This window comes from Zingiber officinale, chromosome 5A, assembly GCF_018446385.1.
Source record: "Zingiber officinale cultivar Zhangliang chromosome 5A, Zo_v1.1, whole genome shotgun sequence".
In the NCBI taxonomy this organism is placed as follows: Eukaryota; Viridiplantae; Streptophyta; class Magnoliopsida; order Zingiberales; family Zingiberaceae; genus Zingiber; species Zingiber officinale.
In genome coordinates this window covers 8,651,906-8,721,544 of record NC_055994.1, presented here as the reverse complement: position 1 = coordinate 8,721,544, position 69,639 = coordinate 8,651,906, and the positions used below count along the sequence as shown (strand labels likewise).

General features: G+C 38.6%; 7 protein-coding genes, 1 long non-coding RNA gene and 1 other non-coding gene across 14 annotated transcripts in view; 7 read left to right on the top strand and 2 right to left on the bottom strand.

Annotated features, from left to right (window-relative positions):
• Positions 1 to 5,445, top strand: part of LOC121979785 (cationic amino acid transporter 2, vacuolar-like) — a 6,443-nt gene extending 998 nt beyond the window's left edge. The window contains exons 2-8 of one of the 2 annotated variants that reach the window (XM_042531780.1): positions 92 to 275; positions 508 to 592; positions 2,350 to 2,490; positions 2,578 to 2,693; positions 2,820 to 3,136; positions 4,040 to 4,190; positions 5,090 to 5,445. In XM_042531780.1, coding sequence (XP_042387714.1) covers positions 92 to 275; positions 508 to 592; positions 2,350 to 2,490; positions 2,578 to 2,693; positions 2,820 to 3,136; positions 4,040 to 4,190; positions 5,090 to 5,105 — 1,010 coding nt within the window. In that variant the 3' untranslated portion in view covers positions 5,106 to 5,445. Of the gene's footprint in view, positions 1 to 91; positions 276 to 507; positions 593 to 2,349; positions 2,491 to 2,577; positions 2,694 to 2,819; positions 3,137 to 4,039; positions 4,191 to 5,065 lie in introns of both variants that reach the window. The other variant, XM_042531779.1, reaches the window with a different exon arrangement.
• Positions 5,446 to 13,928: 8,483 nt separating this feature from the next.
• LOC121979782 (zinc finger CCCH domain-containing protein 11-like) lies at positions 13,929 to 21,825 on the top strand. 2 transcript variants are annotated; one of them, XM_042531774.1, is made up of 8 exons: positions 13,929 to 14,250; positions 14,334 to 14,418; positions 14,557 to 14,697; positions 16,529 to 16,617; positions 20,146 to 20,334; positions 20,512 to 20,642; positions 20,726 to 20,828; positions 21,388 to 21,825. In XM_042531774.1, exons 1-8 carry the CDS (start codon positions 14,077 to 14,079, stop codon positions 21,595 to 21,597), a joined length of 1,122 nt encoding a protein of 373 aa, XP_042387708.1. In that variant the 5' UTR covers positions 13,929 to 14,076; the 3' UTR covers positions 21,598 to 21,825. The 2 variants fall into 2 exon arrangements, with proteins under 2 accessions (XP_042387708.1, XP_042387709.1); XM_042531775.1 differs by having other exon boundaries at positions 13,931 to 14,250; positions 21,394 to 21,825.
• Positions 21,826 to 25,166: 3,341 nt separating this feature from the next.
• On the bottom strand, positions 25,167 to 26,143 carry LOC121979780 (ethylene-responsive transcription factor 4-like). Its single transcript, XM_042531772.1, has one exon. It carries the CDS (start codon positions 26,077 to 26,079, stop codon positions 25,321 to 25,323), a length of 759 nt encoding a protein of 252 aa, XP_042387706.1. The 5' UTR covers positions 26,080 to 26,143; the 3' UTR covers positions 25,167 to 25,320.
• Positions 26,144 to 30,666: 4,523 nt separating this feature from the next.
• On the top strand, positions 30,667 to 36,223 carry LOC121979779 (putative E3 ubiquitin-protein ligase RING1a). Its single transcript, XM_042531770.1, has 10 exons — positions 30,667 to 31,008; positions 31,074 to 31,158; positions 32,939 to 32,997; positions 34,173 to 34,254; positions 34,390 to 34,510; positions 34,607 to 34,648; positions 34,763 to 35,287; positions 35,383 to 35,490; positions 35,580 to 35,783; positions 35,866 to 36,223. The coding sequence occupies exons 1-10, from the start codon at positions 30,843 to 30,845 to the stop codon at positions 35,896 to 35,898; spliced, it is 1,425 nt and encodes a 474-aa protein (XP_042387704.1). The 5' UTR covers positions 30,667 to 30,842; the 3' UTR covers positions 35,899 to 36,223.
• Positions 36,224 to 46,559: 10,336 nt separating this feature from the next.
• Positions 46,560 to 49,657, top strand: LOC121979775. Its single transcript, XM_042531767.1, has 3 exons — positions 46,560 to 46,986; positions 47,769 to 47,891; positions 47,970 to 49,657. The coding sequence occupies exons 1-3, from the start codon at positions 46,621 to 46,623 to the stop codon at positions 49,482 to 49,484; spliced, it is 2,004 nt and encodes a 667-aa protein (XP_042387701.1). The 5' UTR covers positions 46,560 to 46,620; the 3' UTR covers positions 49,485 to 49,657.
• A 235-nt stretch (positions 49,658 to 49,892) lies between these two features.
• On the bottom strand, positions 49,893 to 49,964 carry TRNAP-UGG. Its single transcript has one exon. It is a non-coding gene; the product is annotated as a tRNA-Pro (tRNA).
• A 405-nt stretch (positions 49,965 to 50,369) lies between these two features.
• LOC121979769 (glutamate receptor 3.5-like) lies at positions 50,370 to 53,825 on the top strand. Of its 3 annotated transcripts, XM_042531760.1 has the most exons (7): positions 50,371 to 50,612; positions 50,697 to 50,999; positions 51,076 to 52,406; positions 52,481 to 52,758; positions 52,841 to 52,872; positions 52,944 to 53,350; positions 53,430 to 53,825. In XM_042531760.1, exons 1-7 carry the CDS (start codon positions 50,603 to 50,605, stop codon positions 53,823 to 53,825), a joined length of 2,757 nt encoding a protein of 918 aa, XP_042387694.1. In that variant the 5' UTR covers positions 50,371 to 50,602. The 3 variants fall into 3 exon arrangements, with proteins under 3 accessions (XP_042387695.1, XP_042387694.1, XP_042387693.1); XM_042531759.1 differs by having other exon boundaries at positions 50,371 to 50,999; XM_042531761.1 differs by lacking the exon at positions 52,841 to 52,872 and having other exon boundaries at positions 50,370 to 50,999; positions 52,897 to 53,350.
• LOC121979770 (septum-promoting GTP-binding protein 1-like) lies at positions 53,757 to 55,628 on the top strand. Its single transcript, XM_042531763.1, has 6 exons — positions 53,757 to 54,389; positions 54,457 to 54,577; positions 54,663 to 54,759; positions 54,835 to 54,874; positions 54,948 to 55,031; positions 55,334 to 55,628. Exons 1-6 carry the CDS (start codon positions 53,904 to 53,906, stop codon positions 55,496 to 55,498), a joined length of 993 nt encoding a protein of 330 aa, XP_042387697.1. The 5' UTR covers positions 53,757 to 53,903; the 3' UTR covers positions 55,499 to 55,628.
• A 2,002-nt stretch (positions 55,629 to 57,630) lies between these two features.
• Positions 57,631 to 60,155, top strand: LOC121979768. 2 transcript variants are annotated; one of them, XR_006111429.1, is made up of 4 exons: positions 57,634 to 57,827; positions 57,984 to 58,091; positions 58,205 to 58,284; positions 59,234 to 60,155. It is a non-coding gene; the product is annotated as an uncharacterized LOC121979768 (long non-coding RNA). The 2 variants fall into 2 exon arrangements; XR_006111428.1 differs by having other exon boundaries at positions 57,631 to 58,091.
• Positions 60,156 to 69,639: the final 9,484 nt, after the last annotated feature.

Here is a 69,639-nt window from a genome sequence, read left to right as displayed (position 1 = left end):
TTTTGTACACTACTCCAAGAAAGATTCTTGGATGTTGATTCCATATTTGAAATCTTCTTCCTATTTTATACATGTGTTGGTTCAACAATAGGTGCTGGAGTCTATGTTCTTGTTGGTACTGTCGCCAGAGAGAATGCAGGACCAGCTCTCACCAACTCCTTTCTCATTGCTGGAATAGCAGCTGCTCTTTCAGCTTTCTGCTACACGGAGCTTTCAAGCCAATGCCCTTCTGCAGGAAGTGCCTACCACTATTCATATATTGGTGTAGGAGAACGGTAATTATTTGATTTTTTCAATAACAAATCAAATTTGTGATATTATCGAATGACAAACCATTGCAACATATTGTAATTAAACTAGTTCTGGTATTACTTGAGCTTTAAAATTGTGGGACTTGTTAACATGAAAAATAAATTATACTATATTTTGATTGTAGAATGATGTGTATCAATCATTCTGTTAGTTATAAGCTAGTTGCTATTCTATGTTTGTTATCTTTCTTGTCAGTGTTGCTTGGATTATTGGCTGGGCTTTAATTCTTGAATATACAATTGGCGGGTCAACCGTTGCACGTGGCATATCTCGAAACTTGGTTAGTGAGTTTCCATCACCTCAGTCTTTTTATCTAATTGGATTGCTTACTCATTTATATCAACAGATGCCATTTCTAAGATAATTATATCCCTCTAAATCATTCTTGACTTTGTATTCTGTGGATCCAATTTTAGAAGTCCTATTGTTTTGTTTCATAACTGGTGTTTTTTTCCCCAGAATTTGATTAGTCATGGTAGATCCAATAACTCCCTGAATCACTAAATCATGGTTCTTTTAACATCTCCAGTAAGTCTTGATGATGTTGTAGATCATTGTCACTTTCATCAAACCATATTAGTCCCAAATTTTGGTTCCAACCACATATATCTAATTAATTACTCCATTGTAATCTATGCGGGATTGTATTGCTTGCAGTATTCAATTTTCTTATTTTAATTATATCAATGTAGAGTTTTCCTTGATTTTCTTCCACCACTTACATCTTCAATTGTGATTGTGCACTTTTTTTGGACATGATTGAATATACGACATGGTAGCTTAATCTATTGTCTCTCATTTAATCATCTAGTGATACATTAATTTTATTGGATAGTCACACGATTGTTTTGGTCTATTCTAGTATGTTTTTGAGCTGCACAATATGAGTATGACCAATCATGCCACAATTATAAAGTTTTCTTGTAACCTTAGCAGGTACATAGCCATCACACGAGACTTTAATAGTTTCCTCCATTTCAACAATCCACTCTTTATTCTACTAATGAATCTTCATCAACATATCCTACTCAATATCTCCTTGTTGAACAATAGATTCTATATATCTAGAATAACAATAATTTTAGGCCCTATAGCTCTAACAATAAGTTTAGGTTCTAACGCCTTAACTACTCTCTATTTGTTCTTATTATTAAAAGTTAGAAATCTATATTTGACATTTATATTTGCATGTTTGTCTTTGACCGCGTCCCCTCACCACATTGGATGATCGACAATTTTCAGTTCATGGTGAGAGTGACAAGGGTTGAACATTTTCTAATAGTGTCATTATACATATTAGAACCCCAGTGTTTGATGGGAAATTCTTTAGATATAGCTCTTTTAACACTAGATCAAGCAGTTGTTGGTTAACTAGAGATAGTTTTACTTAAAAACTTAAGTTTCTAAAGTTTATCTTGATAAGTCAAACATCTATAATTCCTGCTCCAAGTTTAATCCATTTGGACTTCCACTGTTCATTTATACCAAGGAAGTTTATCTTGGATATGATTGGGAGGCTCATCTATACCCATGTAAAAAAAACTTGACCTCCATGAAAAATTAGTATCAAAGAAATTCTTTTTTTTTTTACACTCCAAAAAACTCTATCACTAGTATACATTGTGATATTTATCCCTTCTCACAGAGATATAATTATAAATTTTACCCCCCAAATCCATCACCACAATTGTCTTGGAACTTTATTGTAAGCTTTCTAGGTGAGTAAAAATCCTCATCTATATTCTCCTGTTAGTGTCTTGTTAGATAAATAACATCTAAGTTTAATAACCTTAACTTAAAGTGGATCTTTTGTTTATGAAATCAAATTGATTCTTGGAATTAGCAGTTCATCATCAATATGGAAAATTGTAAGCAGGAGTCTCTTTCTGTGTTTTCTCTTATCTTTTCTGAATTCGTTCTTTTAACAAATATAAACAACACCATAATATGTTTGACAAATGATGTTGTTGGAGAAATGGCAATAATGTGGGAAAAAATTATCTTGACTGTTGGTTCTCTTTAATGAATTGACTTCAGGCATTAGTTTTTGGAGGAAAAGATAGTCTACCTTCATTTATGGCACGGATTCAGATTCCAGGCACTGATATTGTGGTCGATCCCTGTGCTGCTATTCTAGTGCTGCTTGTGACTACATTATTATGCATAGGGATAAAAAAGGTATGCCGCTAAGAGCATTGCTTTTTTATGCTAATCTCATGCAGTTTGCTTGCTAGGTTCTTAACTTTTGATGTTTTTATCTTGCAGAGCACATTGGTACAAGGAATTATCACTATAAATGTTTGTGTCTTGTTATTTGTCATCATTGCTGGTGGATATCTTGGCTTCAAGACTGGATGGGTTGGGTATATTGTAGCTGGCGGGTAAATTTACAACAGAACATTCCATTTGAGGATTTAGATTGCTACTTTAAGTCAAGGATCTACTGTCTATGTGCATACTTTTTCACTTTTAATTGATTCTGAGAAAAAAATGTGAAAAAACTGCAGTATTCTCAGTAATAACCGCCTTGCATTTGGTTTACTCTGTAATGCATGGGTCAGTGTTGGCACACTTCTTGCATTCACCATAGTTGCAGTTTCAATCTTGATACTGAGATATGTTCCACCAAGTGAGGTTCTGCTGCCATCATTTCTCCAGCAGTCAATTGATTCAGTTTCATTTCACCATAATTTTCAAAATAATGGGGAAGAGGCAGATTCTTCTGGAATTATCTGCAGTAACCAAGACCAAGATGATGGCACATCTCAAGAAGTTTCTAAGGAATCATCTGATTATCCTCTGATTGCAAAGGAAAGTAACAAAGGTAATAATGACTTCAATCAATGAAATCCCTGGGCTGTGCATTTCTTTATTGTTCACTAATTGTAGATTTCATATGTCAATATTTAGTTATGCATAAGCTCAATTGCACATATTTATAGCCGCATGATTACATACCTTTTTGTTTAGTATGCATCCTCAACATATCAGTTTGTTTAGAGTTAATAGTCATATGAATGTTAGTATGTAAAGGTTTAGTTCTGTATGAATGAATGGCCATATATATGTGATATTTAGTCAGTAGGTGTAATATGGGTGGTGGAACTGGTATTGACCGACAAGAAAACGAACACCATCTATTCTGAACCAGTGGGATCGATGGGATTAAAATTGGTAGGGAAAATTAAGAAAATATTTGATGTACAAGATAAAAAAAGTATTTAAAAAAAGAAGAAGAAATATGAACATTATGTATTTACAAATTCTAAGAAAGCTACGTGAACTTGGATTTTACCTTGTCAAAGAAATAACAAACTCTACATTATTTTCAATTATTAAATTCTTCATTGTTCTGTTTGCATGCATGTTTACACTTTTTTTATATAATTATTTAATGTAAGACTGTACTGATTTAAATGCGTCTTAACAATATAAAATATTTGATAAATTATATTAAATAATATGCCAAATATTTAACAAAAAATTCTTATTGAGGAAAGATGCTCTTTATGTTATTCACTAAAAATATGGTTATTAAACTATTATACAATAATTAATGATTCATTCAATAACATCTGAATTATCTTTTTTTTTTTACAAGTAATTGGGTTACGAATAATTAAGTCACTGACTTTTTAATGAATATGTTTAACTACAACCAAGTTTTGATCAAATCTAGATTTTCTAAATTCTTGGAGAAAAGAAATAAGCTCCTCCCTCTCTTCAGATACGGAGGGATCCCCATCACCAAATTCTCCTCCAAGATCCTCATCGAGTACTGCGAGAAGCACGTCAATGTCCAGGACATCGAAGAACTCATTCGTTGGGATGAAGAATTCGTTAAGGTCGAAGAGTCCACCCTATTACATCTTGTCTTGGTAAGATTCGACACTTCTCTGACCCCTTTCCCCTTTCAAATTTATTCGATCCCAATTATCTTTTTACTTGTTTAAGATTTTGTTGTGGACTAACTTTTTTTCACTTTTTTTTTATAATTCTGGAAAACAATTTAACCTTTTTGATTTAGTTTTTGGGCAAAGGTGGTTGACTTTAGTTCTGGAACGAAACCTTTTCATTTACTACATCAAGAATGATATAGAAATCACCTTCATACAAACTCGTGGTTTATTCTTAGATTCTTTCTGGAATTATATTTATTTTTTGGTAGCGAGAGCGAGAACTTGAGAGCAGTCTTTAAGAAGTAGTGGAATTTCAAATTGTTGTGAAATTATGTACCATGGATTTAAGAAAAGGGGAGACAGAGTAGAACACTGGGAAGCAGTAGGAAAAGTAGGGGGACTATGTTCTTGAGTTAAAATTATTCATAAAGTTTCTTGCCAAGGTCAAACGTATTTTTGTAGATTTAGTTTTGATAATGTGCCATAAATCCTCTTTGATAGGTTACTCTGGTGTTATCAACAGATGCATGAAATGATTGATATTGTTTCTATGATTGATCAACTTCTTCTAATGTATTCTTATGTAGAACAACATTTACCTTATTCTGCTAACCATAATTGGCACTGTTAATGTTTCTTTTAAAACTAGAAATCTTCCAACTAATCAATTTTCATATGAAAATTTTCTTTCATAGTATGAGTTTGTGTGCTTTTGCCATCTAAGAGTTGATATAAGCATGAATTTCTTTGGTAGCATGAAATGGATGAACTCTGTAAGCAAAGACTAGTTAGTTCATTCATCGCTCTTAGTGTGGCTGTATTTCTTATGATTTCCGATGATCTGGTACACTCAGGCTGCAGACTACTTGCACATACAGGGGCTGTTGGATCTGACATGCCAAGCTGTAGCTAACATAATGAAGGCCAAGAGTCCTGAAGAGATCCTCATGATATTCGACATCAAGAACGACTTTGCCCCCGGGGAAGAGGAAGGGGGGGAAGACCAAGACCAAGGCGAAAGGGGGGGAAGGGGGGAAAGAGGATGAAGATGAGGAAGGGGAAGAGGACGAAGATGAGGAATGGGAAGGGGAAGGGGATGAGGATGAGGAAGAGGAAGTGGAATGAGTGGGACTCTGAGTAACTCTCTGTCGAAGCATCTGCTTTGTCCTTTAAACTCTCTGAAGAGATCTGCTTGTGAAACATTTTGTTGATTGGATATATGTTTTTCTCAAAATATAGATTTTACTACCTTTTGTATATCTTTTAATAGCAGTAAAAGTCGATATATTCTTTGCTTTAAAAGCACCAAGTATGATGAGTTTTGTGCTTGGGCTCTTTTCGTTCACATGCTGAAAACAAATGGCATCCCGATGAGTTTCTGTTAATATGGGATTTCGAAATAGAATCTGATCCTATTGGAGTCTATTATACGTGTCCGTATCGTATATTATAAGTTGAATCTAATATTTAGAAATCAAAAAAGGACAATCCGGTTGATGAAGTTTTGGAATTTTAGGGAAAGATTTGGTATATATAATATATTCTATTTTGCAGGATGCTATTTTATAATTTAAGCTAATTAATTTTGTGCTCTCCTTCTTAATATTTAGAAAGAGTCTTCGTGAGTTATGGTGCCTCGATAAAATATTCAAATTATCACTTATCTTCAGTTATAATGTATTTATCACGTCATCAGTTTTTATTTGTAGCATTACCACCACTCCTCGACGGATACCTCGTCCTGACTTCCAAATTCCCTTTTCCCTCTCAGCAAGCCCGTCCTCGTCGGGACTCCAAAGTTTCCTCTCCTCACCTGTCGCCGTGACTCTTCGCCCATCCTCGTCGTGACTCTTCCTTGCAGCAATGCTTAAGTGGTACTATGTCTCAGGAAAAAACTTAGCCCGTGTCATCCAACATCAAGACCGGTAACGACTTCTTTTCTTTTCTACTGGTTGTGAATTTTATCACGTTTGTTGTGGGTATAGCTTGTCTTCTTTTTAATTAAATCTTTTTCCTATTCATTTAACTTTGTTGGATGCGGACTAACATAGTTGGTGTGATACGATTTGGGTACCGGTGGTAAAAAAAAATAGTAGGATATTTAAAACTACTTTTAATTGCACAAAAATTAAGACTGTGTAGTGAATCTTTTGTCATAGGCTAATAGATGATAATATAATGGATGCCTCTTTGTTTTCACAAGCAAATTGACTATATGGGTGCTCTTCTCTCGCAGAACTCCCTTACACGATGGAGGCATGAGTTTATGCTAAGTAGTCTTGTGTGCGACTATTTGTAAGTCAAGCAGTCTTCTTTTGGCCAACATTAGGGTGCGTTTGGTTTGGAAAATATTTTCTATTTTCTGTTTTCTATTTTCTATTTCTATTTTCTTATTTTCTGGCTCTGTTTTCAGAAAACAGAAAATGTATTTGGTATGATATACTGGAATTCTATTTTCTGGAAAAGAAAACTGGAAAATGCGTTTGGTACGTTTATATTGAAAACAATATGCAAAACAATGAAAACCCAAAACAAATTGAATATTTCAGACATCATGTTTCAATAAAACGTTTTCCTCATTGACAATCTTATACGTGCCGTAATCAATTATCACATACCGTAATCACAGAGAACGAGGTAATCCATTTCCAGAATCACAGAGAACTTGGTAATCGATCACCTGATCGATTACCAAACTCTCTGTATCGCAAAAGGGGACCTTAATCTACTAGAGAGTACAGTTAACTCATAAGTCAAGTGAAGAGTTTAAATAGTGCATGATCAACACTAATCAGAATAGAACAAACAGTTCAAATAGTTCAATACATAACATTAAAGCAAAGGCATGCATAATTTACAATAATAATGTGATAGATGTTTCTTCCACGTGATGTAATCAGAAAACAAAAATTATACCAACTAAGGAAATGGTAGTGAACAATGAAATTATAAAACATATATAAAACAGATTGTAACACAATATTCAATGCTAACAAAAACTATCTTTTCTATTCCTTAACAAAAATCAAGAGCCACAGATTGTAACAAAAAGCTTCCCATCTGAGCTAATTACAGATTGTAACAAAAAGCTTCCCAATCAAAATTTAAAAACAAAAAACAGTCAATTATAACAGTCATTCATAACAAAATCAAGAGCCATAAAAGGCTGAACCCAGACATTAGCTAATTACGGATGATGCTCCACATAATCATTCCACATATGATTTGCAATGTCATCACGAATGTGTCCCATCTGAGCTGTTTGGCTTGGATCAATTGGAATCGGCACTTGATCACCAAAACTATCTTCAACTCCAGACATGAGCATATCTTCAGATGAATACTCCATAAATAAATTATCCATTGCATGATGTCAACGTATGAAATTATGCACCGCACAACATGCAAGTGGAATTAATCTTTGGCTAGTAATTGGATAGCTTGGCATATCTTTTAAAATTCGAAATCTTGCCTTAAGCACCCCAATGCATCGCTCAATAATATTACGACATGTGCTATGGCTATAATTGAACAACTCTTCCTTCACCCTTGGTCTGCCTTGCCGTCGATAATCTCTCAAGTGATACCGTTCACCTCGATACGGAGTAAGAAACCCCGACATATTTGGGTAACCAGAATCAACCAAATAAAATTGATCTGTGATAGTATTTTCATATTAATTAATAATGTAAAATACCAACATAAATGAATATATATAGAGAATTTTTTCTATTACTTACCACCGCAAGGTTTAGGAAAATGATTTTCATGCCTAGTCAAAGCGTCTATGAACACCCTTGAATCATTTGTTGTCCCCTCCCAGTCGGTATACACAAATGTAAAAAGCATATCGAAATCGCATACAAGCATCACATTTTGTGTGATAATAACCTTTCTACCACGAAAAGATGTTTGAATTGATGTCGGTGCCCATGCCGATATGTGAGTTCCATCGATAGCTCCAAGACAATTCTAAAAATACACAATGTCTTAGTAAAGATATGTTGTTAATGTAACTAGATACATTAGGGTAAAATATATACCTTAAAATATGGAAACTACTTTGGATTATGCAATATGTAAGGATGAACGTAATTGTGTTCATATGGTCGAATAATATGTGTGCCCAATGTACAAACAGTTCGTAAAACTCGTTTGAACCACTTGCTACAAGTGTACAATGAATGTTGAATTCGATCTGCACATATTCGATGTCGTGTGTTGTGCCCGATGATTAGTAAGAACATAGCGACACCTTCTTCAACAGTAACTTTCTTTCCATCTTGTAATAGATTCATCTCTTTTAATGTCCTACAAAAATTCACGAACACATGTTTCGACATACGAAAATTATCAAAGCAAACTTGAAGGTGCCCATCAAGTATTTCTTGAATATACATCCTCCCAGTAAGAGATGACGTTCGACAAGGCATCCGATCAATAGATCTATGAAACTGAGTCATTTCATGAAAAAAAATCATTTGCATGGCTCAAAATAAGAAGCAAATTGATATCTGGGCCTAATTCATCATATTCATCATCAGAGTTTGACATGATCTGCAATAAATCGATATTAAACTCAGCACACATGTATATAATTAATTATGAATTGAGGCAAACCAATAAATAATTAAAATTTAAAAAGCATGACATAGTCATCAACATTAAATTTCAAAATATCAAATATGTCTTAAACATTCAATCCACAAAATAGCAAACATGTCTTACACATTCAAGTCACAAAATCAAAAACCATCATTACTTAAAAAGTCTCCGGCTAGGTAATAAAAGCAATCCCCATGAACTTGTCTACATATGACCCTACACATGATCGAGATTGATGCAATCCAACCATTCAGCTCTCCTATTTGATGGAATTTTCATGAAAACCTCTCGTCGCCAAGGTTTACCGAAAGCTTCTGTAGCTTTTGTGTAAACTTGAGTAGATAAGTCATCCATCTGATTTAAAATCTGCATGCACATGTCTATAGAGTAAGGATCACTGAACCCGCTCGTTCCAGTAGAGGAAGAAATTTCTTGTTCGCGTTCTAACTTAGCAGCCCTCAAATCCAGGTATTTTTGCCTAGTAATAGATTCTTGACTCAGGTGTTGCAAGGTATCACTCCACTTGTCCATATAAGCATCATATTTTTCAGTTTTTGAATGCTTAGGATCTTTACGTCGATGACTCTCAGTTGATTCTGTACTACGATGTCGTCGATTGTTAGGTTCCCCTCCAACGTCCTCATTCTCGTCATCGACAACTTCAACATATGAGCTGACACCTCTGTTAATGAATGCTTCTTCGAGCTCTCTCTCTTCATCAGATGTGGGAGGTAATTGAGTAGAAGCTCTATGCATATCACCAGTTGCAGTTGTGCTGCCGAAAATTTCACTAAGAATGTGAAAATGATCACATCCTTCCTTTCGCATTGACTTATACTCCTTTCTATTTTTCTGTTCCATTGATTACAAAAAAATGCATTTTATTATACATAAACATACAATAAAATTATATATTTGATTAGATATAAGTATTTACCAGATAAAATTCTGCCCACACTTTCTCTGGAGCATTCACTTTATCGGTGTCAGGATCCATTGTCACACCAGTATGCACAAGCAATGCTGCAAAAAGACGTTGTCTTGTGCGTAGACGATTCCATTTACCTTTGAGCCTTTCTACACCATAATTCTTGTTCGTAACCTGATATAATTCTTTGTTGATCTCCTCCCAAACCGTATTAGTGAAGGTAGATGTTTGTAACTTATTGTGCTTCACTTTTTCATAAATGATATCAACAAACATGGCAACATTTGTCTTTGACCAATCATACTTCTCAATTTCGATACTTGGATTATGCCCTCCCATAATGTAATCTCTAAAAATTGCTAATATTAAAGCCGACATAAAAATGTGTTTGGTAACATATATTAGAAAATGTAATACCCAAAGCAATACCCTAAGCAAGTTACATGCATGTAGAGAAAAAAAATTGGTATGTACATCCAAGTTTTAACCTTTTCATCTAGTAAGTTGATGCCCCAATGTAGAGAAAACAAGACCCTGAGATTGAGTTGCAATAGACAATGGTACTTGTGATATGCATTGTTAGATATAAAGTAGATAAGCAATGTTACTGAAAAAGATAAGCAGTATTTAAATGTGAGAGAATTTAGTTTATAATCACTTGCTCTTCACTTGGTACTCTCCTTCCATCTCAAAATATTGTTGCATGCCTGTTCTAGTTTGTGTGCTACTTGGTAAAACATTTCCCTTTATTAAATTAATAATTTGATACCTTTTTGGTTGTATTAGGAATTTAACATTGAAAAACTGCAACTTCTTGAGGTTGATAAAAAGAAGATCAGGCAAGAATATGAACGAAAGCAGAAGCAAGTTGAGATTCGTAAGAAAATGTAATGTGCCTTGCATCTTCATCCCAAACCTAGAATTTTGGGATCAAAATAGGAGAATGAATTCCAGCGAACAGAAAGGGTCCGTTTGCACAAGAACAAAAAGAAAATAAAGGAAGCAAATAGAAGAACAAAAAGAAAATTTTCCCTTAAAGAAGAACCAAAAGAAAACAAAGGAAATCATGTGAAGAAGCTTACGCCAAGGTAACGAAGAGGCCGAGTCACAACGAAGTGGGCACGAATCGGCGAACTCAGATTGGGTTGGAAAAACCTGGAGCAGGAAGCAGCAAAGAGGAGGAGAAGACGACGAAGAACATGAGCACGAACCAGAGAAGACGGCGGAACGGGCTCGAGCACGAAGCGACGAAATCGTGAATGAGGAGCTGGATCGGCTTGAGTTTCTTGAGGAAGCGCGTTTTCTCATGGAGGCAGCGCGTTTTCTCATTTTCCATATTTCAGCGCCTTTTCCCATTTTCGTTAGAAAATGATAAAATATCGTTTTCTATTTTTCTAGAAAATGGCTTTTCATTTTCCAGAAAACAAAAGTGGAAAACACACAACAAACAACTATTTTCAGAAAAAAAAAGAAAATGAAAATGGGAAAATATCAAACCAAACGCACCCTTAGAGTCTCGTTGCCAGCCAATTATCTTCTTCCTTTTCTAATTTAAGAAAATTTACATGATTTATTTTCTCCATATTTTTCTTTAAAAAAAAACAGATTTAAAATTAAAGTAAAAACTCCCAGATATGTTTTTCCCACCCCTCTGACACTCTCGCCTTCTACCCCATTTTTTTTTACCCTTATACCCCTCCACGTTTTATGGCAGTGCTTTTCCCACCTCCATTTTTTTTTGTTTTGCTTTATTTTATTGATTTTTGTTTTTAATCAGGTTTTTTATCATTTTTTTTATCAATTTTATTCGTTTTAAATATTTTTTATTATATATTTATAATCTATTATTTATTTTTAATGGATTTTAACACACACTGCCTAGTCCCATCATATTATTTATCTTCATATCATTTTTTATTTTTTTATTAAGTATTTTCTCGACAAGAATGTCATGTAATTTTTTATATCTGTAACATGAGATTGGATATTTTGCTCCTAATTTTTTCTATCCTTTTATCCCACTCGTGGCCTCGAGCCCACTACTGGCGGCCTCTGGTCGTCGCCTCGACCATAACTATATCCTAGGAGAAGGTGAACCTAGGAGATCGTCATCATTCGGCCGAATCTAAGCAGGGACTCAGATCGACGACGAAGGAAAGTCTGCTCAGATCCGGCCGAATTTCGGTGTTGATCGTGCTGATGGCGACCTCACTACATTCACCTTCCCCCTAGGATATAGTTTTAATCGGGGCGGCAGCCAGAGGCAGCTGGCGGTGCCCCCGACGGTGAGCTGGGGCGATGAATGGAACACAGGGATAAGTGATATTGGGATAGAGGATTCGATCTACTGTAATCTTTTATTTTTTTAATAGTAGATTTTAGAGATTATTATTTATAAAAAATTTTAAAGTAAAATATAGATAAAAATAAAAAAAATTAATGAAAAAAATAATAAACAAAATTTATTAAAAAAATAAAACTAACGAAGTAAATAAAATTGAAAAAAAATAAAACTAAAGAAGTAAATAAAATTGGAAAAAAATAACATGTTATTTTAAAAAAGATGAGTAAAAAGATCATTTAATAGGAAAGAGAGAGGGAGATGGTCCATCCTCTAGACGTAGATCTAGAGGATCTCATCTAACTATTAGAGAGGATGGGAAAAGTAGTTTACAAAAACACTCAATGTCTAGGCTAATTTTAAGCTACCTAGACACCAAATAGGTGGCCAATTAATTCGACAACGCTTAGAGAGTAAAAGTCAAGACGATGGAAAACCACCCATCACCTAGGCATCGGCCGCCTAGGCGGTCTTAGGCGACACCTTTTAAACACAGGTTAAGCCGTGTTTGGTTTGCTATTTCCATTTTTTTTTTTTTTCCATTTTTCAGAAAATATAATATCAAAATTGAAGAGAAAAATAAAATATCATTAACATTTTTATCACTTGTGATTTTATTAGCTGTGAATGTAATGCATTATTATCTGCAAGCAAGATAAAATTCTTCCATTGCATAGTGATTATGAGGTCAATGCTCACTAAACGATAAAAAAAAAAAATTCAAGGTCCAGGTAATGAGATGGGATCCTCTGTCTTGAAAATGTGACATGGGGACACAACATTTTCAGGATAGAAGATCTCATCTCCCAGGTAATAGGTATGTGAGAACGAACCCGAGGAGTCTTGTATCGTAACTCAATAAACTTTTGCTCTAAACGTGCTTTTTCGATTAAACCTCACGGAGGATGACCTGCATGAAAATATGATCTGAATCGAATAGAAAAAAATTAGATTGGGTCTGATTTTATTGGGTTTAGGTTAGATTTAGATTGACCTAATTGATACAATTAATAAATGGATTAGATTTAGATTAACTTAAAATGATCTGATTATAACTCGTAAACTCGTTTATAAATATTTTCGAGTAGAGTTCGGATTGAGTTCGGGTTAAAATAAGCATATTTTTATAAAATGGGTCTTTTCGGGTCAGATTCGAGTTGAATTCATATTAAGATAAATATATTTTTATAAATGAGTCATTTCGGATTGAGTCAGGTTCGGGTTGAATTCGGATTATGAATCATTTCATGTCGAATTCGAATCAAATACAGATAAACAGATCGATTTCAAGTCAAATAATTTGATCCGAAATATTAATCAGATTGAATTTTAATTTAATATTCCAATCCGTTAAACCGGCAATCCAAACCTATCAATCGGAACCCAATTTAAATTCGCACCCCTGCATTTTCAACCTGTTGAAAATGATTCTCAATCCATTACAGTAAATACCTATAAAATGCCAACTTGAACAACATGATTATTTATAACGCAACTGACATAAATTATCAAACTTTTTTATTTCCCTTAACAATAGCCAATAGACATTTATCTCGATAAGAATACATTTACAGAGAAATAATTTTTCATCATTAAGAAGTGGAAAAATACTATAAAAGTTTATTATTTTCCCAAATAGAGAAAAAAATTATTATAACATAATTTTTGCTAAAATATTTTTATTTTTTAGACTGAACTCTATTATATACGGCAGAGACAAATTTAGGAAATATAGAGTTTAGTTGATATCTGATATCTTAGGGGCCAAAATGCAAAGGCAACCATTCTCGGACATCATCGATTTTTTTTTTTTCTTCTTTTCCGCCGAAGCCCAAAAATGGAAGTCGACTCGGAACCCTACATGCGCATCAATTCATTCGATTGTATATCACCACCATCGATCGAAAATCATCCGGAACAAACTAGCGTCCGGGTCTCCAACACCGCCTCGTCTCTTTACTCAGGAGCTACCGCCTCCGACCCCGCCGACGATGCCGCCCAAGGGGCAGCCTTCGAAGGCAGATCTCGCTAAGAAACAGAAGATCGTCGAGGACAAGACCTTCGGCCTGAAGAACAAGAAAAAGAGCAAAAATGTCCAGAGATATGTCCAGAACCTGCAGCAGGCCGTCCAGCCCAAGCCCGATGCTTCAAAGATCGCTGTGAAGGTATATTCCTCTGCCGTTCTCTTAATATTCGAAGGAAGACATGAAGGACCGTTTTTGTAAGGCATTTTTATTGTCACGAGCAGAAGAAGAAGGAAGAGGAGGCGGCTCGCGAGAAGGAGCTCAACGATCTGTTTAAGATCGCCGTCAGTCAGCCCAAAGTCCCAGTTGGTATGCTTTTCTCTCACGCCGCTGCCCACTTTACCTTAAATCTTCCTTCCATGATCAATCAAGAAGAATTTTCAATTTTGAGTATTTTTTATAGATAAAAATAGTTTTTTTAAAGTGGGTATTAATATTCTGGCTTAGGTGTTGATCCTAAGTCGATAGTGTGCGAGTACTACAAGGTTGGGCAGTGTATGAAAGGATTCAAGTGCAAGTTTTCACATGACCTAAATGTTCAGAGGAAGGGTGAAAAGATCGACCTGTACAGCGATAAGCGCGATGAAGGTCAGGCATGAATCTAGGTTATTTCTGTTCGCATTTCTAGTGCATGTTGCCTGCATTTGATAATACATAATTCCTGAACAAGGGTGCATTTTTTTTTTTTTGTATTTTTAACTATCCATCATAGTTTTTTAGCTGCATGCATGACACTCTTCAAATAGTTCTACTAGTGAAAACATGCTAAGTAGCTTTATTTTATTTATTTATTTTCATTTTGCTTTTATCCATGTTCAAGTATTATTTTAATGGTCTAACCATTCGACTAAATTTACTTTAAAGTATGGAATTAAGATAGACAATACGGCGAAGATAAAGAATAATAATGATAGGTCTAGTTTAATTTTCCTTCATTTTGTGAACTTAGAAGATTGTCAACTTTTGTAGTGTACAGTTTATTCTTTTTGCTTACGAGGAAGGATAGTAGGTATGAATATCTCCAAATGGCAAATGTGCCTTGGATGGGGCCATCGTGAATTGTGCGGTTGTGGGCCCAGGGAGGTGCTTCAATTGAGTGTTGTTGGAGAAGAATAGTGGCGTAGTTATGAGTGTATTTTGTGGTGGCTAGTTGTGGATAATGAAGGAAATTTTTAAAATGTTGGCATGAGATATTCACCCAAAATAGAAAAGGCTTGTTTACTGAAAGAAAAGCGCGCGCGCACACACACTAAAAAAAATGAACTTTTCTGTCATCATAGTTTCTTTCTCCCATTTTCTCCAAGTAAACTAGTGTTATAAGTCATTATTGATACAATTCTCATAATTACCCAAGAGGATGGATTGCACAAGAGTTGAGATACTTTTCTTCATTTACTTAGTGTAAAATTAAAGAAAGGGTGGATTCCAAATCCATTCACAGATCAATTTTGATACTTTTTCCATTCGCTCAAAATCTGGTGGAATGAACATACCTTCCTTTCTCCCATGCCAAATTCGACGATCAACTCTTGTGCCAAAACCTAGCAGCTCCCATGCCATATCCAACGACCAACCGACGAGCCAACAGCCTGGTGAGCACGCAATGGCCAGGCTAGGCCACAATTTGTGATGGCTAGGCCTGGCCACGGGCTTGTAATCGGGTGAGTTTCTCCTCCCTTTCCCTTACTTCTTTCCTCCTCCCCTTTTTTTCTCTTTCTTTTCTTTATTCCTTTTTCACTGCTTATCTTTTCCCACCCTTGATCCTTTCCCCTCCTCTATCCACCCTCTAGAGCCTAACATCAAAATAAATGCAGCAGCACCACAACAACTGGCAAATTCCAACACTTGTTGTTGGCTATTTGGAATTAGTGATTATTATTTATATGTGAGATGCCTATGATTAAACAAATGAATCATATACCATTTGCTTCTCCTTTATAGTTAACTTGACTACTGGGATTAGTACTATAGCAATCATTTTGGAAAGCATGAAGTGGAAATAAAACTTCTTTAAACTTTTCTCCTGTGTACTTTTTAAATAGGAGAAGATTATGAAAATTGACAAAATTCTATTGCGTAATTGCACTAGTAGTTCTAAAAGAGTTAATTTTTCAGCTAATGCAAGCTTTTCAATATCTTTAAGCTATCAGAGCAGGGCAGAGGGAGACCAACTAACTTGTCATAAAACAATTAAAAGAGTAGACAATATCTTTGATATACTAGTTGTAGGAACTTATGCAGAATTTTATGGCACAGAAAATGATTTATATAGCAGACAGTGTGTGAGACTTATGACTGGTTATTGTTGTTGAAAAATGAGCAAGATTTCTGGCACATAGTTTGTAAAGCTGGAAATCATTCGTTTTTATATATCAGATAATTTATTTTATGCTTAGACTTTGGTTTTGATGTTCTTTAGAGACGATGGAGGACTGGGATCAAGAGATGTTGGAGAAAGTTGTGGAGACGAAGAACAAGGAGTATAATCAGAACAAACCTACTGATATTGTATGTACCACCAATTTTTTATACCCTTGAACTTACACTGTTATGCATCATGCTACACATTTCAGTTTCCTTAGTTCAGTATATGCATATATATTGGTGGATGGATGTTGAAATCAATTATTCTAAACACTAGCTTAACTTAAGTTACTATGAAATCTGTTCTCTCAATCTTAGTCTAAGTCAATACTTTATTGGTAAGTTCCTATTTACTAGAACAAGCATACTGAACTTTTCCATTGAAAGTTTGTAGTCTCCTTTGCCTTAGCTCGATTAACAGAATGGTGTATGCATGTTACGAATTGTGTAGGATACGAAACACACTACATAATGATGCATGTTGACCAACTGAAGTAATTTCTATATAAGAGAAAATTTACATATGGACCTAAGACATACATAGGAAATGTTTCTTATTTGTCTATTAGGCAAAATGGTTTAGTCAACCATATTAACTTTGGCATTACTTGGATTTGATAAACATTCAGTTCAATTTAAGCTAGATAATCCTTTATGCAACAGTAAGCAAGGTACTCACTTACCGCATTCACCTATGTGGTTGCGTAAACAATTTATGCTTTTAGAACAATGATTGAGGGTATTGTTGATTGGTCAAGGGATTATGACATTATAAATTCACTAAAAATGTGTCAGATCTGCAGACCCATGTCCTTTATTGATATGAGGTGACACTGAAACAACATTGTTCTTGACTAGGGTTGTGATCAATACTGAAATTGTTGAAACATTTCCCATCCATGAGCTTACTTTTTGGTTTGTTTATGTTAATTGTTAATTTTAGTTTTTATTTGATATAAACAATATTGTGCCGTCTTGTGGAAACTTTCCATGCAGAAGCTAATTGATATTAGTAATATATTGTGCCTTTTTGGAATTTTCATCAATTTGTTGTCTCTTCATGTTAATTATTTTAAATTGTGTGCCTTTGTTTACTGGATCTGCACTAGCAGGCATTGCGATACACAAGATTCATCAACATACTCTGCTTTAGTTCTATGAATTCAATCTGTCAATGTCATTTCTTCTGGATCAATTTTAAATCTGCATTACATTCTCTGAATTATATTTGCATTGGTGTTATAATCAAATCCGCATGTCAACTAATCTCGCATCAAGTCTTGTAGTCTGATTCGACTCCCTGAGCTTGTTTTACAGTCAGTGCGACTCTTGTCAATTATAACTGAACAAAGGGAGTATTTTGAAGCTTACTAAGTTTAGCCTGTATTCTGGTCTGCTGAGTGAATTTGGTCTTGTAGATCAATTTGAAGCAACAGATTTGCAGCAATTATTTATGAAAGTAGACAACAGACGTTAATATCTATAAATCTAGGTGTACATTTCTCTTTAAGTTCCTGCTAGATATTTATAACAACATTTGACTTTGGTACTTGTCACTGTTTTTAGGACCATGCCTTGTCTGCCCTATCACCCCTGGAAAAGAATGAATACGAAGGATTTTGATTCATGGTTCTGTGTTGTTTAGATTTGATATTTGAGTCACAAGATTTGGTAGACAAAGAATGCATTGGAGACATAATCGCTGATCCTTCTGATTTGGATCAATCAGCTTGGAGAAAATGCATGTTTGATTTCGTGCTTTGTTATGATACCATGTAGATCTCGTTTTTATGCCAATCTTAGATCAATTCAAGCTTAGTACACGATTTGGAATTGTACCTATGAACTATTTACTAGCTTGAAGTTAGATGTGATCAGATATTTATTCCATCTTTGGTGGCATGATTCTGAAAAGTCAATCTATTTTTTGTTACATTAAGTTGGGATAGGCAGCAGACACGTTATAGATCTGTTTCCTCTTGCATTATGTCACATTGTCGTGTGTCTCAAAGTCAAGTGAGGGTCGTTGCCCTAGGGCAAATGCCCGTGATTTATCTCCTTCCAGAGAATGTGGGGCCGCCCTGGAGGGGCCGCTAAGTTGACGGCTTCACCTTTTGCTCCAAAAGTCAAGTGACTTTCACATGGTCCACATCCTTTACCACGATCTTGCTAATCATTTCTTAGTATCTATTTTTTATATGATACACTTGTTTCTTTGAATTGCAAATAGCAGAATAAGCCTCAGAACCATTGTCTTCCTTTGTGTGATCTAGTCAATCAATTGTTTGCCTACCTAGTCTCCTACCTATGGTTTGATTTTCATGACTCAGATCACATGGTAAATCAATATCTTTTGTTGAAGCTTAGGAGTTTTATTCTGATCTCAATGTACTTTAATCCAATGGTTATTTTCATTCTGGAAATGCTACTCCTGTAACTTCTTTACCATTATCTCTTAGCCTTTTCCTATTGCACATTTCACCTGATCTCATTTCTGATGTTCAAGCTATTTTTTCCTATGCCAGTTTAGGCGATTAGTCAGATTGCTAACCTTGTTTGTTTTGAGTCTGTTGAATGCCTGACACAAAAATTATATCAAAATATCAGTTAAAGTGTAACACTTTTAGGTGCTTGTCTACTAATAACCTATCGCTAAGAGATCCTGCTAATACAAAGATGAGTGTTATGAATTGGATCTTGCTATATAATTGATTGAGATTGACACTCAACATTATATACCCACATCAGAAATTCTTCCCAATGGCATTGAATTTTGGCTACAATTGTACCAATTATTCTTGGTTGAACTTTCCCATTCTCCAAGTGGGTAGACTGAGAACAAATGTGATACCTTGCAACATTTGTTTCTTTTCCTTGACCAACAGTCAGATCTCAACTCTAGGAGATGAAGGGGCACCTATATTTTGGAGAAAGATGAAGTGGCAAAAGAATTTTTAATCACTTTTTTCTTTGTTTCTTTTCTTGTTTTTCCCTTATTGAAAAGGAGAGAGAATTATAAAATAAGGAAGAAATAAAGGAGAAATCTAAATGAAGAAGAATCTGACATATGGTGCATTCACCAAACTCATTTGGTGAGACCAAACCTCAGTTCATATTTCATATTGGTCTGCCAACATCAAAACTTTATCCACTGATCCAAAACTCGACCGGAGACCAGATTTCAGGCTGAAAATGCAGATTGTGTTGTTGGTGCAATCTGATGATTGCAGACTGATGCAATCAAAACTTTAGAAGTCACCAATTTATCCATCGGTGGTGCCTTCATCAATTCATCTTCGCACCATTTGAATCTTGATGCCATCAAATGTTGCTTAAGACTAAGGAGCACAATGCATGTTTCTGGAATAAATTTGAAGAGGCACATCTACTGATTGCAATGGTCCACAAAATGTCTCTTTCATGAATAAATTTGAATTTGCATGTTGTTCCAATGGATCATTTACAGGATATGGAATATGCACCAGCTGATAACTATTCGGTTTTGATGGTTGCTGTTGTTCTATTTTTGAGGATCAGTGATTTTGTGATTCTGTTTAATGTTGAATTAATTTTTCCTTTGTCAAACTTAAGCATAGACAGTAGGAATATAAAGTTGTTGGCATGTTTATATTCCTACTTTGATAAAGGTTTGGTAATAATTGCTTTACCTAGGTCTGTAAATTCTTTTTGGAAGCAGTGGAGAAGAAACAGTATGGGTGGTTTTGGGTTTGCCCAAATGGTAGCAAGGAATGCCAATATAGGCATGCACTTCCTCCTGGTTATGTATTGAAGTCCCAGATGAAGGCATTGCTTGAGGAAGAAACTGAAAAGATATCAGTTGAAGAGGAAATTGAAAATCAGGTAAGGTTAACATTGCTTCTGCTTGTTGGTTGATTAACATTTTGTTCTCTCAATTTACATTAGCTCCATTTTTTTCCCCACAACTCCACGAAAAAAGTCTTATTTGTCTCAGTGTACAACGAGTTGCATTTTTTGTTGCAACATTATTTATGCTTACATGAGGTCATTTCTTCACAGCGAGCAAAAGTTGCTACATCAACTCCTCTTACTCCTGATTTGTTCATGCAATGGAAAAGGAAAAAGATGGAAGAAAAAGAAGCAGGACTTGCTGCAATGCGTGCTGATAGGGCAAAGAATGATCGCATGAGGTAATTTATCTTCATTTGTTATTGTTCTTAAATTAACATTGTTTGCGGATCATTGATTAATTGATTGTTTCTCCTTGTGTCAGTGGTCGGGAGTTGTTTCTGTCAGATTCAAGTTTATTTGTTGATGATGATGAAGCATATGAGAAGTACAATAGAGAAGAGCAACCTGAATCTACTGAACAAATGGTAATCTCATTTTTCACTTTTTTCAAGTTGTCTATTTTGGTTTGTTGCTTGGAATATCGTTTTTTGACTTTGTTTTTTGGTTTCCTGCATAAGAGTGACTCATCATATTAAAAAATAATAAATGAATAAAAGAAAAGAAAATTTTGAAGGTTCAACTGTGTTTTCAATTATATATATGATGCCAAACTTATCTTTCAGGGGAAAAATTAGGTGGCAATGTAGCATAAAAGGTTGTTTTTAGAAAAATGCAAAAGGATTATGCTAATTTTTTTTTTTTCTATCTTAGACTCTTCCTTCACAAAAGATTTCTGAGGAAAATTGCTTATATTGTGCTCATCAACATAAGTAGACAAAAACGTGGTGTTTGGATGTTTATATAAAAGTTCCATAGTGTCAGAACACTAATCGAGTTGGTCCCTAAATGTGAGCTAAGCTTACAAACTATCCTAACATGTCTTTCCTCATATTTGAGTTTCAGCTTCCAGATCAATTTTGTAAACACCTCATGCACTTTTAATTTGTATGGTTGCGGCCTTTAGTTGTCATTAATTTGGTTTAGTTGCAGGCCCAGAGTGAACCTAAGATGGATGCACAAACTTCTTCCGCCTCAGCCTCTGCCGACCATGCTAAAGCAGCAGTTGATGACGATGTCGAGGATGATGATGTCGACGATGATGATGATGAGCTGGATATTGATGAGTTAAATGAGCTTGAAGCAAGCTTATCAAGAACGTCTATCCAGATACGTGAGCCAGGCGCCCGAGCATAATTGCAACTTGCTGTAGTTGAGAATTGCCAGCTTTTTCTCCTGAGCAACTTCCTAAAGCTTGTCAATTCTCATTAAAGATTTGTCTTGCTATAGCGAAGATGCTACTTTTGATGCAGTAATCGTTTTCGCAAGGTATGTGACACTGAACGATCGTGAACTTTGTATATTTATTTTTTTTTCTGTTAATTTCGACATTTGGTAATTCTTGATCGGTACATCCATCCAAGATGATCATGCATTGATATCTGAATGTTGTTTTAGAAAATTCGACTTTCGTTAGTTTTGAGAAGCATTGAAATATTTTCTCCCCCATTAGAACCAATGTCGGACAGGATTATCCAGTTAATTAACCGGATGTTGAAATTATCTGAAGCACTCTAACATACCTACTGTGCTAAATCATGGTCAATCACACTAGAGATAGATTGCTGGTTATAATAATCAAACTGACGAGATGTACTTTCCCTCTTTGAAATCTTACTCTCTGAATTTTATCCTTGTCTTTCTTCTCTATTCTGTTAAATACCTGGTGAGTAGACACCTGGGCATTGGACCCACAATTAATATTAACAAAAGTTATTTTCCTAAGTTGAAAATATATCATAACAATAAAATATAGGTACTTTCATTCTTTATTATATTATTATTTATATTTAAATAAATTTTGTTATTATTATTTTTAATTTTTTCTTTCTCTTCTAGTCTAAAGTGCATATTTATTATAATTATGTATGGTTTAATAGGAGTATTTAGTGTGTAAGTATACATATGTGTCATATTAAATGAATTTTTTAGAATTTTTTAATAGGTATAATTTAAATTTTCTTTCTAATAATTTTATTTTTTGCTATATTTATCATGGATTCAACTTACCATCTTCATTTTTATAATTTTCATCTTCGAAATTTATATATATATAAAAGTCATAATTTAATATTTAATTTTATATAACATCGTAGACTTAATATTTATTTTATTAAAGTTAAGTTTTAAAATATTTTACAATCACAGGAAATAGAAACTTCAATTTGCATATCCTATTGTATTGAGGGGGTGTTTGATTCTTTCCTAGGAATAGGAATCGGAATGAGAATCATTATATTGTGGAATGGGAATGAGTATGAGCATGAATATCACTCTTAAAAATAATGTTTGGTTAGTTGTATATTTTCTATCGAAATAAATCAAAATTTTCTTTTTTATCCTTAAAGAAAAATAAGAGAAAAAATTAGATGTGAGAAAAAAATATGATGAAAGAGAATGATGAGAGAGAAAGTGCTATGAGAAAAAATGAAGAGAGAGAAAGTGTAATGAAAGAAAATGAGAAAAGAGAGTGCGATAGGAGAGAGCATGATGAGAGAAGATGAGAGAGAAAATATGATGTGAGAGAAAGTATGATGGGAGAAGATGAAAAGAGAAAATGTAATGAGAAAAAAATGAGGAGAGAGAGTGCGATGAGAGAGATTGAGGAGAGAGAAAGTATGATGAGAGAAAATATGATGAGAGAGAAAGTGTGATGGGAAAAAAAGAGAACAGTGAGTGTGATGGGAGAGATTAAGGTGAGAAAGTATGATGAGAGAGAAAGTATGTTGAGGAAAAAAGGAGGGAATGTGACAAGAGAGATTTAGGAGAGAGAAAGTGTGATGAGAGCGAAAGTGTGATGAGAAAAAAAGAGAAAAGAGAGTGTGATGAGAGAGAATGAGGAGAGAGAAAGTATGATGAGAGAGAAAGAAGGAAAAGAGTGCGATGGAAAAGATTGAGGAGAGAGAAAGTATGATGAGAGAAAAAAGAGAAAAGAGAGTGTGATAGGAGATATTAAGGAGAGAGAAAGTGTGATAAAATTATGAGAGAAAATATGAGGAGAGAGAACAAGTAGAGAGAAGTGATATGAAAGAAAAATAAATAAATATATTTTGATATTTGATATTAAGGGAGAAAATTTTAGTTTTAGGTCAAGGATATTTTTGGAATAAGGGAATATTTTGATTGATGAAAATAGGGTAATGACTCATTGAAGGGGAGGTACATGGGAATGAGTTATTATCTAATTTCAAGGATTCATTCTCTTATTTGTATTCTTATTCCTATAATCCAAACATTAACAATTACAATCAATGATTCTCATTTCCATCCTCTATTCTTATTCTCCTAAACCAAGCATCCCCTGAATATTAGTGAAGATCATTATGTTTATCTAGTGAAGATCATTATGTTTATCTCATGTCTCGTATAATCGATTACCAAATTAGAAGTACAGATAACTTAAACGTTTATGAGTTATTTAAAACTCAATTCGAACTTAGCGTGAACTGAACTCTAAGTCGGGTTGATTAGAAATTGAGTCAAGCTCAAATCTAATCATTACTGATTTAATGATTCATTAAATCAAACGAACTAATAATAATATATAATATATTAATTTATTTGTTAAAAAAATAATAAAGGAATTTAAGCTCGAGCTCGAGCTCAACTCTATCGGCTTGAGTGAGCTCGAGCTTGAGTTAACTTAGCATAAATTAAATCGTGTTGAGCTCAAGATTAAGCTGGCTGGAACTTAGCTTGGCTTATTTACCGTCTATCTTAAGTCATGTGGCAAAAGGCGATTCGCTCGCCTCCAGTGCCCCTGCTAATTCATCTCTAGATCAATACGGAAGAGATAAATCACGGGTGACTACTAGCCATTAATGCAAATGGTCAAGACATAGAGGAGGTTATGCTCGATTACGCTGAGTTTCGACCTCAAGATCTTATGTGACAATACTTCATATTTTAACCATCACATCGTCATGAAGGGACGTCTATCCTAAATCATGTAAAATAAGATAAAATAATTCATCATCAACATATTATATTTTTATTTGGGGTGCAAAATTCCACTTTTCGTTATCCAATTGAGTGGCCCACCCACCCACCGGCAGCTTTCTGACTATTTTCTTAAAGCTTAGGTAACACAAATGAAATGAGTTTGTACTTTGTAGATGCTCTTGTAGTAGCTTAGAATATAATTATCAAATTAGACCAGTGTCTGATGATTCGATTGAAAATATTTAAATTAAATTATTCACGGGATCAATTTTCGTTCATGGATCCGTGCTCCCACGGATTAACATAGATCATTTATAATTCTGACATTCCCAAAATGTTGAGCTGGCCGTCGATCGCCGCCGTCCATTCTCTCCGCCTCTCACCTCACGCACGCACTCCGCGGAACGGAGCTGGTCGTCCACCATCGCACCTCCACGTCATCAACCTCTCACAGTCTCACCCACCTCACCTCCACGGCACCGGTCTTCAACAGTCCAGCCCTCCACGTGCCGACAATTTCGGCGCCGTCAGCGAACAACGTCCGGAGCTGTTGCTGGCGCCGTCACTGTCGGCCGCCACCCACCAGGGTGAGTTTTTTCTTCATCGACACAGCGGCGCACACTCCACTCACAGCGACAGCGTCACACGCGTCCCGGGTCGATCGTGGATTCGGACACAAATTTTTTTAAACAACCCCAACACGGAGGAAGGATTCTCTAGATTACGCGCAACATTTTTTTAGAAAAAAAAACAAATTTAAAGAGGATAGAAAAGGGTAATTAGCAGTTTACAAAATTCTCTCTTCCTCAAGATTCACTTGTTTCAGAGGAAAAAGCAGAGATTAAAAAACAACAACAACAAAAAAAAAAAAAAAAAAAAGGACTAGTAGAGAATGCGAAGGCAATGGAAAAGTCATGATCAGTCGAACTCGGGCTCGGGAAGGAAGTTCAGATCGAACTTTCGAAGGGGTTTGTTGAGCGGCGCCGGCGGAGGTAAAGGGTTGGGGCGGAGATCGACCACTGAGGACGACTCCGAGTCACTCTGGGCGGCGGCGTTAGGAGCTGCGGCCGGCGTCAGACCGGCGACGAATATCGGTTGACAGATGGTAACGTGGCGGCGATTGAAGGCTGCCTCTGATTTCTCTGGCCTGAATCCTGTCGAGTCGAAGAGGAAGAACGGGCCGCGCGCCGTCGGCATCGCCGGAGCGACGTGATAAGGGCGAAATGGAAACCGCGCGGCGCCGCACCGGCCGCGCTCGAGCAGAGCGAGGTCGATCGACGGCGGCAGCGGGACCGCGAGGGGCGGCACCGCCGCCTCCTCGCGGCCGCACGACTCCACCGTGCTGCTCTGGCTGCTCGGGCTGCCGCCGGCGGCCGCGGGAGGCGCGACGACCGCCGCGACGCCCTGGTTGGGATAGGCAGCGGCGTCGGGGTGGGAGAAATTGGTCTTCGCCTTGGATCCGCGGAACTGGAGGGCGGCGGCGTCGTACGCCCGCGCCGCTTCCTCCGCGGTTTCGAAGGTCCCCAGCCAAACCCGGCTCTTCTTCGCCGGGTCTCTTATCTCCGCCGCGTACCGCCCCCACGGCCGCTTCCTCACCCCTCGGAAATGCATCTCCTTGCCTCCGCCGCCTCCGGCTCCAATGCTCCCTCTGCCTTCCACCGCCTGCGCCACCACCATCTCTCTTTAATTCCACATCCCGAGCTGGGTCGATCCGGTGGAGTTTATATATCGAATTACAGCGAGATTTAGAAGGTGATTAAGGGGAAAATGAGAACAATTCGGCGCAGTCAACGAGTCGTTCGGCCACCCTTCTCGTATCCGACAATATACCCAAGTTTTTACCCCATCACCCATCCGCACCGGGGCCCATTAGGAAAATCGATTAGGTTGCCTGCCGTGACGACCGGGTGGGCCAGGTAAAAATTAAGACAAGTACGGCACGACGACTGCCTTCCCCGCTCCGTCGGTGCGACGGACGGTCGTTAATTACTTTGACCGCCTCTGCGGCGCTGGACGCGCAATGTGGAAGGCGGAAACCAACCGCGTCCCGCGTGGGACCGTCAACTGTCAACATCGGCCGCTGACGCGCCGCATAATTTGGATCAGCACCGCGCCGGGGACCACCTCTTCCGTGCGCGCCTACACCGAGGACCGCGTCGTGGAGCTGCTCCCGCGGTTGGCGGTTACGTAGGGACGGAGCGGGGGCAGTAAAAGCTCGACACGTGTGTCCAGCGGAGGGCCATCATTTCGGAGCGATCGGGCGGTGAGGATTCGGCGGAGCGGCGGTCGCCGGCCTCTTCGATCGCGGCGAATCAGCGAGCAATAAATAATTATGCGGTGCGGTGGGTGGACGATGACGTGGATGTGGATGGGTTCGACTCCGCCGCCCGACGCTGCGGGAGGTGTCGCGAGATAATTGGCTTGGCCGGATCGGCTGAGGATCCAGGGCCGTTATATGCGACGGGTACGTAAAGACCGCGCGGGGTTGGATGCGATTTTGTGTGATTCGCCGTGGACAGCCACCGCCCGCTACAGTTTCTCGAATGGGACTCATCGTGGATGTGGCCGTCGCTGTCGCGGGGCAGCTTCTTCGATGTGCGTTCGCAGAGGAGACTCTCTTTCGAAGACGGGTAAGAATCAAAGTAAACATGTGTTGACTTGATCAAGCCTCAAAGCTCTTCGTTGAAACAACCACCGTGATCGACTCATATTGTTACCACCCGCTACAGTCTCTCGAATGGGACTCATTGTGAACGTGGTGGTCGATATCCCGGGGCAGCTTCTTCCATCGTGGCGCATGCATATTGCGCTCGCAGAGAGAATCTCTTTCGTGAAGCTATGAGAGCAAAAATTCAATTAAATTTAATAAATCAAACCGATTAAAATTTTAAATTCGATTCGATTTATTTAAAATTTTAATATTTTTTTCTGAAAAAAAAATAGTTAATTGAGTTTAGGTTAAGTTTTAAATTTTATTGTTCAGATAAATTGAATAAATTAAAATTTTGAATTAAATTGAATTTTTAGATCTTATTTGAAATTAAATTTTATTAAAAAAACTGAATTTTTAAATTATAATTAGAAAATTTTGATTAATTCAAATTTTTACTAAATTAATCGCTATTTTATAGGTTCAATTTGTTCATTTATTTTTTTAAAAAAAAATTGATCAATTCAGTTATATAAAAAAAATTAATTCAGTTCAATTAATTTAATTCAATTTTAACCAAATACTCATCCCTAAAATAACTTATAATATTTAATGATTCATGTGTTAGGATCCTTGTTTAGTTTTTTTTAATTAGCATTAGTTATTTTATTTTTTAAACTGATTAATCATATAAATAATTAGTTCGGTCCTACTGAAATTTTTTATTGACTAAGTAAAATAAATTTAAAAGGTAGAAAATAAATCTACAAGCTATCGCAATGAATGACCTATATTAGGTTTATCATTTCATTAGAAAAAAAATATCTTACGATGCACTGCGTGAGTACTCGTGCATGGATATTACAGTGGAAGACTCTCATTTATAATGATTTCATTAGTCGATGTGTGTTCGGTGAGAATTAATAACCATATAGGTTAGTTCGACATGTAGGTTGGATCAAGAGTATGCTCTTCGTGATTGAGATCACATGAGTTGAGGGATACAACTCGAGTAGAGACCTTAATTTATACATGAAAAGTATAAAGTGGTTAGGCATGATCAGTAGGACCTATTAAAGTGTTTAGGTATAATAAAATGTAAAAGAGAAAACAAAACTTATAATATGTCATTTGTTTTGTAATTTAAATGTTTGAGTTTTACCTAAATAATTATGGAAGTAAGATGATTTTTTTTCTGATTTATTTACTTAGAAGGATAAATTTGAAGTACAATTTATCTAAATCAATCTCTAATATATTCATCCTATTTAAATTTTAGATTATGATTCTCTTATTATTCTTTTAAATATTTTACTATTTCATTATACTCGTTATCCTATTTAAGAGCTTCAGAGGTTGCAGGCTGGGTGTGAAGGATTGACGGTAAAAGATCTTTTTCTTTAAGAAGAAACTTCTCTTTGCTCCTGTACATACAGAAACGATCCAATAAAATATCAATGCCTAGAAATCAAAGGGGTCTAATACCCTTCAATGCTCAAGTTAGTACAAGCCTGAGTAGGTTGATGAAGAACAGTAACAAACGTGTGCACGAGGATGAATTACAGATGATCAAAGAACATACCTTTATTACGGAGATGACTCTCCTTTATATACCACCTCACATAACTTCCGCAATCATGAGATGACAAAATGTGTCAGAGATTATTAGGTAAAGGAGAGGATACGACCTAGGTAGTATGCCATAATTATCTAAGAAATCTTTCATTTATCTACATGTACATCTCTTTTGTTATTTATAGTTCCTATTATCACCGAGGTTAATAAAAAAAATATGTTGTTATAAGTGGTCAGCTAACGGAGGACAGGATGGTCCCTAAAAAATGTTTCAGAAGAATATTCTCTGACACGTGATTGTTATTATAACAGATTGTTAAAATATTATCTGTTGAAGATATTTCGATCGGTCCTTAAGTCGACCAACTAGTTGGGATGTTGTATGTTTAATATAGCTCGATCAGTTCTTAAGTCGACCGCCTAATTAGGATGTTCGGTTGTATTCTGCATAATCTGCTCTATTGTGTATTATATTACAGGTATTTTGGCCGGCCATCAAGGCCGAACGCGTTTATATCTGCCTTGGTCATTAAGTCACTCGGTTATATTCTGTAATAGGGGTGTAAACGAACCGAATCGAGCCGAATATGCTGAAAAATTTAAGGCTCAAATTCGCCTCAAAATAGGTATATTCGAGTTCAAGCTCGATTCAAAACTCGAAAAATTTAAAATTTTGTGTTTGAGTTCGGTTTGAATTAGGGCTCGAGTTCGAGTTCGACTTGAAAATTTTGAACATGTTCGTGAACTATTCGAATTATTGCTTGAAAATATGTACTCAAAAGGATCGAAATTTATTTATTTAATATATATTTAACTTATATTAATAAAATATTAAGGCTCACGAGCGACTTATGAACTATCGAACAATATAATTTGGGCTCAAGTTTGGCTCGAAAAAAAAATTCTAACATGTTCAAGTTCTGCTCGAATTCGATAAAGTCGAATACGAATCGAATATTTTTCGAGCCAGTTCGAAAAGCTCGCAACCCTATGCTGTACAACCTTGAGACATTCGTTCGGAGAATAATATAGCGCCTTAGTCATATTGTGAATTTGTTCGAGAAATAATATAATACTTCATGCTCCCGAGAAGTCCTTTTGACAACCTATGTTTTGCTAAAATCCCGTCCGGGTAGTAATATGAGGACAAGTGCTGCAAACCTGGTCGTCCCTTTACCCGACCGAGCATATAATGAACTACTAGAAGAAACACAACTACGTTTCGAGAGATTTGGTCAGCATGTTGAGTTGAGCTGCATCATGCCTTTACCCGGCCGATCTTCTGTATAGCCAGGACATATAAACTCATCCGATTTTATGATCGAACGGATACACATGTCCATTGTTAGTGAAAATTAATTAGGACGACCGACAATTAGGGTCGTCCGAGTATGTACATGGGAACTCATTTCAGCTAGCACGTGGCGTCGGTCGATCATAATCTAGGTCACTTTAGAACCTGATCATCCTTACGACACTATGTTTTCAGGCTCGCTTGACTCAAGGGTTGACTGTCTGTCCTAACTGGACTTCTCTTTCTGACCAAATTATAATTTGGACTGATTGAATCTAAAATTTTTAACACTGGATAATTGAATTTAACACTGGATAATTTAATCAAAGCCAGTCCCTTCTCAAATGTCACCACCAGATCATCTAAACTTTACCTACCCGTCGCCTTACCCCCTAACTATTAAGTCATCTTCCGGTCCCCTCGTCATACCCCTCTGTCAACTGGTTATCTCTAAATTTTCATTAATCCTCGTTAAAAAATTGAGATATTTAAAAACAATACAAACATATTTGTGTTTTAGAGAATTATGATCGTTTAATCCTACTCGTTCCAAGAATGCCTTTTTAACCGACACCATTTTCCACCCGAGATCCTCAGGAGCGGACCCCGCAATTCTCCCGGGTCTGTGCAAGACAAAAAAACGGGTAGGATGTTTGGTGAGTCTTCCTAGCAATATACAAAAAGAAAAGATAGAAAGGAGTAGATCCGGTCCGGTCGGCTTCGGACCACCGAGCGTAAACCAAAGCCAACGCGTAAACAAATCGCGAAAAAGCTGCGGCCTCATCTTCATCGTCATCTTGCTCTCGGTCTCCGTCTTCTCGAATAAGAGGGGACGCGCCGTCTCCCTCCTCCTCTCCGCCGTCCTTGCGCCTCCAACTGCGCTTCTCTTCTCCAGCGCTGACCCGACTAGGGGAGGACCAAATGCCCGCCCCAAAGCGCCCGCTTTCGCCTCCTCCCGTCCACTCCATCCCCGCCTCGGATGATACCCCTCCCTCCGCGATGCCCCTCGCCGACCCGCCTCCGCTTCTGCTGAAGCATGAGCCTGATGTCGAGGACAGGGAGGCCACTGCACAGGAACTGCGGGATGGTGTGGACTGGTCATTCTTTCTTCACCGTGGGGTCCATCTCACCGTCGTTGCTTTTTTGCTGCAGATTTCGATGGACGGGTTGGTGGCGGAAGATCGTCGGACGAGGGTGACGAGGAGGAGGAGGACGACGACGAGGCGGAAAAACCGGAGTAGGTTACCATTCTCTATAATCCTCGTTTGTTTCTCTTCGTGCTCTTTGGTATCCTCTTTCTCTTTGATATCGTATTCTGATTGTAATTGCTTGGCTCGAGTGAACGAGAACGTGACGACAGTTTATTTGTTTGTTGTCGTGGTATGTACCTTTTTTTCTATCGTCGAAGGTAAAGATTGCGTTTTGGGGCTCGTGCATGCCGCCGCGTTTGGTGGTTGTCCTCCTTTTCTATATGGAATGCCAGTGTTCCATGGCTCTGCCCTTGTGACTGCCTATACTGCTAAGCAGGAAACTGAAGTTGCTAAGAAGAAATAGTTGGATGGCGTTTCGAACAGTTTACTACTTGACGTGCAACATTCATATGTTTATTGCCTTTCTAACATTGCCTTCTTTATTTTCTCCAATAACTTTCTTGTTTTGTAGCCCGCTTGAAATTTCGTAGACCCTGTTTTTCTAAGTGGATAGCATCAACTTCATCATTCCTTTGTTGTGTTGTCAATAAATTCCTGAAGGCCATGATCTATTTTGATTTCTCAGTCCCAAAAGTTTCATTCTAAATCTATATGTTGCTCAATTTCTTGCAGTTTTGACGATAACTGTATATGCCATTTAATGTTTACTTTCCTTAACATGTTATAGCATTTCATCACTAGTTGCCCTACAACTTTTTCAGAAGAATGTCACCTAAGTAAAAATGTTGTCATATAATTCTTTCACAATCTGCTTCTGATATTTTGTTTATATCTTATTTTGTGATCCTTCTTTAGTGTTTCAAGATCCACTAATTATATTCGTAGGAAGTTCATCCATGTTAGTTATTATAATTCTAGTCATTACAAACAATCAAACATTGAGACTACATAGCTCGGAACCCATGTGTTTTAACGAGGTCAGAGCTTAGGGCTTTTTTGAATATCCTGCTTCACTCAAAAAACGTTATAACTTATATCTGATCAATTTAAGTACATATGGACAAACTTGGGCTACAATCATCGTGCCTTCCAATTTTGGATCCCAGAACATGTTTGCTAGTGAGAGTGCGAGACAATCGAGCTTGTTAATTCTGTCAAGGACAAGATAATTTTCTTCTCTAAACTAGTAAGTTGCCTCAAAACAAGTAAAATGATAGTTTTTTTTAGCATTTATATCCTCATATGAAACATATCCATAAAATGGAACAATGAACTTGGTTCAAAATAAGGATTATGAGAATATAAGATGGGAATGGTTGTTAAGGCCTGAATGATTGGATAATAGGATGGGCCATAAAGCAATGGTAGGGAAGTAACCACAATAGTTACTCTTGCTCTCAATAAGAAAATACAGAAAATTCGTACACGTAAGTCGTAATTGTTGATGATCTGATTACCTTGACAATTTGTCTCCTTGTGAAGCCTATATCAGTTCTCTTTTACCATGTTATGGATTTTATTGGCAATGGCATCCTATCAGAAAATTCCTACCTATTTATTCATTCAACTGTATAAGTGATATAACTTGTTGTTAGAACCCTGCTATATTGTACCCTTAAGGTATTCTGTTTCTTGTCTTGTAGAATTAGTCCACAAATATGCAAAGGTAATTTCACTTGTCAATGTATGAACATATATATAGTGTAATTGCCAAGTTTACTCTAATCGTTGTTTGAATGATTTTATTAAGAGGTCACATTTTGCATAATATCAATCATATCTGATCTTGCTTTGTTTCAATAGAAATATCTCCAAAGTTTAAGTTTTTCTACTATAGTACTGATTTATCACTCGTGTCGTTCACAGATTTATTTTTGTGAAACTTGCTGACATTCGGAAAGAAGTGCAATGCCCTATCTGCTTAGGTACTATAAATTATTGCTCCTCTGTATGGATGCATTCTGTAATTTGTTTTGTAAATTTTTGTGTCTGGTAAGGTAGGTTAATTGGCTCTGCCAAGTGCTAGTTGCATTTATTATGACTGTGTTTATACTAATCAGTCTAACTCTCTTGGCTTTGCAAGGCTTTTCTTCACTCTTGACTAAATTTTTATTACGCTTTAACTACAAAATTCTTTTCACTGTATTTTTGCCCATGATCAGAAAAATAATTAAGTAAGATTATATGATATCCTTTTGTAATCCAGAACCTCCAAACCTCCAATATCAATATTAACATTGTCAACCTTTAGCCACTTTTGTTTTTCTTTCCTAACTTATAGGTAAATCTAACATTTAGCATTGGAGAGTGTAGACATTCTTGACTTGTAGCTTCTCATTAATTTGTTCACTTGTCTGTTTGTGGATCAGTAGGTTTGGCTATACTAATAAAGATCACTTTTGGTTAAAATTTAAAGGGAATTTTCTATTTGATCTATTTCTTCATAAGAATTGATTCAATTTTAGGTTATAATCAATGGTTATCATAATTTCCATGAGTGTGAGTTTTGGATCTGTATAACCAAGATGGGAAGCCTAGCTTGTAATGCTCCTCTGGCATCTATCATTCCATTGCCCATGGTGTTTTTGGCTATTCCTTTGGTCAGAATTTACTTAATTTTTTGGGTAACCACTCAGTTGGTATAGTCTATGTTCATATTTTTTTTTAATACTATTCTTCTAGCTACTTGATAGCAAATGTCTCATGCATTCTAAGACTTTGTTGCTAAAGTATATAATGCGTTTTACTACTACTTAATGATTTTTTCGGAGCCTTTCCAATTAGATAAAAGGACTTACTGATGATTTCTAAATTTCTATCTTGATTCAAAATTAAATGCTTATAGATGACAGGCAAAATGCAAACCATGAATGCCATTCATCGTAAACAAAATTAGGGGGTTCACATTTCAGACCCTTTCATGGAGCAATTATGCTTGAGAATTTATAACATTTAATAATAATAATAATAATAATAATAATAATAAAAGAGTTAAAATCATGTTTTTGTTTTCTTTTCACATTCTAGTCTATATTTTAGATCGTTTAGATTAGTTGTTTGATACTCTTATACTGAAGATAATTTTGCTACTCTTTTCCAGGAATAATACGCAAGACAAGGACAGTAATGGAATGCCTTCATCGGTTTTGTAGAGAATGTATTGACAAATCAATGAGGCTTGGGTATGTTAAAATACTTTATCTGTGCTTATGCAAGTACATTTTATTTGGTTTTGTGATGCTATCATTGAAAAGCGTGCATTGTTAGTGTTTATTCTACTGGCTGGTAAACTAGTTGTGATTGTATCCTTCTTGCAGAAATAATGAATGTCCTGCATGCCGCACACACTGTGCAAGTCGGCGTTCTTTGAGGGATGATCCCAACTATGATGCCCTTATAGCAGCGCTATATCCTGACATTGACAAGTATGAGGAGGAGGTACATCATATATAATTAATTGAGTGCATTTCTTTGGTCATTCCTACTTGAAATATTTGTTGTGTGGTGAACTCTTAGTTTAATTGTGGTCTGCAGGAGCTGGCTTTCCATGAAGAGGAGAAATCCCGCAATAAGAAGGTACTCTATACGATTAAATGATCAATTAATTTAGATAGATTTAGGATACAGTGGTTTGGTTGTCTTATTGTCAACTATCCAACCTATATCTTACTGATCTACTATTCAAACTAGATACAAGCATACATAGCTGAAACGTTTCGACGACAATCTGAAGCTCTTGGTAGGAGAAGGTCATCGACTAGAGCTAACACACCATTTGGAAGAAAACCGCAAGGAAGTTACCAAGGTCATCTACGTGGTCGAGGCAGAAATATTGGTAACGATGCTGCAGTTATCGGATCTGATGAAGAAGAAGAAACCAATGCCAATGATGAATCCAAAGATTCCTCATCTGCGGACGAACCCTCCCCAGACCGAAAGCCAAAGAGATGCAAGAGATGGGGGGCACCTCCAGCCAGAACAGCAGGAAGTGTAGACATGGCTGAAGAGAATGAGGATTTTGAAATCAACAGAGAGCCTCTTGGTACATTGCCTTTGCGAGCAGGAAACAGAGAGATGCTCGCATGGGGGAAGAATGGCACTCGGAGTCAAACTAGACATAATACTTCTGGCGGTTCAAATGGCAGGTTGACAAAAGGGGGACGCGTTGCCAAATTGGTTGATTACCTTCGCAATCTAGAAGAAGTTGATGACGAGGTAAATTAAGAGGAAGGGTAATCACTTATTTCTTCAAATTCATGTCTAATAACCACTATGCGCCAACACTTACCACTCTGATTTCTGATCTCCAGTTTGATATACACTTGACCCTGATTCCTTTGGATAAGGAAAGCATGCCAAATTTGGAACGACAATTTCTTAGCTGCAGGCCGACCATGTCAATCAAACACCTGTGCCAAGTAAATGTGTTTTTTCTATTGCGCTAAATAGCGTAGTCTCTTGAAATTGGAGAAGTTTTCCTCTTAAGTTTGTGTGGATGTATTTGCAGTTTATTGCTCTTCAGACATCCACACTACTTGAAGGAGTTGAAATATATGCAAGGATACCTCGAGTAGAAACAATGGCAATGAGGTGTGCCCGCCCAGAGGGCGAGCCATCTACTGATCCTTCTTCGGTAGGCCTAGAGAGATTGGAGGGAGAAGAATCCCTTACCACACTCTATGCTTCTTTCACTAGTGATAGTAGGGAGCTGGTGAGATGTCTCAAGCGGTATATAATTAGTCATTTCCTTTTTCATCTTAGTTGTAACAGATCATTTTGTGTTTTTTTGTCAGGTTCTGGTTTATCGTCTGAAGATTGAGAGCTAGAAAACTCAGCATCGAAGAAGGAAATTGTGTATACAACACCAACATGCCTATAGTATAACAAAACAACTACTAATGGCTGGTTTCGAGAGGCAGTGGTTAAACAAAGGCGCGATCGAACCCATTGTGGAAAAAGATAACTTCCATGCTGATGCCCATTATTACTAAGCTTAGGGTTTAGCGATTAGCCAAATGAGTAGACGATGGCTGTCGATATTGTTTAGTTAATGTATGTTTGTTGTTATTTAATTGTTCACTTGAAGGTGAAGTTGTTTACCTGTAGCTTGTCGACATCTACTCAATGAAAACTGCATCTGATCTCATGTTATATCCTTTGGTTTCTTGACACTGAACAGAAGAGTTATTTTAATCTTTTTATTATGTTTGTTAAGTTAGGGGTTTAGGATAATTTCATCTTTTGAAGGGTTATGGTTTGAATCTATTTAAACTATTTATTTAGTTGTTTTGAGGAGTTTTTGATCAATAATAATTCGGTCATGTTGTTCTTCTCTCTAAAGTTGCAAATAGTTTTTGATCAATAATAATTCGTATGTGAATCAACGGAATCGATAGTTATCTATTATTCAGTTTTATATCAAAGCTGAGTTGATCTTGTGGAATTATGCAATTGAGTATATGGTAACGTTTTGTTGATAATGTTTTTGATTGTGATATGAAGTAATGATGTCGGCAGATGGTTGATAGACGGTTTCTTTTGTTTGTGGATCAGCTAATAGAAACGATGACAGTGATATTTGAAACTTTGAATATAGTAAGTCTTGTCCAATACGATAACAATGTTTTTATGAGGAAGATGATGTTCTTGATGAAGAGGGAGTTTTTATGCATAAAAAAGATATGGACGATATAATTAAAATATTTGGTGATTCAATTTATAACGATGATGATAAAGACAATAATAAATTGAAGGAGGAATTTGATTAAAAGAATACTAAAATAAAGAAGACCTAGATGAAATGTTGATAGAAGGTCAACATCTCATTTTCCACACATCTCCTCTTATCCAAGTTAATCAGAACAGAAGAAAAATGATGGCGATCAAATCCGTCAAGTTCACCAGGTCTTCGACAATCATGGAAACTCCATGGCTGAGATTAATCTTAGGGCATCTCGAATGATTAAATTTTTCAATAAATTTTTTTATAATTTCTAATATGCCACCTCAATACCACATCACAAGTATAAAAAACTCTTAAAGCATCTCCAATCGTTAAACTTCTCAATGATTTTTTTTATAATTTTCATATATCACATCATGCCATATCACAAGTATAAACACCTATTATTATCTCCACAATGAAAAAATCTTCATACAATTATTTTTCGGTGTCCTACATTATAAATCATATATTTTTATTTATTAATTTTTTATTTAATATATCTATATAATTTCCATTTAATATTTTAATTAGTTTATGATTTTGATTTAATTTATTTATAATTTTTAATTAATAAATTTATGATTTTAATTTATTTTAATTTATAATTTTTAATTAATAAATTAATTAATTTATGATTTTAATTTAATTATAATCATTTCTATATATTTTTTTAAATTTATCTCAAATATATTTATTTTCAAAAGAAAACAACATCATTTTAATTATTATTAACTATTTATGAAATAAAACATTATAATTAAATGTTACATCAAATAATTTATTTTTAATTATTTGAAAATGATTAATTATGCATATTAATTATCGACTTCATTTTCAAGAGAAAAAAATAGATTTAAAAATTCAAATCGAATTAAAAACTCCAAACTTCACATACATAAGCATAAAAGTTTTTTTTGTTAAAATTTTTTAATTTTACAAATCTCTGGTAAAGTTTACATTGGAGATGCTCTCACATATGACTATGAGACCAAATGGTGCATTCACAGGTGTATGGGACCTTTGTGGGGGGTTGCTGTTCCAAATGGCGCATTCACAGGTGCATAAGAAGCGCTCGAGACGAGAGATAGCGGATCAAATTATCTTGGAAAGGGTGTCCTCAAGTCGATTGAAAATGTGAATAAAGTAATGGGTCCAGTATTGTTAGATCCTATTGAGCAAGCACGGATTGATAAATGATAACCACTTGATGTAACTCAAAATGAATGGTTTCTGAATTTCAATATCATTTGATAGTCCAGAAGTTCAGTATCATTTGATTATATATTTTATTTAAAGAAAAAAATATTATAAATATACCATAACTATAAATTGAATCGTATTTTATTTAAAGAAAAAAATATTATAAATATATCATGACTATAAATTGAATCGTGAATATCTGAGTGACAATTTAGATATATCCTACCGTGACACCATAATTCTAGCTTAAAACAAAAACTTAGTTTTACAAGTCCCTACATTTAATGCTATCCATGGAGGATCACACACTGGAAATAATTTGCTATGCGGGAATTCATGATTCTTCCGATGGAGGTTTCTGGTAATGAAGATGGGTGTCGAGGTTTATCACAATCCGAAAGCTTTCATAAGGAGAATGTTGATGATGAAGGTGATGGCGGCAAAGAAGATCCTCATGAAACTCCCAACAAGAAAGATATCATATAAAGAAAAGCCAAAGTCCAACAGTTACTCGTATATTTTATCAATTTGTTATCAAATGATCTTTCTCTTCGTTCAACTCGGGAAGAATGATGCAGAAACAGAAGTATCAAGTTAGGGTTTTAAGGATAATTTCATCTTTCAAAAAATTAGAGTTTGAAACTATTTAAACTATTTATTTAACTGATTTGAAGAGATTTTGATCAATAATAATTCAATCATGTCATTCTTTTTCTCAGAGTTTCGAATAAATTTTGTATATATATATATATATATTTTTACATTCATACCTAAATTAACATATTTAGAAGTTTACTTTCAGTATTTCATACGTGAATCAATAAATTTAATAGTCATTTTTAATATTCATGTATGAATCAACGAAATTAATAATTATCCACTGTATCATATTTCTTTCGTAAAATTATTCTAAATTTGTTGAATGAGATGGATCGAATACCAACACACACTCTTTCACCGTTCAATCGATCACGGCAGATTCAATGTTTCGATGAAGACTCCCCCAATAATTGATCTACAATTGCATGTGCCTGGGTAAGACAAGCATATAGTCCGAGTTAGGGTTCATATTTTCCATGTGCATGCTAGATTCCAGTGCCTGCCTACACATGCACCTTTTGTTTTTTCATCAGGGATTAATTTGACTATAATTATGCAAGCCTATTAGCTAATTCACCACTGATACAAGTCTAATTAATATAAGATTTTAGTTTTAAAATTTTATAATAATAAAAGCTCTTTTTTTTTTAAAAAAAATATGCGTTTAACTAAATAAATCAAGAGAACTGCTTTTCCCATTCTCTTTTACACACACCCCCTCCACCTCCTCTCTCTCTCTCTCTCTCTCTCCCTGCCAAAAGACGCATGTAGCCTTCTCCTTATTTTTTTTAATTTTTTTATTTCATTTAATTCTCATTTAATTTTAATTTTTAAATTAATTTTATTTAAAAATAACTCTCATACAATTATATTTTTAATTTTATTTAATTTTATTTTTTAATTAATTTAATTAATTATTTTTTATCAATACTTTATTTTTCAATTTTATATAAATTTTATTTAGTTTTTTATTTTTTAATTAATTTAATTAATTATTTTTTTCATAATACTTATATTTTTTCAATTGATTTTTTAAAATTTTATTTTTTTATTAATTTTTTAAATCAATTTCTTTATCAATTTTATTTTTTTCAATAATTTTTTTACATGTTTATAATCTTTTATTTATTTTTAATTTATATTTAAAATTTAAAAAAATACTACCAATTAATAATAAATACATTCATAACTGAGAAATAAACATATTTTTTTCAAATAAAGAATACATATAATACTAAAAAATACATAAAAACATATAAAAATAGAAATCTTAAAAATTGATTAAAAAATTAAACTAAATAAATATTAAAAAAATAAAAAAATAATAAATAAAATTAATTAAAAATAAAGCTAAATAAAAATTAAATAAAATTAAAAAAATATAAGTATTAATGAAAAAATAATAAACAAAATTAATTAAAAAATAAAATTAAAAATATATATAAGTATTAGTGAAAAATAATAAATAAAATTGATTAAAAATTTAAACTAAATAAAAATTTTAAAATATATAAACTAAATAAAAATTTTAAAATATATAAGTATGAATGAAAAAAATTAAAAATAAAACTAAATAAAATTAAACTAAATAAAAATTTAAAAATATATAAGTATGAATAAAAATTAAAAAATTAAAAATTAAAATTAATTAAAAATTAAAAATATATAAGTATGAATTAAAAAAATTAAAAATAAAATCAAAAAATAAAAAAAAACAAAAAAGATAGAGGGTAGAATGGTCTTTTGGCAGGGAGAGAGAGATAGGAGGGGGGTGCGCGTGTCAGGAGGGGGAAAAGTAATTTGCATAAATTCAATATATATAAAAGCTATTTAAAAATTAAAATAATAATAAAATGGAGTAATTGCCTGAGTTAGAGTATGTATGACACATCCATTCATCGGACAAAGACAGATGAGTGATGATGATTTGGAAAGATAAAGAAATAAAAATAAGGGTGGCTCCTGCAAATGAGATCATGATACGAACGCCCATGAGCCTTTGCCTCTTGTCATCCACCTCCTCGTCCTGTCTTATCAGCGTGACAGCTCCTCTTCCGTTATATTTCCATCTTTAGCCTACTCAATTTTTTATTAAAAAAAGGGCAAAATTTATTATAGTAAAAAGATATTATACTCAGGGAGATAAACTATGAAAACCTTGATCTCAGCATTATAATAAAGGTGTCATTCTCTCATAGATTGAGTATCTAGAATATAAAAGGGCAAAACCATCACATGAGCACCCTAAACTCCTTTTCTAATGAAATGATGATTCCACCCATCTAAAATATATTATTTTCTCCTTATATATATTGGATATATATAAACACGGAAGATGTTGAGAAAGAAAAAAAATATTATTGTGAATACTATATTAAGAGTGTTAAAATATATTAGTTAATTTATATTGATTTATATATTTTGATGAGGTAAATAAATATGGAAAGACTCTCTCTCATGTATAAATATGTAAGCGGTGTAAATTTAAGGTTTAGATTACACTGAACTAAGTTGACTCGTATACGATCATGACCTGTGCGCGATGAATATCGGATTGGTTGGGCCTGAGTGAAATGTTGGCGTTTTATAGCTCAGCAAGTAATGATTATTAATCGATTATTAAATGTTGTCCATTAGTCTGAGCTCCTATATAAGGAGGTTGTGATCACAAGTAAAAAACACACACAGAAGCTGAAGCTCTCCACCTGCGTCCCCCTCTCCTCTCTCGTGCATCTCTCCCTATCGGTCACTCGGTCTGATCAACCACTCTGCGACTCAGCCCGCTCTACCACTTGGTTGCTATGATCGCACGGTTGATCTGTCCGCTCAAACGCTCTTTCCGCTTGACTGCTCTGCCCGCTCTACTATTGTGCAGTTTACACTCAGTACTTAATAGAAATCAAGCACCACTGACAGCTTGAGATTATTGACGATAGAATTCACACATATTATTAATGATAGAGCACACATATTATTAATGATAGAGCACCGATGACAGCTTGAGTATCAGCTAGATCATCTCGACAGATAAGTTGAATCTAATTATTGTAATTAAAATTCAACTAATTTTTAAAAAATGTACGACGGATTTTTTTAATTATATATATATATATATATATATATATATATATATATATATGATCCTGTCCGAATCAGGAGTCAACGGACGCTGGGGATGTGGCGCTCCCTGCTGGATCCTCGAATGCTCCGGCGAACCTGTAACGAAACCGAGCCGGGGGGGAGGGGGGTGTGCCCCGGCGACGGCCCTCCGACGCTCAAGTTAGGCGAAGGAATAAGAAAGTGGCTTAGAGAATGTAGACTTGTGTACCTCCGGTTGAAGAAATGGAGGCCTTATATAGACCTCTCGAAGGAGCCTGGGCACACCTATCGAAGCGATCACATGCTTTCGACCATGCCTAGGTGTGGGCTTGTCAGAAGGGCATCCATAAGACCATACTGCTACTGTATCAACTTTTCCGTGACGTAAAAGTGGGGCCTTTAATAGTGCCATCTTGCGTACAGTCTAATCATCATGCCTTCGCTGACATATCATATCCCGAGCCGAGCGAATAGGCCGCTCGGCTAACCACTGTTCCCTCGCCACGATTCCGGCCGAGCGGACATCTCCGCTCGACCACTCGGCTCCGGTTCTTCTGCTTTGGCGTCGGAAACCCAAACCTTTGACTGGGTAATCTCTGGTTCCGCTCGGACGGGAACCCATCTGTGGGTCCCCCATTCTTACCGCCGGATCAATATATATGATCCTATCCGAACGCTGAATCGATGGACGCTGGGCACGTGGCGCTCTTCCAACCGATGACGTGGATCTCTGACCGGCCGTATGGATCTCCGGCGAACCTGCAAAGAAGTCGGGGCGGGAAGGGGTTCCCGGCGACGATCCTCCGACACTCAAGTCAGGCAAGAGGAAACTATGAAGTGACTTTCAATATCAGCGAATGCGTACCTCCGGCGAAGTCTGGGGGCTCTTATATTGAGCTACGAAGAGGCTTATGCACATATACCAAGGCGAACACGTGTCCTCTTACCACACCTCAGTATGGGCTTGTCAGAGGAGCTTGCATGACACCATACTGCTACAATCTGAGCACCTCTCTGATGGGACGGCAGAACCTTCTGTCGTAAGGTTCTACGTATGGCTTGATCGTTAGACATGCCTGTTGTCAGAATATGTTCCCCGATGTTTCCCTTGTCCTTTTGTCTCTTCTGTCCCTGCGCCGAGCGTCCAATCGCTCGGCAGACTCATCACGTCCGACCGAGAAGATGCCCGGTCGCGTGCTCGGCTAAGACTTCCTTCACAGCATTGCTGCTTTATGCCTCGGCCGAGCGGAAGGACGCTCGGCCCGGCGACTCTGTTCACCATGAGCGTCGGAAACCCAACTCCTAGTCGGGTTGTCTTTGACTCCGCTTGGACCTGTTTGGCCGGTTGACCCTACTCTTCTCCGATCGGCCGTTTGACTTTTGACCTCCACGTGACATTGACTCATCTCAAAGGTTATCCTGTCATATATATATATATATATATATATATATATATATATATATATATATATATATATATATATATATGACTATATCATATAATCATAAAGTTAAAAAAGTTTTAAAAAAAATCCATATATCATATATATATATATATATATATATATATATATATATATATATATATATATATATATATATATATATATATATATATATATATATATATATATAATCATAAAAAATCCATATGATCATATAAAATAAACAAGATAAATCCCAAGATATGAAGTCGTTATTATAATATGGGCTTATTTTATTTATACAATTCATCGATGGATTCAAAATTTAATATACATATAGTATTTTTAAATAAAGAATAATTATGTTATTTTACAAACGAGAGATAGATGGAATGAGACGTTCTTTTCGTAAATAAAAAAAAAATAATAAAAATAAAAACTGACATCAATTTGATGATTTTTTAAAAAAACAATCCTTTAATTTTTATCCATTTTAAAAGCTAATAAAAATATAATTTTTTACCATGTTTTAATTTATTTAATATTTCTATTTTTAATAAATATATACATTAATAAAAATATAAATTTAAAATATTTTTGTATTACCTTCTAAGTATTTGACCAATCAAGTAGAATGGTAACTCCATCGACTCTATATAAATATAAACTACTTGTATTTATAAATCGAGTAAACGAAAAACTTAAATCATTGTATTTTTTTTTAAAAAACTTTACATCCTTGTATTTTTTTTTAAAAAAAAAACCATTTTAAGCCTTGTATTGTCCACTTACTATTGCAGCATTTACCCATTAGGTCATGAGGTGTTATTCCTTCATGGTGGTACGATGATTAATTTATAAGATGTTATCATATTTAGTCATAGGATTAAAAATTCAATGTATCCAAGTATATCTTCCTCTATATATTAGGCACTGTACTAATAATTAATAATTATTCATAATTTACTTTATTGATTTAGAAACAAATTGACAAAAACATTAAAAACTAATGAATTATCTTTTATCATATTTACCATTGAGAACTTTAAAAAGAACGTTAATATCTCAACTTGAAAGGAGGGCAAGAGATAGTTTATCTACTTGTACAATAGTAAAATATTTTTAAAAAATAAATAAGAGGATTAAAATTTTAACTGTAATAAAAATTAATATTTTAGAGGTGGACCTCTAAATATACATAAATTATATTTTACATTTATTTAGTAGACGAATCCGAATTTGGACACCTATGTTATAGAAAGAAGAGATGGTTTATAACTTAAAAGAGATAGTGTACCTAACATTTAAAGGAACAATGAGAAAATTAAAATTGAAATTCTAAATGGCATGAATATTTTAAAGGTTACTATATAAATTAGACTATGATAATAAACTAGAAAATCATGACACATGTATGATCATGCCCGAAATTGATGAAAATGAACGATTGAGAATACGACTTTAATGCTGACCAAATAAAAATTTTATATTATCATGTTTATCATAAAGAGCGTGTCAAAGAAAGGGTCCCAGTGTTGACCATGTTTAAGTTCATGATCGAGTAGAAAAATAATAGAATCAACAGTAAGTACAAGCGTGTAAACATATATAACATCACATACCTCTGTTTGTAGATGGAGACTCTTTTATAGTGCATGTCAATGTATATGCATGATTCTTAACTCATTTCTAAAAAAGGACAGACCATACAGATATTTGAAAACTTTTCTTAAAATGGACCCACAATTTCGACGTTTGTTAGAGAGGAAACTTGGCATGTACAACTTGCATGTAGAATATTTTCTGTCCAACGTGGCATAAGATGTCAAAAAGATAATATGAGATCGTCGGATTAATGAGCCCATAATTAGAGTCGTCAATTTGGGTTGGCCCCGTCGGATTGGCCCGCCCCGCCAAACAATTTAAGCGGGTTGAGTTAGAATTTTATCAACCCAAGTCCGCCGTGAGCCGACGCGCCTAGGCCCGCGACCCGCGCGGGTCGGCCCGCTCGAGCTTGGGTTGACCCGCAGGTTGAAAAACATATGTAAGCTAAGTTTTAGGTCAATTTATTATCTTTCTTTGTTGTAATTTTGAAATAAAATAGTACTTTTTATCCAACATAAGTACTCATTTGTGTTCATTTATATTTAAAATACATGTTTATGTATATATTTAATTGTAGAAAACTTTTTCGAAGTAAAATGTTGAATATATGTAATATTTTTTATTTTTTTTTTAAATTTTTGATGGGCCTGCGGGTTGGCCTGCCAATCCCACAACCCGCTTTAGAATGGGTTGGATTGGAAATTCCCCAACCCGCCAAGTTGGCAGGGTGGCTCGCTCCGCCCCGCCAAATGGTTAGCCAGCCACGGGCCGACCCGCCCGCCCCGCCACGGGTTGACCCGTCTGACAGCTCTACCCATAATATTATGTATTTAAATGATACTCCAACCGAGCCGTCCAAGTGTTCTGATCGGCTATCACTCTGAAGTATCTCCCGCTCGGATGAGAGAATTGTAGGTCAAGACTCGACCTTCGCTCAACCTCTTCGTCGAGCCGAAAAGCTTAAACAGACTAAGTGCCTAGCTGGTTCGATCAGACATATGGTCTGATCAACTAGACCATTCTACCGAGCTGATTCACTGTGCTATTTCTGAATCAAGGATAAAGCTGACTTGGCTCAAAGTTTCATGAACATTATATGGATGAGCGTCCGACCGAACCCTCAACCCAATCGACTTGACGACCCAGTCAACTATCTCTCGACCGAAATCATCATCTACGCAAGTTTCAAAGATTAACCATTCCTTAACTTTGACCACTCTATTATCGGATCTCTTGTCTTTAATCCAACTCAGGTGCCTCAACTCAATCGCCGCACCAATCTCGATTATAAAAATCAATTAATCTAGCATATACTTATTTCTCTTCTAGCAAATTTTAATCAATATTTTATCATCTAAGCACCTAAGGAAATGTAGGATGCTCTAAACATGTTAGAATTTTTTTAACAAATTGAGCGAAGATTTATCTGTCTGTATTTTATACCTTTGACATGAATAATATTATCTTCTTACTTCAAAGGTAGGATTTTTTTTCCATGGGTTAACAATTTATATTTATCATTATTAAAAAAATAGTTTTTTAATGGCCATTATTAATGATTAAAACACAAAAACAAAAAAAAAATCTGAAAAATATTCCACATGAACAATCCATGTGTAGCTATACTGGTCCTGTTTACTAGAAGGGATTAACTCGAGTGGCGGCATCAAAAGCAGCAAAATGTATGCATTTTTTTTCGGTATAATTTAAATAATTACATTTTGCACTAAAAAACATACTTCGTAACTCGTAAACCAGTCGCGTGGCGTAATAATTATAATTTTGTTTTTTTCTACTTGTTTTGGTGTTTTAAGCTCGAAGCCGGTAGGCGGATCTCTCTCTCTTCTCCTCCAGTCCAATGGCAATGCGCTTCCGGCGCCAAAGGAGCTAGTTTGATGGGGCGAGCCGCCGCCCGAAGCCGGATTCCGGAGACTGGTGCTCCGGCTGTCGGCTCCCACGAAGCCACAACGCCGCCGCCTCTGGAAATCCTCCCTAAAAGGGCCCGCAGAATCCGCCACCGCATCAAAAACCTGCCTTTCCTCGTTGAGCGGCGGAGCAGGCCTTCCACTCCCCTTGTGAGGTGGCAGCTCCACGATGCGGCGGGGATGGCGCCGGAACTGGCCGTCCTGGAACGAACGGGCGAGTGTGGGGCTGCGGGGGTCTTCTCGGCTAGGAAGCTCGCGGCCGCGCTGTGGCATTTGCATGTGGTAGAGGTTGTTGATGGAAGACTGGGAGGCAGCGGACCTCGGCTAGGGTTTGAGGTAGGGTTGCTTTACTTGCACAGCAGTTAGTGTCACTTTAAAGATCGAGTTTTTATTGTGATTTTGACCTACTTTATTCCGAGAAGTGTCAAAGTTGCCTTGGAGAACGGTTTTTTTTTTTCTCAGACAATTAGATTCGTTCTTCTGTTTCGACCATGAAGTAGGTTGGTTGAATCCATTTAATGTGCCTGGAAGTGATTATATTTTCTCTTTCTCTCGGAAAGAAGATTCGCCTTTAATAATTACTGAAGAATGTTCATTAAAAAGTGGAATCTCCTCATTGAAAGGGGCAGATCACTTGAGTATTCCAATTATAGGGTTTCTTTATATTTTTCTTGCTTTATTATCCAGCTATTGATTCTGAAGAGATTGCTCATTCTTATTCCTTAGTACAATCTTCTTATATTGGAAAAAGGTGAGTATTTTGTTATCATCTATTGGAGTTTTGCCTCAATTCTCCATTTACACAAGTGAAAGTTATGATAAGGAGATCAACAATTAAAGGAACTTAAATCAATTGGTATAGGTTTTATTGATTGCAATGAACACTTCCAGATGAAATATTTGGCATCATCTTCATCTTGATCATTCTAGATTAGTTAAGAAGACACTTAATTGGTTCTGTCAAATGTGCTGATGTGATGATCTTAGTTGAAGTTGGTGTAAATATATGGTCTGAATTGGTAGCTAGTGTTTCTTTTTAATGTTGTTTTTCGATTGGTTCGATGACATTTCTTCAATTTGTATAATGTTAGTCGTATCATTTGCTTTCAACATTGCAGCCTAATTCAAGGCAACTGCATTCCCTCAAAATCGCCAGTCATGATAGAACAGATCTCCATGCTAGCATCAGTTATGAGCATGTTGGTCCAACCTCACCTAGTGTGAACGTTACTCTTCGAACGGTAATGCTGGTATTTTAGCTGATAGGTTAAATGAAAGTTGAAGATGACATCTTGTTGGTTTCTTTCATTTGTAAGCAGCTGGAGGAATCTAGTACACATCTCGGTTATGCATTGGAGAAGGCAACAAAATGGGATGATGAGTTCATAAGGTCAAGGATGGAGGTTCATCAAAATCATGGCCAACTGAAAGTCTTCAAGGATCGTCGGAAGACTGCCTCTGCCATTTCTTTTCTTCAAGCAGAGCTTGAGCAGGCTCATTATTGCATTAACAGGCTTGAAAATGAGAAACAGTCTACCAAGAAAAAGGTCGACCACATCATGAAGAAACTTGTGGAAGAAAAGGCCTCGTGGAAGAGCAAGGAACATCATAAAGTCCGAAATGCCATTGAATCCATCAAGTATGACCGCGACCGAGAGAGGAAAATGCATAAAAGGATAGAGATTATGAATTCAGAACTAGTAAATGAGCTTGCCCAAGCCAAATTGTCTGCAAACCAGCACTTGCAGGACTATGAGAAAGAGAGGAAGGCGCGCGAGCATATCGAGGAGGTTTGTGAGGAGCTTGTAAAGCAGATGGGGGATGATAAAGTCGAAATCGAAACTTTGACGAAGGAGTCTATGAAAATTCGAGAGGAACTCGAGGAAGAGAGAAGAATGTTGCAGATGGCAGAGGTTTGGCGAGAAGAAAGGGTACACTTGAAGCTGGTAGATGCAAAAATAACACTCGAGGAAAAGCATGCTGAGTTGAACAAGCTTCAAGCCGACCTAGATACTTTCCTAAGAATCCATTCTGGTACTAATGCGGATGTGTCTGTCCTGAAAGAAGCCGAAATGCTGAGAGACGCTGTTAGCTTAATGAAGTTTAATGCCGTCGAGTTCCATTATCAGCCACCTCCATCTTCAGGTGACATCTTCTCTGTCTTTGAAGAACTCCAGCCAGGAGAAGAGACTAATGCAAAGGACATCGAACAGTGCAGTGGATACAAACCTGCAAGTACTCATGCATGTAACACTCACAGTGCCAGCCCTGATACCGACATCTTCCTTGAAGATCCAATGAACATATATGCTAATGGGACACTTGATGGAGATAAGGATACAGAAAACGATAGATTGGAGATCATGAGCTATGGTGAGGGGCAGGGTTCTTGCACTTCTCCAGGCAGTGACCCATCTGCCAATGGCATTCATGAAGAAAGCCATGCATCGGCCAGTGGAAGTAGTGAAGTTTGTTCAAGAACCACAAGGCAATCTAGGAAGAAAATGCTTTCCATTGGTAAACTTTGGAGGTCATCCTTTGTGAGCAATAGCAATAACAAGAAAACTCAAGTGGAAACAAACAAAAAGATCCTAAATGCCAGAATGCTGAATGCCACTCTATCTCCTGATATGGATTCAGGTGAGGTAGATCCAAGCTCTCCGAGTGTGGGTATGCAACGGTCCTGTGATTCGACAAATTCTTGTATCAGTCGCGGAATGCAAGGATGTTCTGATTTGCCAGGTGAAACAAAAGACCACAGCTTGAAGAAAAAACTACTTGAGGCAAGAGTGAAGAGCCCAAGGTTTCAGTTGCGCCATGTTCTTAAACATTAATCTTAGTGTCATTTTTTTCCCCCTCAACTGAAGATATCTATCATGAGTTGCAAATACCTTAGCACTTTGTTAAATATAAATTAAGCACCAGCATGTACAGTCACTGTTCCTTGGAAAGACACTTAGTCATTTTATGCATCAGTTAATATTAATATTGTTGAAACTATTTAGCATATTGATGCCTCCAACCAAGCTGCTGAAAAATTCTGGAACATTTGAATGGTGCATGATGCAATATTTTACCTTTTCTAGGTCACATTAGCTCTTTTCTACTTCACATGCTCCATATGCATCAATTGTTTCTTATCTAGTTTAATCATGATTTAATATTGCATGTATGATATACAGGAAGGGAGAATATATGAAGTTGAACTATATACATCATGTATGATAAAAAAAAAAAAAATCGGGGCATTTCGAGAATCGAACTCGAGACCTCTCGCACCCAAAGCGAGAATCATACCACTAGACCAAATGCCCACATTGTTTAACATGTTATCTGCATATTTATTACTAAACTATATAGACAACTTAAATACTGCACATGGAACACATTACACAATTGATCAATCAATGATATTAGCCGGACCCAGACCCCTAAATCCATTTTAAAAATATAGTTGAATCTTTTGTATCTAAAATCATTTTTCAATCAATAATTACTTGACTTGATTCACAAGCGAATTAAATCAAAAGGGCCTTTCTTAAAAGTGGGTGTTTAAATTTACATAATAGTACCATTAAAAGGAGGTTCCCCTTTATTCCCATAGTAAACAAAGAATTGTCTCATAGATAAACCTATTCATCAAAAACTTAATCTACTAGACTTGGAAGAAAAGCTTGGATTATTGGCATATATGTCTTCTCCCCTTGATAAGCAAGTAGCAACAGGCAATAGTTCTTTGCTTAGTTGATGTATCAAATCCCAGCACTGTAGCAAAGAATAAAAATTTCAGATTCTTTTTCCCTCACTCAAGTAGACTCCTTGCATTATTCCATCTCAACATCAATCAATCCCTGCTGCTTTATTTATTCATAGCATCCACAATAGCTTCATTCGACCTATCTATCTCTCAGTTGACTTTTGTAGATGATTTAATTGATTAGAGTTGACACTTATGAATCTTGGTGAGTTCAGTTCTTTAATGATGGATCTTGTTGAGGCTTTTTGTTTATTGATTGATTTCTTTATGATAATGTTTTTGTTCCTAGTGCTTGCAAATGCAATGCAAGCCGCGTGCCATTTTGATCCTTTGAGGAGGATGGAATTGCTTCATCTTCTTGTTCTGTGCTTTTCCGTCGGCCTTGTCGGCGGCAACAGAACTTCGGCGCCGCCCGGTGAAGTCAACCTTGGCGCCCTCTTCAACTTCGGTTCGACGATCGGAAGGGCGGCGAAGCTGGCCGTCGAGTTGGCCGTCGAGGATGTCAACAGCGATCCGCGCGTTCTCGCCGGCACCAGACTCAACTTGCTGGCACAGGACACCAAGTGCAGTGGGTTTCTTGGCACTGTTCAGAGTACGTGAAGCTCATTGACTTGCTAAATTTGGCATCTTTGGATATCTATTTGATTCGAGAATGCTTCGATCTCCAGGTTTGCAATTGCTGGAGAAAAATGTGGTGGCCATCGTCGGCCCACAGTCCTCCGGAATCGCCCATGTCGTCTCTCACATTGCGCATGAACTCCATGTCCCCCTTCTCTCCTTCGCAGCTACTGATCCTGCTCTTTCCTCCCTCGAGCACTCCTATTTCGTACGCACAACCCAAAGCGACTACTTCCAGATGAACGCCATTGCCGATTTGGTCGCCAACTTTGGTTGGAGGGTGGTCACTGCCATCTTTGTAGACGATGACTTCGGAAGAGGTGGAATAAATGCTCTGGAAGATGCTCTGATGAAGAAACACATCGAGATCTCCTCCAAAGCTGCTGTTCCTCCTAACGCCGAGACAAGTGCGATCAACGACGTGCTGCTGAAGGTGATGTTGAAGGAGTCTAGAATCTATGTTGTTCACGTAAACCCTGATTCTGGTCTCAAAGTTTTCTCCGTCGCAAAATCCCTCGGAATGATGGCTGCTGGTTATGCATGGATCGCATCGGATTGGCTCGCTACTGTCCTAGATTCATCTCACCCACCCAACGCCGACACAATGGAGCTCATACAAGGTGCCATTGCTCTGCGCCAGCATGTTCCGGATTCCAATCTCAAGAGAGCATTCACTGCGAGATGGAACAATTTGGAACAGAGCAGGAGGAATTTGACATCAGGCCTGAACACTTATGCTCTGTACGCTTATGATTCAGTGTGGCTAGCTGCCGATGCTATCGATCAGCTCATCGGTGAAGGGCAAACATTTGAATTCTCCGGCGATCCGAGGCTGAAGGATTCAAATGAAAGTCCACTTCATTTGAGCGCCCTTAAGTATTTCTCCGGCGGAGACAAACTAGTTGAGAAAATGTTGCAAACAAAATTCACTGGTCTGACAGGCCTGTTTGAGTTCGACTCCAATGGAAACTTAATCCATCCAGCCTTTGACATCCTTAATATTGGGGGAACAGGTTTCAGGAGGATAGGCTTTTGGTCGAATGAATCAGGTCTTTCAGTTGTTCCTCCTGAAAATGCCTCATCTAACAGAACTCAGGAACTCTACAGTGTCATCTGGCCCGGTGAAAGTTCGACTAAGCCTCGCGGTTGGGTGTTCCCGATCGACGGAAAGCCTCTGAGGATCGCGGTCCCTTACAGGACAAGCTTCAAAGAATTTGTAACCAAAGATACAGGCCCTGACAATGTGAAGGGCTACTGCATTGATGTGTTTAAGGCTGCAGTGAGCTTGCTGCCGTATCCAATTCCTTACACCTTTGTTCTTTTTGGAAATGGTACTAAGAATCCAAGCTACAACGATATGGTGGAACAGGTTTATGAAAATGTGTGTCTCTTAACACTCAAGTTATGATCTTCACTGCTTTAGTTTCAGTACAACTTACTTGGTTCCTTGTCTAGCACTTTGATGCAGCTGTAGGAGACATATCGATAGTGACCAACCGAACAAGATTTGTCGATTTTACTCAGCCATTTATCGAGTCGGGGCTCGTCATTGTTGCACCTGTGAAAAGGAAATCCTCAAATGCTTGGGCTTTCTCAGAACCTTTCACCATGAAGATGTGGTGTGTCACAGGGGCTGCCTTCCTTTTAGTTGGACTAGTAGTTTGGATTCTCGAACATCGTCTGAACAACGAATTTCGGGGGCCGCCCAAGGAACAACTAAGAACAATTTTTTGGTTAGCATGCCTCTCCTATAGACAATTTTAGTTCCTCAATTCGATCTTGTGGAATAACATGCCTAGTGTTTATGCTTTGCAGGTTTAGTTTCTCAATCATGTTCTTTGCACACAGTAAGTAGTTGTAGTTGATTTCAGGGGACTATTTAATTTGCAGACTAAGATTCTTATGGCTGATGTTTCAGGAGAATCAGCTAAGAGTACCCTTACGCGGTTCGTGCTGATTGTGTGGATGTTTGTGGTCTTGATCATCAACTCAAGCTACACAGCCGGCCTGACATCTCTTCTCACTGTTCGACAACTCTCGTCGAACATCAAAGGGCTTGAGAGCTTGATCTCGGGCTCATACCCCATCGGCTTCCAAGTTGGTTCCTTTGTAAGGGACTACATGATCGAAGACCTCAGCATAGATGAGTCCAGACTCGTGCCACTCAACGGCCCGAACGAGTATGCCGACGCACTCGACCTCGGGCCGCAAAATGGCGGCGTGGCGGCGGTCGTCGATGAGCTTCCTTACGTCGAGCTCTTCCTGTCGGATAACTGCCGGTACATGACAGTCGGGCAGGAGTTCACAAGAAGCGGCTGGGGTTTTGTATGTCTGCGCGCGCCGTGATATTAATTAATTGGCGGTGTTTAATTTCTTGACGGCGCCTCGCTGTTTGCTCGTGCAGGCATTCCCAAGAGACTCCCCTCTCGCCGTAGACTTGTCGACGGCGTTGCTGACGCTGTCGGAGAAAGGTGACCTCCAGAGAATCCACGACAAGTGGCTGACGGTTAGCGAATGCGGCGCCGACGACAGTCAGGTCGATTCGAACCAGCTGAGACTCGCGAGCTTCTGGGGTCTGTTCCTGATTTGTGGCCTGGCGTGTTTGGTGTCGATCGTCATCTTCTTGCTGAGGGTTCTTCGGCAGTACATGAAGTACGGTGAGGTAGGAGGTGAAGAAGAACAACCCGAGTCCGGCGGCGGCAGTATCCAGTGCACGAGTAGCTTTAAGGGTCTGATTTCGTTCGTGGATAAGAAGGAAGAAGACGTCAAGAAAGGCAAGAAGGAGAGCGATAAGCAATGACGAGATCCGCATTTTGATTTCGTTTGTGAGATTTTATTTTTTTTCTTGTTTCGAAAATAAAAATTGTTTATTTGTTGGATGGTGCGACGACGGCTGTCGTTGAGCTGCACAAAATCTAGCAGAGCATTTCCAGCTGTTTGCTGCACCACCAAAGTTGCCGTTTTGGACAACAGCGATGATGTTACGCGGCCTCTCCCGCGCCAAATAGGGCTTCCTCCTCCTAATCCAAGTTCCATCCTCCGCCGTCGCCGTCGCCGCACCATGACCCGTCTCCGCGTCCGGTCCTTCCTTCGCTTGGACCGCACCTGGACGCGCTTCCTCGGCTTCGCCTTCCTCCGCCGCTTTCTCCGCGCGGTGTGGGACCGCCTCCTCCCCTGCTCCTCCTTCGCCGCCGGCGCCGCCCGATACCGCCGCCTCAAGGCGTGCTTCTCCGCGCCTCACCTCGACCCGCCCAATGACCCCCACCGGACCTCCTCTCCCGACCTCGAGGCTGCCGACTCCGACCTGATCACCCTCAAGATCAGTCTCCTCGGCGATCGCCGCACGGGCAAAACCAGCTTCATGGTACCGCAAAATCGCACCTTTGATTGCTCTGTATTATTGCTTGACGATGTCGGTCTTCCGGTAGCAGATCAAGTATGTGGGAGATGAAGAAGAACATAGCGGAATCCAGGCGGCGGGGCTGAATTCGATGGATAAGATATTATTTGTGCGTGGAGCGAGGATCGCGTTCAACATTTGGGATGTTGGGGGTGAAAAAAAATCGTTTTTTTTCTGTTTCATATCAAATTTTTAGTCAGTACTGGACTGCAAGATCTTCCATATCGGTAATTGCAGGGGATGATCAAATCCTCAATCATATACCTGAAGTTTGTAAAGGAGCGGTGGCTGTTTTGATCATTTTTGATCTCACCAATCGATCTTCTCTAAACAAGTTCGTCCTTTCCTCCTCCTTCTTCTTGTATTTCTCCTCATTCTCCAACTGAGAGCTTCTTCCCCTCTCTTTCAGCGCCATTGGATGGTTCCAAAAGGCAAGAAATTGGAACAAGGTGCGAAAGTCTCCTCATCATCTGAATTCGCCGATCATATTTCCATTTTCTTTACTCTGCATCACTGTCTCAGACTGCAGTTCCAGTCCTGGTGGGAACCAAATTCGATGAGTTTGTTCAGCTTCCTCTCGAAATGCAGTGGACAATTGTGAATCAGGTACGGATTCCATGCCTCATTCAAACTGCTTCTATTTTGATGTCTGAAGGTAAGTTGCAGACTTCACGTGTAGTGTTTCTGCATGATCCGAGTGATCCAGAACACACTGTCATTTCAGCTTTTCTGGAGTTGCTCTGAAAACCCTTTTTTTGGCAGTGCTTCATTGCTTTAATCATGTATTGTTAGCTGGCTGTGGCACTACAACATGTTCTCTGTGAATCTGAAGTTTATCAGTAAAAGAGAATTTAAAAACATTGTTAATATTTGTGTTTTTAATGTCTTTTTTCCCTTTATTTCTACAGGCCAGAGCATATGCGAGGGCGATGAAAGCGACCCTGTTCTTCTCCAGTGCTAGCCACAACATTAACGTGAACAAGATTTTCAAGTTTATAGCAGCCAAGCTCTTTAACTTGCCATGGTCGCTGGAGAGAAATCTAACTGTCGGAGAGCCTATAGTTGATTTTTAGGAGTTTTAATTTTTTTTTTCTTTTTGTTTTTGGAATTCTGTCTCATTTGTTTTGGGCACTACTGAAACTTTTTTTTTTCATTGTAAGTGCAGATTGTATATCGTAAAGTAGTCTACAAAATTTGAGTAAATATGTTCATGAATACGCAAAACAATTTTTCGTTAGAATAATTTTTAATGTGCAAAAATTTTAAACTAAATAATTTTCATAATAAGAAAATTATATTTCCCGCTCTTATACTTAGTAGATAAAGGATGAGCAGCTGGCTGAACTGTTCAATTTTTTTGTTATCTAATTGAACCAATCAAATTTTTATAAAAAAAATTAAACATACTGAACCGAAAAACTGAATGGAATTTTTATAGTCGAATTAAATTTAGTTGATTTAATCAAATCCAAATTTTTATAATCGAACTATCAAAATAATTAATATTTTTTTTAAAAAAATAAATTTCTAAATTAACTGATTCAATTTTTTTTAACTTCGCAGCTACCCGTTTGGCCTTGCGATAGGACTCATTATTAGTACAGTGGAACTCGGGCCAATTGGACGAGACACAGGAACAACGGATTTACGGTCGAGCGGACACATGCACAGGAATAGCTAAGCTCCGGCCGACCGGATGAGACACAGGAACATATGATTTATGACCGAGCGGACACATGCATAGGAGTAGCGAAGTTCCAGCCGAGCGGACGGGACACAGGAGCAGTGAAGTTCTGACCGAGCGGTCAACCTACTCGGCCTTGCAGCATACTCCCTCTGTTATTCATCGACATTTTTTTGGGAGTTAGTGTCGCTGACATCGGGCATGGACAATCAGAAGATCGTATGGCGGAAGCTTCCACTGTCACTTCGGAGATATGCCCGTCCTATTAAGGTACTGTGTCAAAGACACTTTACTAACAAGTGTTTTTAGGAAAAAACCTTGGGAAGTGTACTTGCCTTGGGGAGAATGTACGTGCGCTACAGTAGCTCTATATAAAGAGGAGTCCAAGCATCGGCGGAGGTATGCAATAGACACTATTCGTGCTACTGTTCATCCTTGTTGTTGCTCCGCCTTCTACTTCATCGTTGGTGACTGACTTGAGCGTCGGAGGGTCAACGCCGGGGTTCCTTCCTAACTCGGCACTAACGTAATTTATATTGCAGGTTGGAGCGAAGTCTACATACAGTCAACAGGAGCTCCACATCCCAACTTTCAATCTCATCGACTTTCAGACAGGATCAAATACAATTTTTAATATACAAAATTTTTAAACTAAATGATTTTTATAATAAGAAAATTATTTTTTCTGGCTCTTATCCTTTATTCATATTTTTGAAAAAAATATATATTCAGTAGATAGGTTAATAATCGAATAAATTCATTGTTTTATATCTAATTGAATCCATCAAATTTTCATAAAAAAAATTAACAAATCAAAAGATAAATAGATTAATTAAATTAATCGAAAATCGAACTAACTGAAAGTTTGATTAAATCGGCTCTCAAAGAGAGTCAGTCACGAATTATTTTTAAAATCGAGACTGTGGTCGAAATAATCAATATTTTAAAAAATTAAAAATTTAAAATAACTAAATCAAACTTTTAATTATTGGATCCATTTATTTATTCAGGGGATAAAATAAGGACCAATTGTTTGACCTTTTGTTACATATTCCTTCAATTGCTTTTTTTTAAAATTTTAAATGAATATAAAAATTATCTCTTCATTTTTTAAATTAATTTCATTAATTGATTTATTTGACCAATATGAATAAAATAATCAAAAAATTGGATCTATTTAATAAGAAAATAAATTATAATAAAGTGGATCATTTAATAAGAAATAAAATTATTTTTTTTACCTATGGACCATTAATAACAAATAAAGAATACATATACAAAATCATATGAAAGATTAAAAAAAAATGAGAGTATTAGAATAAGATTTTTTAAAATAAATTGAATAATAATTAGTATATATATATATTAAAAATAAATTTATTCTAAATGAATTAATAATTTAAAATTTTTAAATCGAGTAAAATACCATTCAAATTAATCACTTTTATTTAAAATAAAAATATTTTTTATTTTTAATTGTTATACATACGGTCCAGGAAGAACCGACATGGCCGTTCTTTTTAGCGGATCACGCGCAGCCCAGGGCCCGCCTGGAACCCTACCAATTTCCCCCAAATCCCAACGCCCTTTACCAACACCGCGTTGCTGTTCGAATCGGCGCTCGCCGGTTACCGCCGATCACCGCGACCACGTTGCTGTTCGAATCGACAGCCCTTCTGCTTTCGGAGCCACCATTGACGCCTGCCACGAATCTTGTGGTTTTCAGCTGTCTCTCGCTATTTTTTCCTCGAATATTGTGCTTCCGCCTACTTTGAGTTTCTCGCAGTCCTTGGAGTCACTTCCGTTGCCTATCGATCCATCCTGACCATTAACTGGCCTGACGTAAGGTGACGAAGCCATTTTCTGTTTCATAGGTTGTTCGGAAATAGGATTTGGAGAGCTCACAGTTTGGGAGCGTCTTGATTAGGAAGCGGCCTCCGTTCTTTCATGATGTCACAACGTCTATACAAGTTTTCAAATTGGTACACTAAAGAGTTTTCTTTTAGATTTTCAATTCATAATCTAGTTCATGATGAATTGTAAGAGCATCTTGAGATCGATAGAAATTTAATCTGTAAAATTTTATAAAATGCAGAAATATGGATTTGGGGCAAGAGTATACACCATAGCCAGTGCAACACGGATTTCAAAAATGGCGAGAGAGATACATACTTAGTAAGATTTCACAGACTGATCAAGGTTCAGGCACGTAACAACTTCAACAGCAGAATTGATTTGTATCATCTGGTTGCAAATTCTTTTAATAAACACTTTTATTTATTTTCTTGAAAAAAAAAGTTTCACCATTCTGTAGTCGAGAAAAAAAATCATACATCAGTCCAAGAAAATAACCACGAGTCCATTTTTTTTCATTTATTGTGCTTTAGTTTATTCTGATGCTTTATAAGCACTTTTGTTAATACTTAATCAGTAATGAAGTGAGGAAACACCATGACTATTGTCCTGGCTATGGGGATCTTGAAACCAAATTCTTCATCATGTAGATGGATTTTAGTTTCATGAAAAGTAGATTGAATAACTTAGAAAGTTTTTGTGAATAGGTGGATAAGCTATTATGTGACTTGACAAAAGTAAAAAGTTCCGTACACAAATTACTCAATGAATGTCAAGTATTCAAGAGTATCTGAAAACTCTAATATGCATCTGGACATATCAAGAATCAAACACATTTTCTGAATACCCAAATATGAACACAGAACTAATCACGACTTAAAGAGACATCATAAGGAAAACTCAAACCCCTTAGTTTTTAATACTAAGATCCAAATTGCATGCTTGATTGGTTAGTAGACATGACATGGAAATGCTCTCTTTGCTGACTAGATCTTTCCCTTCATTTTTGATGCATGCTATGCATTTCTAAATTGCTAACTAAGATTGCTGTAATTGCAAACAAGAAACACCACAAGTTGTAGTTGTGTTGGAATCTCCAATGAGGTATGTCTAGGAAATAGGTCCCTGTATTTTTTTTTTTAATCTTCTCAAATCATCAACTTATGTACTCTTATTATCCTTCCTATTTTCTCTCTTTCCCTTATCTGTGTACGGATTATTTCCATCCCTCCTAATTGCTTATTTTCTACCTTTTTTGTACTCTGGCCAGGTAGATGGAACCAGAGTCCACTGGCCAAGAGTTGGAGCATGCAGTTGTGTCAGAGATGATTGGAGAGCCTGCTATCATAATTGATGGTGTGCCACCTTTACCTCCTGATTCTGTAAAGATTTGTGGCGAGGCCTCAACTCATGTTGGATCCACATTTGATCCTTGCTTTGGTGAGTGGCTAGAGGGAAGAAAGGTCCACAAGTTATTTGGAGATCACTATTTTTCTGGAATAATTGTCAAGTATGATAGTGAATCAAATTGGTACAGAGTTATCTACGAAGATGGGGATTCTGAAGATCTTGAGTGGCATGAACTAGAGGAAATTTTGTTACCTCTTGACATCTCTATTCCATTAACAACCCTGGCTTTGAAAAGATGCAACTCAAATCTGTCCGATTCCATGCCACATATTACTCCTGTGATAATGGGGAAGGGTACTAAAAAGGGTTAGGAAGAAGGAAGAAGTCGATAAAGATGCTTCAAACATTCCAAACATGTAGATGAGGGGAAATAGTTATAATCCAAGGATTTGTCAAATATTTCATGGTCGGCAATAGTTGGATTTGATGTTCTGATGCATCTCATGGAGAACACTTCATCTGAGACAGCAAATCTGCAGCTTTATGAAAAGGTTAATGCAAGAACAAAACCTTGTTCTATCAATGACATGACTGCTGAAGCTTCCAACATGCAAAAGACTGGGCAACAAACGAAAGAAATCCTAGTGAAGTGAACAAAACAACACCTTTGCTTCAAGGTAAAAGAATATGGAGGTAAAGATTAGTTTTAGAAATATCCTTTCCAAATATTGTTTTTTAGGTGTGCTTCGAAAAATTTCAAACCTCTTGTTTGGTCTTGAAAAGTTTGGCTGTATGTCATGTAAATAAGTTTGGTTGTATTAGTTATAGGTTGGAAGTCTACAGAATCTAGTGATCTATTCAATTTGGATAGTAAATAATTCTTTGCACTCTCTGTTTCCCTTATTTTGTCAAGTTGCCTCGAATTCAAAATAAAATATGATACAAAGTCGAAACTTCGATTTCTTTGTGCCAAATTTGATAATTTTTCGGACTTTGGATCCAAGCTACAGCCCGAAACCCAGATCCGCAGGCCTCCAACCTGTTGGTTTTTGGAGTAGCCAACACTGAGACGTTGTGGCCAGAACGGAGGGCGCCATGGGGAGCAAAGAGGAAGCCCTCCATGCTGGTTCTTCAAGCTGCTGGCCACGGCAGCAGCCGGACTGTTCTGCCATCTCCTCCGCCGGCTGGAGATGAGGTTGCTACGAGTTCACGCAGCAGCACCTCTTGGCTGAGGTTCAACCACACCAAGGCTGCACACCTTGGCTTATCTTCACAAGCATTCCGGCTAACTCCGTCACCGTACTCAGAGCAGCTCGGAGAGGGATTTTACAGCTCCTTGCCTTGATGGAGCAGCCTCGGAATCCCACCGATGAAGGACTCCCTTTCTTCCTCGCCGAGGTTGTGCTCTCACAGCTTCTCCAGCAGCCTAGGAATCCCACTGATGACTCCGTCAAGCCTCTACCGGTGTGGGAAGGAGACCCCCGCCAGGGAGGCTACTCTTTCTAACCGACATGTGCTGACTACCCGCGGTACAAGATCACCAGTGAAAGGAGCTCCGACAGTCCGTCCTCCCTTTCCTGTCACCTTCTCTAGCGAGAAGGCAGCAAACGGATCTTAGAGGAGATGACTGAGAGCTCCCAAAATCCTCTTTCTTTCTGGGTGACAAGCGCATACTGTCAGTCATCAATTATGGGAGCAAAAAGTAATTGCAGTTCATCCTAAATGTCCACTGTCCATGTCAAAGGAAAATAAATCATAGGATCGTTCAGTCTACCGATCAGCACTTCATTCCAATGTCGATCCATAGCATGCCACAGGACAAATCATAAGTGCTATAGTCGTGGAATTTATCTACATCACACCAAAAAGTAAAATATCTCATAAATGTTTTTACTATTAAAAAAAAAAACCTATCAACAATAATTCTTATAAGTGCCCCGCACTTTTATTGTACCTCTAGATCTCTTTTTGTCTAGAAGATAATCTTTTAATATAGATTGATGAAATGAATGACCCTCATTTATAAAATAGATAGGGATCATTCATCCCCATCAATCTACATCAAGGAACTATCCCCTAGATCACAAAAAGTAGTCCAAAGAGGGCTATATATATTTCTATCATCTTTCTATTCTATATTATATATAATTAAATTTTAATAAAATTTAATTTCATAAATGAGTGATTAGAAATAAAATTTAAATTCGCATATTATTAATCACAAAATATTTTTAAATATTTTTATTTTTAAAATCAAAATTATTTTTTTTTTAAAAAAAAAGACACAAGGAAGAAGTTGGCCCGTGAACACAGAGCCGCTTCCTCATAAATAACAAAGGAGCTCTCTCCACTATAACCACGTCACAGAGCTCCTTCGCTGGAGGCATGTCACAAAACTCCCCTTGTGAATACTCTTAAGGGTCTTTTTAGTCTACCAAGTAGCCTTCTAGATGAGGGATTTCTTGCACGGAGCATCTCCACTACTAGCATAGTGATTCAAATTAAAAAATTATTGGAGTAACTGTGAGACGTTACTAGAGACAAAGGGTTCCCCTTCGTTACTCCCTTTGCTGCAAACGCCAAGGAGACGAAGGGGCGCCCTTTCCCCTTCGTCTTCCTCAGGTTTCCTATAAAAATAGTGTCGAAGCACATATCCAAAGAGGAGTGGGGTGTGCGAACGACTGGTGTTGCGAAGGTGATCAGAGAGCGTAGCCGTGAGGTAATCGTGTGCGAGCAAAGAAGAACATCCAACGGTTGGGGTTTGGCTCGTGAACCTTGAAGTGCTTTCCGTGTAACGACCCGCCTTCTACTAACTAAGCTGTAATGCCGATCGTCACATTATGTTGTGCTAACTAATCCATGACCATCATTAAATCTAAGTGCGGAAGCTGTACTAATTAAAATTTTTGCTAAACTATTATCATTTCTTGGTTCTACATGTGCTAAGGGTGTAATCTAAGCTGTTCATGACATCTATTACATTCCCCAATGGTCAAGGAACTTAACTAAGGGTTTCTAGCTAATATCAGGCCTCCCAATCGATCCACGGATCGATTGGAATGGTCGAATCGATCCGGAGATCGATTCAGAGGGCTACTGTATCCGGGACGTGGGTTGGATCGATCCAGTGATCGATCCAGCACGCTACTGTGCTCGGGCAATATTCTGGATCGATCGGTTGATCGATCCAGACTGGTCAATCGATCCAGTGATCGATCCCAGAGCTCTCTGTTCGCGACAGAAATTGCTGGATCAATCGGCTGATCGATCCAGAAGCCTACTGTTCGCGGAACAAATTGCCCAATCGATCAGCTGATCGATTGGGAACCCCCAATCGATCCACCGATCGATTGAGGTTTCTGATTTTGCAGCTAAGCTCTGATTTCAGCACTGTTTCGTGCCTCAATCACATTACAAGTTCTAAAATGACTAGGAAACACTCTAATAACCAACAGCTAACATTCTAAACAGGTTTACTAGCAATCTCAGCAGAGTTTCTATTACTCCATGCATGCAAACACTTAAATAAGCAAAAGTAGCGTAATAAGAAATGCTAAAGGTTCTAATGCTTCAAAATAAACTTGCTGAAATTCCCTAAGATCTCCATTCCAAGTTCCTGCCCACACACATCTTCGTAGCATTGCCCTCCAGCCTCCGCTAGTCCATCTTTCCTTTACCTTTATCTGCAGTATAAGGAAAGAAAGTATCTATAAGCTTTCGCTTAGTAAGAAACCATCTAACTCACTAAAACATGCATGCGATGCATTTATGCTTTTAAAAACATGCTATCAAACATATGTTAAACTTGTTAAAATATGACATACTAAAATCACTGAAACTGAACACCAAAGCATGGCATACAAAGCTAACCATAAACTATCATGTGTATCAATAAAGAAGAATTGAGCTGAACATGAATTAAGCTAGACTGTAACTGAATTCAAACTCAACTAACATAACTGATCTTTGTGAGTTTTGAAAAGCTAATAATATAATAGATTAAAATACATAATCATACTGCTAATGGGTCTGACAACTGTATATGCTATGCGCGCATCCTCAACTAGACCCGGGGTTGCAAATCCCGAATTTAGTAAGGTTTACTAGGTTATCTAAACCTAGGGACCGACTATGGGAGCCCAGCCCAAGGACATCTAGTCCTGTACAGTGCCCCTACTGAAAGTAAAATACTGGATCATAGCTAATTAATTTATCTTGCTTTTACTAGGTTATCTGAACCTAGAAGCGACTGTGGGTGCCCACCCATTGGACCGTAGTCCCATATATGCTGTAGCAAGACTAACTAAGCTATTTTAAATGCTTCTATTGCATTTACTGAGCTATTAAAAATGCCTACTGTAGCATTTTACTGAGCTAAGCATTTTGTCAAACACTTAGTGTGCTCCAACTCTCCCCTCTATTAGGGAGACCACCTCTAGGCACCCGACAACGTCTAGAATCTCCAACTGAAAGGAGAAAATGTGTCTGGCCCATCTAGAGGTGCTCAACTAGATCCCTAAACCTGCGAGGAGGGTTAAATACACCCTAGGCGTCGAAAATCTACATATAGCTAATTTAAAAGCATTCTATCGTACGAAAAGCTACTTATACTGTAGGTGAGGGGTTTTTACCTCGAGTTCGGATTTTCTTACTGATCTTGTCCAAACCAGGGGTCAACGAACGCTGGGGATGTGGCGCTCCCTGCTGGATCCTCGAGTGCTCCGGCGAACCTGCAACAAAACCGAGCCGGGAGGGGTGTCCCGGCGACGGCCCTCCGACGCTCAAGTCAGGCGAGGGAATATATGAAGAAAGTGGCTGCAAGATCAAGACCAGCGTACCTCCGGTGAAGAAATGGAGACCTTATATAGACCTCTCGAAGGAGCCTGGGCGCGCCAATCAAAGCAATCACCTGCTTTCGACCATGCCCAGGTATGGGTCTGTCAGAAGGGCATCCATAAGACCATACTGCTACTGTATCAACCTTTCCGTGACGTGATGGTGGGGCCTTTAATAGTGCTATCTGGCGTACAGTCTAATCGTCATGCCTTTGCTAACATATCATATCCCATCATCATGCCTTTGCTGACATATCACATCCCGAGCAGAGCGAATAGGCCGCTCGGCTAACCACTGTTCCCTCGCCACTATTCCGACCGAGCAGACACCCCCGCTCGGCCGTTCTGTCTTCAGCCAAGCGGACACCTCCGCTCGGCCACTCGGCTCCGGTTCTACTATGGCGTCGGAAACCCAAACCTTTGGCTGGGTAATCTCTGGTTCCGCTCGGACGGGACCCCATCTGTGGGCCCCCCATTCTTACTGCCGGATCACTTGCCTCCCCTTCAAGTCTAGTCGAAGGAGGCAGTGAGTCCGACTGACTGGACTATGTGTCCGAGCGGGCGGTCGTCGCCTTACCATCGCTTATAATATCCCTTGAGCCGTCAGGCCTTTATGCCAAAATAAGCCGCTCGGCTCTTCGTTTTGGATGCCTTGGCGCTCAACGTGGATGTTTGCTTGTCTAAATCTTCTCGAAAATCACGCAAATCCTTTTCATTAAGTCGAAGCATGCGTGGTATGGGCGCATTAATTACGCCGGGTGACAGAGCGCCACGTGGCTCTTCTCGCGTGGCGGTGATGATCCGTACGATGGGATGCCGATTGTTTTGAAATGGACGGTTAGATGATGACCTCGTCTCTCGTGACCTGCATCCGACGGTCGAGGCCGACCAGCCTCGTTCGCATAAAGCCTTCGTCTTCGCCCTTACGCCGCATTCTCTGTTTAATTGCGCGTCCCCCGTCGAAGGTGCCCACGGCTGCGTCGTTCCGGCTATCCTAGTTCTTGCCTCTTGGTAGTTTTCGGCTTTCTGGTGATCCCCTCCGTTCATCTTCCCTCAGTAAGCTTGTCCCTTCCTTTCGTTCGGCCTTTCCCTTTCGCAGGGAACTCCTTTCGTCCCCTTGCTTGCGAACTTTTATCTGTCCTCCGTTTCCGAGTTTCTTTCGGCATCCTTCTTTCTTTTTCTTGGTACTTTAGTCATGGCGAACACTTCCGTACCCGCTGTTGATGTTCATGGTCCTTGGTATATGACCATGGAGAGTAGGTTCGATGAGGAGCGCGCCCGGCGCGTTGTTAGGACCTATGGGATCCCTGACGACCACGAAATAATCATAGTCGACCCGACCGACCGATCCCATAACCCTCCGATCGGCACCATTTGTTTTTTTCTAGACCAATTCCAGGGCGGCCTTAGATTTCCTACCCATCCATTTATTTTGGAAGTCTGTAATTATTTCCGCATCCCGCTCGGCCAACTTGTGCCGAATTCCTTTAGGCTACTGAGCGGGATGGTCGTCTTCTTTAGGCTGCACAGTATCCCCCTTGACCCCAAGATATTCCACTACTTCTTCTACCCCAAACAATCCGAGTTGGGCACTTTTACTTTTCAAAGTAGAATAGGCTTCAAATTTTTCGATAATATGCCGACCTCCAACAAGCACTGGAAGGAGTTCTTCTTCTATATACGACTTCCCGAGCGGCCAGCATTCCGAACCAAATGGCAGACTGCTGTGCCGACCCAACCGGAGCTCGGCAAATTCAGAAGCAATCCGGCCTACCTTCATGCGGCGAACTGGTTGTCCGGTCAGCGGTACAAAATCGACCAGTTGCTTCTCAAGGTGGTGCTGTACATTTTTGGATTATCTCCCGTTCGGGCCAATCTCCCCTACCGCATGGGTAAGGACTTTTTACTCTCTTCGCCTTTTTTGTATTACTGATTTTAATTTCTTCCGTTGCAGCTGAAGTCATGTGGCGCTCCAAGGCCACCGATCATCTGAAGTTGAAGGTCGTGGAAATTGAGGCGGCGACTAAAAAAGAACTCGCCGAGCGGGGTCTTATCCCCAGCCGCCCGGCAGCTACAGGAGAGGGGGGGACGCAGTCCGCCCCTGAAATAGAAGTTACCCCAGCCGCTTCAACGGAGGTTGAGGCGGATCCTGTTTCCTCTGCTCCAGCAGAGCTGGGAGTCCCCCAGGCCGGGGATTCACCACTGGAAGTTCGGCGGAAACGTCGAAGAGACCCCAGCCTTCCGCCGACCCAAGAGGGCGAACCACAGGCGCCGATCGACATCGCTTCGCCAGATCGCACGCCGTCGAAGATCGGGACCCCAGTGGCCTCGCCCACCGCACAGCCCTCCGGCTCTCCTCCACGGACTCGTCGTCGCTTACGGCGGTTGGGCGAAACTTCAGCCATAGGGGAGTCCTAGGGCCAGGCGACTGCGGCTGAGGCAGTGCCGTCCGGCCACCCCGCCATCAAGACTACCCTTCGATTCCCATCGGAGGAATATTTATTGTCTTCCGATCGGCCATCAAGCCTCGTTCATGAAATAACCTTGACGGGTCCGATCGCCAAACTTTTCGAGGACGCCCAGATTCGGGTGGCCCTCATGACGCCCAAGCAGCTCGGCGATAACCACATGCAGCAGGCCACTCAGGTAGGTTCATTTTTCTTGTGCCATGCTGCTGTTTGGTTCCTGATTTTATTATTTCCCTTACAGCATTGGGCCGAGCAGATCGCCACTAGTCATCGGCTAGCCGAGCTGGAGGATCTCATGAAAAAACTCCAAGTCTCGGGGGGTCCATTGGCCGAGCGGGAGAAACAAGCCCGCGAGGCCGAACAGAAGAAGGCCGCCGATCTGGCTACAGAGGTGGCTCGACTTGAAGGATTGGTGAAGAAACGCGACGCAGACGTGAAGCGCGCCAGTAGCCGGAAGAAGCGGGCGATCGCTGATCTGGACAAGATGAAAGTTGAAGTCCGAGCCCTAGATCAGCAATCTAAGGATCTGGAAGCCCAATTAACTGCCGAACGGGATGGGCGCTTAGCTGAACGCACCAAAGCGGAGGTGGACCAAAAAGTTCTCCAAGATTCACTAATTGTCTCCTGAGCGGCGCTCAGAAAGTACAAGGAGGGAGAGCCGAGTCGCCTAGCAGCAGCGCGCCAAGAATACCTCCGCTCGGAGTGGTTCGGCGCAAAATTTGGTGGCAACGTCTCCTCAACTTTCGCCGAGGCGGTTAAGTTCACCACGGCATACTGGAAGAAGGGAGGGCACCTTCCTGCTGACCTGAGCATTCCCTCTTTAGATCTGGCGGCTATGATTGACGATATCCCGGACGCCTTTTTTAATTTTGAGGACCCGGAATGAGGCGAGTTCTTCCAAGTACTCTCTGTATTTCATCCGCTTTGCGGATGTAAAATTTTTGTACGCGCCGTTCGGCATAGTTGTGTTCCTTTGCTTGTATTTTTGTTTGTTTGGTGCTTATCCGTAGAGTCAGTTAAGCTCCACGTGTTCCTCGTCAAGCGGTCGATCAGCTTAACCCATTAAACAAAGTCCGTGCCGGAGGGCCTACTCGCTCTGCACGTATCTAGCCTGTGTACATTCAACAAACGCCGAGTATCGAAGGACCAGCGTCCGAGTGGGCCTAAATGTTTTAATATTTGTGGTTTCTGCGGTTTCTTATTCCCTGATGTTCATTCGTCCGCCCGGGGTATTTATAGTCGGTCGGCGCGGTAACGACGGAGCTCGTCGGCGTGGATATTTATAGCTGGTCGGCACGGCTCTCGATCTTTAACGACGGAGCTCGTCGGCGTGGATATTTATAGCCGGTCGGCACGACTCTCGATCTTTAACGACGGAGCTCGTCGGCGCGGATATTTATAGCCGATCGGCGCGGCTCTCGATCTTTAACGACGGAGCTCGTCGGCGCGGATATTTATAGCCAGTCGGCGCGGCTCTCGATCTTTAACGACGGAGCTCATCGGCGCGGATATTTATAGCTGGTCGACGCGGCTCTCGATCTTTAACGACGGAGCTCGTCGGCGCGGATATTTATAGCTGGTCGACGCGGCTCTCGATCTTTAACGACGGAGCTCGTCGGCGCGGATATTTATAGCTGGTCGACGCGGCTCTCGATCTTTAACGACGGAGCTCGTCGGCGCGGATATTTATAGCTGGTCGGCGCGGCTCTCGATCTTTAACGACGGAGCTCGTCGGCGCGGATATTTATAGCCGGTCGGCGCGGCTCTCGATCTTTAACGACGGAGCTCGTCGGCGCGGATATTTATAGCCGGTCGGCGCGGATATTTATAGCCGGTCGGCGCGGCTCTCGATCTTTAACGACGGAGCTCGTCGGCGCGGATATTTATAGCCGGTCGGCGCGGCTCTCGATCTTTAACGACGGAGCTCGTCGGCGCGGATATTTATAGCCGGTCGGCGCGGCTCTCGATCTTTAACGACGGAGCTCGTCGGCGCGGATATTTATAGCCGGTCGGCGCGGCTCTCGATCTTTAACGACGGAGCTCGTCGGTGCGGATATTTATAGCCGGTCGACGCGGCTCTCGATCTTTAACGACGGAGCTCGTCGGCGCGGATATTTATAACCGGTCGGCGCGGCTCTCGATCTTTAACTACGGAGCTCGTCGGCGCGGATATTTATAGCCGGTCGGCGCGGCTCTCAATTTTTAACGACGGAGCTCGTCGGAGCGGATATTTATAGTCGGTCGGCGCAGCTCTCGATCTTTAACGACGGAGCTCGTCGGCGCGGATATTTATAGCCGGTCGACGCGGCTCTCAATCTTTAACGATGGAGCTCGTCGGCGCGGATATTTATAGCAGTCGGCGCGGCTCTCGATCTTTAACGACGGAGCTCGTCGGCGCGGATATTTATAGCCGGTCGGCGCGGCTCTCGATTTTTAACGACGGAGCTCGTCGGCGCAGATATTTATAGCCGGTCGACGCGGCTCTCGATCTTTAACGACGGAGCTCGTCGTCGCGGATATTTATAGCCGGTCGGCGCGGCTCTCGATCTTTAACGACGGAGCTCGTCGACGCGGATATTTATAGTCGGTCGGCGCGGCTCTACGGTTTAACGTCTGGGCTAGACAGTCTTTAAGGCTAATTTTGACGCTTCCGTTCGGTGAAGCTTTTTGCCATCCTTTTTTATCACTTTTGCTTCCTGCATTATGAGGATATACAGGCTAACAGAAAATATACACAGAATTAGCGCCATATTACACCACTTTATTTCCTGCATGTGGCCTTCGGTTTTTGTGTCGATGCTTGGGTAACGTACGCCCGGCCGAACGGCACGGGGTCTTCAGCATTGAGCATTTTGGCTCAGATAGTTTACCTCCGTCCGAACGGTACGGGCCCTTCGATCCTCGAGCGCTCGGCTCGACCAATTTACCTCCGGCCGAACGGCGCGGGGCCTTCGTTCCTCGAGCGCTTGGCTCGACCAATTTACCTCTGGCCGAACGACACGGGGTCTTCATCATTGAGCATT

What these genes read in the sequence shown, in the direction of transcription:
- LOC121979769 (XM_042531761.1), top strand. Translation starts at nt 50,603, where the DNA reads ATGAATCTTGGTGAGTTCAGTTCTTTAATGATGGATCTTGTTGAGGCT. An exon ending in CAACTAAGAACAATTTTTTG is followed by an intron (nt 52,759 to 52,896) that starts GTTAGCATGCCT and finishes AGTTGATTTCAG; the next exon opens with GGGACTATTTAATTTGCAGA. An exon ending in CAAGAAGCGGCTGGGGTTTT is followed by an intron (nt 53,351 to 53,429) that starts GTATGTCTGCGC and finishes TTGCTCGTGCAG; the next exon opens with GCATTCCCAAGAGACTCCCC.
- LOC121979779 (XM_042531770.1), top strand. Translation starts at nt 30,843, where the DNA reads ATGCCCGCCCCAAAGCGCCCGCTTTCGCCTCCTCCCGTCCACTCCATC. An exon ending in TTGACAAGTATGAGGAGGAG is followed by an intron (nt 34,511 to 34,606) that starts GTACATCATATA and finishes TGTGGTCTGCAG; the next exon opens with GAGCTGGCTTTCCATGAAGA. An exon ending in TAGAAGAAGTTGATGACGAG is followed by an intron (nt 35,288 to 35,382) that starts GTAAATTAAGAG and finishes TCTGATCTCCAG; the next exon opens with TTTGATATACACTTGACCCT.
- LOC121979782 (XM_042531774.1), top strand. Translation starts at nt 14,077, where the DNA reads ATGCCGCCCAAGGGGCAGCCTTCGAAGGCAGATCTCGCTAAGAAACAG. An exon ending in CTTCAAAGATCGCTGTGAAG is followed by an intron (nt 14,251 to 14,333) that starts GTATATTCCTCT and finishes TGTCACGAGCAG; the next exon opens with AAGAAGAAGGAAGAGGAGGC. An exon ending in TCAGCCCAAAGTCCCAGTTG is followed by an intron (nt 14,419 to 14,556) that starts GTATGCTTTTCT and finishes ATTCTGGCTTAG; the next exon opens with GTGTTGATCCTAAGTCGATA.
- LOC121979770 (XM_042531763.1), top strand. Translation starts at nt 53,904, where the DNA reads ATGGTGCGACGACGGCTGTCGTTGAGCTGCACAAAATCTAGCAGAGCA. An exon ending in CAACATTTGGGATGTTGGGG is followed by an intron (nt 54,578 to 54,662) that starts GTGAAAAAAAAT and finishes CGGTAATTGCAG; the next exon opens with GGGATGATCAAATCCTCAAT. An exon ending in AATCGATCTTCTCTAAACAA is followed by an intron (nt 54,760 to 54,834) that starts GTTCGTCCTTTC and finishes CCTCTCTTTCAG; the next exon opens with CGCCATTGGATGGTTCCAAA.
- LOC121979775 (XM_042531767.1), top strand. Translation starts at nt 46,621, where the DNA reads ATGGGGCGAGCCGCCGCCCGAAGCCGGATTCCGGAGACTGGTGCTCCG. An exon ending in GACCTCGGCTAGGGTTTGAG is followed by an intron (nt 46,987 to 47,768) that starts GTAGGGTTGCTT and finishes TCAACATTGCAG; the next exon opens with CCTAATTCAAGGCAACTGCA. An exon ending in TGAACGTTACTCTTCGAACG is followed by an intron (nt 47,892 to 47,969) that starts GTAATGCTGGTA and finishes ATTTGTAAGCAG; the next exon opens with CTGGAGGAATCTAGTACACA.
- LOC121979780 (XM_042531772.1), bottom strand. Translation starts at nt 26,079, where the DNA reads ATGGTGGTGGCGCAGGCGGTGGAAGGCAGAGGGAGCATTGGAGCCGGA.